The sequence below is a fragment of the Neovison vison genome, chromosome 1, assembly GCF_020171115.1.
Source record: "Neovison vison isolate M4711 chromosome 1, ASM_NN_V1, whole genome shotgun sequence".
NCBI lineage: Eukaryota > Metazoa > Chordata > Mammalia > Carnivora > Mustelidae > Neogale > Neogale vison.
Window position 1 is genome coordinate 295,612,507 of NC_058091.1, and position 72,089 is coordinate 295,684,595.

The 72,089-nt window shown below is 34.5% G+C and overlaps 1 long non-coding RNA gene across 1 annotated transcript; it reads right to left on the minus strand.

The window, feature by feature from the left end:
* Positions 1-790: 790 nt before the first annotated feature.
* Positions 791-40,678, minus strand: LOC122895786. Its single transcript, XR_006382270.1, has 3 exons — positions 40,620-40,678; positions 23,535-23,588; positions 791-863 (listed from the first exon to the last, which is right to left on the minus strand). It is a non-coding gene; the product is annotated as an uncharacterized LOC122895786 (long non-coding RNA).
* Between the last annotated feature and the right edge of the window lie 31,411 nt (positions 40,679-72,089).

The following is a 72,089-nucleotide window of genomic DNA, read 5'->3' on the forward strand; positions in this document are numbered from 1 at the left end:
TGACAGTGACGCATCTCCTGCTGTGACAAGTATTGATCTTACTTCTCCTTTGAGACTCTTAACAAGGCAAACTGTAGCTTCCTAAAATATTCAGCTGGAGCACTGGTTTGTCAGAACTATAAGTTAACAAGAAATTTACTTGTATTTTCCCATGGAAAAATAAAACACAATTAGTATTCTCCATGCATGTACTGATTACATAATTGCTTTATCAGCGAAATGACTGAGAGATCTGAGAACTGAAGCCAAGATTCTTTTTCATTGAATGTAAGTGTGTGTTTTTATCTAGAGAGAAGAATAATATGTTCACATATGATAAAATAAAACTAGGAAAAGGAGCAAAACTGAGAAAATTACACAGCTTTAGATCTATGAGATGATACTTTAGTGCATAGTTTTAAAGTTACTTTTATGCATAATATATATTAAATTGAAGTCTGCCTAAATAATAAGGCCAGAAAATATGTTTAAATATGTCTTTATTTTACTCATGCTATGCTTTTATGAAAATCATAAATTAATATAATGATTAAAAGCAGAGAAGATATAATTTTTTGACTTGAGATTTAGTTAAGATATAATGTAATAAAAGTTTACAGATAATAATAGTAATAGTTTTTAAAAATGCAATTATTAATGACATTTAGTCTGAGGCATGTAATAAAAAGAAAAAATTCAAATATGCATATATAAGAATATGCAAATGCAAGTCAAAACCATGAACTGTTCCCTCCTACCTGTCAGAAAAATCAGAAACACAAGAAACAACAAGTGGCAGTGAGGATGTACAGAAAAAAGAAACTTTGTGCATGGTTGTGGGAATGCAAACTGGTGCAGCCACTGCGGAAAATATCATGAAGGTCCTGCAAAAAATTAAAAATAGAATTACCATATGATCCAGTCATTCCACTACTCAGTATTTACCCAAAGAAAATAAAAACACTAATTTAAAAAGATACATGCTCTCCTATGTTTATCACATCATTGTTTACAGCAGCCAAGATATGGAAGCCACCCAAGTGTCCATCCATAGATGAATGGATGAAGAAGATGTGATATATATATATATATATATATATATATATATATATATAATCAGTCTTAAGAAAAAATGAGATATCTTGCCATTTGCAACGATATGAATGGACCTACAGGGTATAATGCTAAGTGAAGTCAGTCAGACTTCATACCATATGATTCCGCTCATATGTGAATTTGAGAAACAAATCAATGAAAGAAAGACAAAAAACAAACTCTTGGACTTCTGGGTAGATGGCAGAATCAGAGGATCCTCAGTTCACCTTGTCTCAGGACACACCTAGATAATAGCCGTATCAGTGCAACTAACCCAGAAAGGAACACAAGGACTGAAAGAACAGACTTTCCACAATTAATGGTAGAGAGGTCACATCAGGAAGGGTAGGAAGGGCTGAGCCTCCAGCAGGCACCAAACTCCTGCTGAGACAAACCACAGATGGGACGGACACCACAAGCATGGAGGAGGGACAGAAGCAGACCCCACAACAGGCACCCCAAACTTGAGGGACCCGCACTGGGGAAATGAGTCCCCATTAGGTTTGGCTTTTAAAGCTACTGAGACTTAATAATTTCACAAGTTTTTACAATTGTGAAGTGTAACTCCAGTTACTTCAAGAATCAGTAGGGTTAGCTCTGGAAGGGCTGGGGGGTCGTGAATCGGAAACGGAGTCCCTGCGTTAAAGAGACACAACAAACAAAACAAAACAAAGACTACAAATGTTGGAAACTCCAAAAATTACTGCAGTAAATAGCAAGTAAATAAATAAATGAAGTGTTTAAGAATATTTCAAACTTTGCAATGCAAATCCATTTTTTAAAATCCATTCTTGAATGACATATTTCAATTTTCCTTCAAACTAAAATCATACAGTATATTTTCATATTCAAATTTGAGAACATACCACTGTTAACTCTATCTCTTGAAACTGCGTATGTGACTAAATGTATTCAATTTGTATTTCCAAATTAAATTATTCAGTGGTTATCGAAGTAAATATAGAAATAAAGTAAATCAAACAGAATCTTTAATCCTTTCATTCAGACTTAGAAAGTATCATTTTAAATCATATTATAAAGAAAGCCTACTTTTAAAATCAACTCAAGAATATGAAAGGAAAAAGTCTCCATGATATAAGTAACCACAACCAACATCTAGAATGTATTGTGTCATTCAAAGTTTTTATTTATTTTTAAAATTATTTTCTTTTTGCCCTTTTGTGAAAATGCTATTCTCTGCCTTATACTCACAGAATACAGGCTCTAAAAGATCAATTTCTCTTTTATTGGAATCCATATGTTGCACCTTAAATTTCTATCCTTTGAAGAAAAACTTGCCAATGCATGCTACAGTTTCTTTAGAGACATTAGTAACACCATACACTGATTGGTCTTCACGCAATCAGAAAAGTCTCAGGACTAGCAAGAATATATTCATTTAGCTGAGCACTGACAATGCCCCAAATATTTGTGCATTAGAACAAACATATTTCTCTTTTTAATACAAGGGCTTGTAGTTCCAACTTAGAGCCCAAAAGAATGAAATAAAATTATATCCATTTTAATGATACAACGATGATATATGATACCATCTATATGATATATATGATATATATATAATACAAATATATATATATATATCTTTATATGATATAAAGAAAAATGGAAAATCAATTTCTCCCTTTCTGGAGAGTTCCTAAGAAGAGAACCTTCCTTGTTAATCTCCTAAACAGATGTTTGGTACAAGAAATAGGATATCCACCCATGTGATCGGGAATGCATTCACAGTGTCCCTTGTGAATTTTTTGTTGTTGTTGTTTTGGCAAATAAATATCAAAAACAAATCATGAACTAAATATCCCCTACAGTGACTATAAAAATTCCAAACAGCCTAAATCTCACAGAAGGGAGACAAGATTTATGCAATCTATTCATGGAAAAAGCAATCATCCCTGTTTCAGAGTAGATCAGAAGGTTTTGACAGTTTAGTTCCAAGAGTTGCATGAAATTGTCACGAACATAAATTTAACATAATGTCTCATCCACACGGTCACATATAATGCTTTAGACATCTTGTTTGTTACATATGGGTAAATTGGAAACACTATTTTCAACTGCCGTATGGCTGATTTTTCTAGTAATTCTTTATGGGTGTTCATATTTCATATGTGGTGGGATCCCTAAATACAGTTTCTGGCTTTTGGAATATTTCTATCTGAACACAAAATCTTCTCATAAGAATAACAAAATTTCAACATTTTCTAGATTTAAAAACAAAAGTATTATTTTTTAAATTTTATTTTAAGAAAAGAATTACAGTTGAAGTTTTGTAATGATTATTTTTCCCTTTTTATAGTTATGCTAAGGGTTATTTGATTTATGCAATCTGTATTCCATGATTTTTCTTTTGGTATGTGTATCTCTGGGTTATATTTACATATGCATACACACACACACACACACACACATATATACACACACATACATAGATGCATACATACATATATAGATATATGACGACCTAAAATTTTATGTAAATAATTTTTTCTCCAGTTATACATTACAAAATGCCTAGTATCATTTATAGTTAAAGGAGGTATTGAAACATTACATTAAGAGTTGATGCATATATTTGAAGTCCATTTATATAATAAATAAGTAACATATGCCATTACATAGGTGTGATTATATAATATCCACCCCAGGGGCGCCTGGGTGGCTCAGTGGGTTAAGCCGCTGCCTTCGGCTCAGGTCATGATCTCAGGATCCTGGGATCGAGTCCCACATCAGGCTCTCTGCTCAGCGGGGAGCCTGCTTCCTCCTCCTCTCTCTCTCTCCTACTTGTGATTTCTCTCTGTCAAATAAATAAAAAAAAAATCTTTAATATCCACCCCATAACTTATTTTGTCTCTTTTATTTTATTTTTTAAAAAAATTTATTTATTGGAGAGAGAGACAGTAAAATTGGGGTATGGGGAGGGGCAGAGCAAGATGGGAAAGAGTCTGAAACAGACTCCGCATTAAGGACGGAGCCTGACATGGGCCTTCATCTCCTGACCCTGAGATCATGACCTTGAGATTTCATCCTCAGCTGAAATCAAGAGTCAGATGCAAAACCAACTGTGCCACCCAGGTGTCCCTATTTTGTTTCTTTTAATTCACTTCAGTTTAGTATAAAAAAGATTAAAGGAATGTAGTAATGTAATGTTCTAATTAAATAAATATGATACATTTCCCCATATCTTCTTATTAACAGTTCAATTCAAAATAAGAATTTCACCTAAACTTAGTTACTAATTACAGATGACTTTTTATATCTGTATATATAGATGACTTTATATCAAAGTCACTTCTTTAAAAACAAGAATAACCACAGCACAAACATTGAATGTCTCATATATGCAAGTTTTCCAGAGTTATGCTAATTTCATTTTATTTTTCAAACTAAAAAAGAAGCTGATAATATTTAAAAATAGTTCAATCAATTGCTAATTATGTGGCGTTCATCATTCCAGCTACTTAATTTTCATTGTAAAAAAAAAAGTCACTCTTAGTAATTGATTCAAGCTATACTTACAATTAGTTTTGTTTCATGAAATTAAATGATTTAAAAATATAAATTCTGATATGAAAATTTAAGTCCAAGACAGCATCATGTAGATATTTATCTCCTTTGGCTTAACATAGCTAAATCAACTGCTCTTCACTCACACTTTTCTCTAAGCCATTCCCAAATATTTCTGCCTGTTTACCCTCCTTCAGGCTACTCTCCTGACAATTTCTTTTCTGGAGGTGTCTGCAAAGAAATCTGTTGAGCAACTCTACCTAAAAACAAGATTGACAACCACCATTCAGAGTAACCTATTAATATTGGTCTACCTTTAGATATTATTTTTAAGTGACATCATTCAACCCATTTTATTTGAGAATGCATACGAAACATTAAAAAAAAAAAAGTTGAAACATGTTTTGCTTTTATTTTTCCACACTTCACACAGAAACTTAAGGTACTATTTTTACCTATATTTTTATCTAAATGATGGACCAAAAACAGACAAAATTCATTCTTTTTTCTTTTTTAAATTTAAATTCAATTAATTAACATATAACATAGTATTTGTTTCAGGGGTACAGGTCTGTGATTCTTCAGTCTTATGTAATACCTAGGGTGCGTTACAACACATACCCTCCCAATATCCATCACCCAGTTACTCCATCCCTCTGCCCCCACCCCTCCCGCAAGCCTCAGTTTGTTTCCTATGATTAAGAGTCTCTTGTGGTTTGGCTCCCTTTCTGGTACCCTCTTGTTTCATTCACTCTTCTTATTATAACTCTTGTAACTGAGAAGTTTTATGAGAGCTAATATTCAGCAAATGCATCATGATGGGATTTCCTTATACTTATCAGTGCATGCCTGGGCTAATAATAAAGATTTTACTAACATTATTTAGAGATTACTAAATCTAGATAATGGGCTAAATATTTAACCTACAGTATATTATTTATTTCTTATCACAACTGTATGGAAAGTAAGATGAATATCCTTGTCTGGAGCAAGAAGTATAATGTGATATGTCAGTAACTATATTTTTCAAAGTTCTAAGAAGTTATTATTTAATCTTATTTAATCTGTTTCATAATGGCTGTCATAAACACATAAAAAATATTATGACCAATTTTCCAAGATTCCTAATTTTGAATTATGAGGTTAAATGGAATTTAGAAATAAAGGAGAGTCCAAGGCAACTATGCAAATTTTAAATATTCTCTTGATGCACCCAATTCTTTTAGTGTCTATCTTCCATTGGAGTTAAGGTAAACATTACAAACCAAACCAAGGAGATGACAGAACGAGGGTAAGAGTGAAAGTGAGAGAGAGAGAGAGAGAGAACAGGCTTAGACTATCGATGAATAAGTAAATTTAAATAAAAAAAGGGCAAAAGAAAAGCAAAGGGTAACTCTACATTGTTATAACTCTATTTCATTTAATATGGAATCAATAGTGCAAACCATTACTTTGTGGGTAGCATTACCCAAAATAAATCTAGAAGTTTCAATTTGCTACACATCGAATTTGTCAAATTCACTTAATGTCTTTTACAAATAAAATTGCAAAAAGACTGTACATCAATTCTATTTTACTTTTTTTATGTTAACTTCTTTAGCAATCCTTAAAGACATTTAAAATTTGTTTACATGTAAGTTGCAGAAAATACACCACTGCAGATCAGCTGAATTAATGCTCATTTATTAGAAAGCCGTCACTACAAAGCATGCAAAATGACCAAAATAAATGTGTTTGTGGAATCTGATCTCTAAATGGCTTACATTTATTTTCCTCTAAAAAAGTGAATGTAAGTGACAAATCACGGGTAAAACATATCTGATGAATACATACACACTGTAGTGGTTGAGTGACAAATTCTAGAATTGCCCGACTAAGTTTGAATTTGGCTTCCTCAACTGATGGCTCTGTTAACCTGGCAAGTCAGGAAACTCCTCCAACTCATTTTCCTCACTGATAAAACTTCGATGATAATAGTGTTTACTTTGTAGTTGTTCTAAGAATGAAATGGGATAACGCATGGAAAGCATTTAAAACATAGCCTGACATGAAACAGATTTTGCTACTATTATATAAATGACAATAGGAAAAATAATGTGTAGCTAAATATTATATTTTGATTATAAAATGACTTGAATTAAATTTTTAGAAGATTTACAAAATAAGTTTAGAATTCCAGGCAAAACTGATATTCCTAATTCATAATGCTACCAAAGACTTACATTCTTCTTACTTGTTTAGGAAGAGTTTTCATCCTACTGTAAAACCTAAAATATAAAATGAAACTGTGTCTTCCAATATGTTCATTTATTACATGATATTTTGATTTTTTTCAACCAAAACATCATATTAAGTATTATATCATCATTGAAATGTATTTGCATTTTATTTTTAAGCTGCAATAAAATTGCATATCCTTACATACTTACACACATATAAATACCTATATATTTTTAAAATACATATATATTTATATGTATTTAATTTATTTTTACTTTTTATTTTTATATTTATATAAACTCAAATTCAAATGTAAGAATTGTACTAACATAAGATTCAGCACTTTTCAATCTTCTCAATGCTGTTTTTCAGCCAGCATTGTTTATTAAAAAAAAAAACAAAACTCTTCTTGAAAATGCTCTGCTATAATATTCATTTATATAGCTCACTCCTTGTACTTTAACTTGTCTTCATTCGTATTTATTAACCTGTTCATCTTTGTCTATGACACTAGATTCTATTTCCCACCAATTTTCACTCAACCATCTTGTAGTCAAAATTTTTTTCTATAACAATTCCCAAAGTTCAACCCCAACAACTTTTTATTTTGTTATCTTGGTACCTGATACTGAAACAGAAAGCTCCAGTTATAGTTTCAATATGCTATTGGGTTCTACCTAAAAATTCATTTTTCTATTTATATTATATAAATATCACAAGTTTGGTTCTGTCCTGGATTATTAGTCAAATAATGAAATCAGAATTTCATAATCTATTGTAGGCTGATACATGATTTCATGTTCATAATCCAAAGTCAGATTTGTTGTTCATTTTTTTCCCCAGAAAGGGCAGTTCCCCACACATACATTTTTACACATACTCTTTAGTTTTTTAAATTACTGAGATGACATTTTCACATATTCTATTCTCCACACAATCTTCCACTACCCTCCTAACTAAAACTTTCCTGACAAACTGGAAGGAGTTACATAGACATACTTGTGTTATCACTGCCAATCAGGAGTCCTCAAAACTGTCAAGATGATGAAAAAACAAGGGAAGAGGGAAGTCTGAGATACTGTCACAGCCAAAGAGGAGCCTACGACATGGCAGCAAAATCCAATGTGATATTGTCAGAGACATCATGGAACAGAAAAAGCACATGAGGCTAAAATTAAGGAAACCTGGGGGGGCATGGACTTAATTATGTATCAATATGAATTTATTTGAAAATCATTTAAAATACTGAGTGACGACTCTTTTCTATAAAAATACAACTGCAGGATTTGGTTTCTCAATAGTAGTCAAAATGATTGAACATGTCTTCTTCTCCTGGTTAGCTTCCACGATACTCTTTTTTTGTGTGAGATTATACCCCTGGCTATTTACATTCAGTTTGCTTTCTGACTTCACCTCCTTTTCCCAAATAAATAACCAGTATTGGTTTCCTAAGGGGTTCATTATGGATTTCCTACTTTTCTGTCTCTGAATTATCTCCTTAAATTATATCATTAGTACAATTTAAATAATGTACGTCTTCTTTTGACACAAAAATGATACACCGAATTCAAGCCACTTTTTTGGTCTCAAAAGTCACATATAGAGTACCTATATGCATGACCTACATACAACATAGTAATGTGTCCAAATTTCTGTCAATTTGTTCAGTTTGACAAAATGTGTCAATTTGTTCTCCCAAATCTTCCCTTTTTCTAACATATTTGCCGAATCAGAATCAATTAGTTAACAGCAGCGACTTAGTTACTTCCACTGGGAAAATTCAAGCCATCTTCAATGCATCCCTTTCCCTCACCACTCAACACATCCAATCTGTCTACGAGATATGACATTTTATGTTCAAAATGTTCCACCAACATCCTTCCCTCTCTCTTGATATAATCCTATCTCAGACACTGTCATTTCTCTTCTTCATTACTTCAATAATCTCTCAGGAGGTTTCTGTTTGTGTTTCTTCAATTTTGTATCTTCCTGTCCATTTTTTAAGATAAATGATTTAAGTTAGAATAATTTCATTTTACAGAAGAGTGGTGAGGATATTAGAAAATGTAGCATGTACCCTCACCCATTTTTCCCTATTATTAATATCTTACTTTAGTGTGGTATAGTTCTCAAAATTAATGAACCAATATTGAAACACTGTTATTAACCGAAGTCTATACATTATTCAATGTAATTAATTTTCACCTAATGTCCTGTTTTTAAATTTCAGGATCCCATACGGTATATCCTATTACATTATATAGTCATGTCTCCCTGGGCTCCTCTTAGTTGTTACAGTGACTTCTCAGACTTGTTTCTTGATAGCCTTGGCAGCTGGGGTACCTGAGTGGCTCAGTTGGTTAAGAACTGCCATTGGGTCAGGTCATGAATCCAGGGTGCTGGGATCAAGTCCTACATTGGGCTCCCTGGTCAATGGGGAGCCTGCTTCTCCCTCTCCCTCTGCCTCCTATTCTATCTGCTTATGCTCAATTTCTCTGTATTAAATAAATTTTAAAAAAATTAAAAATAAAATAAACAAACAAAAAAACCCTTCACAGTTGTGAAGCATTCTGCTCAGGTGTCTTACAGAATGTCTTTCAACCGGCATCACCTAGTACCCTTCTCATGTTTTACTAGGGTTATGGGTTTGGGACAGAGGATCACAGTGCAATTCTCATCACATCTCATCAGGGATTCACACTTTCAATATGACTTGGGATTGTTGATACCAATCTTGGGCACCCAGATGAAACTGTTTCTCAGGTTTCTTCATTATATGATGTTCACCCCATCCCATTCCACATGGAAGAAAGTCAATATGGACAGCCCATGTTGAAGGAATAGAAAGTTATGTTTCATCTCTTTGGAGGCAGAATATCTCCACAAATTATTTGGGAATTTTTTGCATAGGATATTAGTCAATTATCCCATTCATTCATTTAATCATTTAATTATACCAATATGTATTCCTGCCCATTTTTGCACTTAGTTTCAAAAATTAATTAATTAATCATTTCAAAAATCATTTTTTAAATCACATAGGGCAATAACTTCTCTCTTCCCAGCATGAAATATTTTAATGGCTCTCAACCGAACCCATTATCAATCATACCCTGCTCTCTCTCTCTCTCTCTCTTTTTAAGATTTTACTTATTTATTTGAGAGAGAGAGTGCACAAGCAGGGGGGAGTGGCAAAAGTTGGGGAGAAACTGACTCCCTGATGACCAGGGAGTCTGACTTGGGCCTGATCCTGATCCTGGGACCCTGAGATCATGACCTGAACTGAAGGCAGATGCTTAACCAACTGAGCCATCCAGATGCCCCTACACTGCTCTCACTCCCAACCGAACCACTGACCAGGCTGAAACCTAACACTGTTCTTGTATCATTTTGGTAGCATTTTCTTGTCCTAATGATTTTTGCATGTTATTAGTTTTGCGTAAATACCACTCAAAACAGTTTCTCTAGAGCCTCAAAATACTGTCTTAAACATCATCTTTCTGGGAATTATTCCCTTTTTATGTGTCAAAATTTCTATGACAAGTGTAAACTATCTTCTGTTACACATTCACATATATTCTCTGTGTAAGGCCCATACAAAATGCAATTAGAAGAATGACCTAGTTAATTTAAGTCTAGACTTCATTTTTTTTTATTTTTAAGACAATCTCATATCCTAACATATATGTAAGAAAATTATAGTCTCGGTATGTCATAATATCAATATTGAGTGTTTTGCATACAAAAAAGTCACTTGCAGAATTTTGGAATTTTTAATTGATATATCTATGTTTTTCAGGAAAATGAAATGATTTGCCCCGTTAATCGAAGAGTCCTTTAAAATTTCGATGGTCTCAGTTTTTCTTCAAAGTGAAAATAAAGTTTATTTACTCTTCATTTGGTTCTATTGAACAACAGTGTCAATGAATGCAGTATTCTTAAAAAGGGTATTTCATGTTGAAATTGTCAAAAGTTTCAAGTAGGTTTTCTTTACAAAGTTTATAGAATAAACATAAGAGAAAGAACAATATTTTAATTGAAATGAAATTTCAACTTTCAAATCTAATATGTGTGCATACATAAAATATTTTATACATTTTTCTGGAAGCAATCAAAATAAAAGGCATGCTTGTGCCATAACTATGACACAATCTGTTTGAATCCTTTTAACTTTCTTCGTAGCACAACAAGGGAATTTATGTTTCTTTCTTCCTTCCCTTTATCTTTCTTCTCTCACTTCCTTGTTTTGTCCTTCATTCTTGCCAGATGGGATTTCTGGTAACTTTCTTTAAAGAAAGACCATTGTTACTGGAGATTTAAGATAGTTTTGAAGCTTAAATATTTAGTTCCAACTTAATACAAATCGTTCTCGGTGTTTTATGTATTTTTTTTAAATTACTTTATGAGCATATGATATTTTTAAAAAATGATAGTAAGTGCAAGGATATTCTGTTACTATGGCCTTGCTCTAAATATCACAGTAAGGAAATTTAAGGTTATTTTAAAGTAGCAAAATTAAAAACACTTCCTGTAAGTTCAGCCCAGATGTAGAATGCCCTTGATTTATTTAAAATGAATTATTCTTTTTAATAAGTTAAGGAAAGCATCAGTACTCTTTGACCAATCAGGATAGTATTTGAGATTGTGGTCGTTGATGTCTAAATTCAAGAGGCTTACACAGGTAGATAGGTAGGTGGATAGATAATAGATAGATAGACTGACAGATAGATGTGTAATCCAAGAATATTGAAACTTGAAACACAGAGGAATCAATTAATTATGCAGAAGATAAAATAGAAAATACCATGAAAAATTGTGCGTAACACCTCAACCATCAATTTATACACATCAAACTTACAACCTTATCACAACCTCAGACTTAGGGCAATTCTGCTAATATCCAGATAACTCAAGGCATTTTGGTATCCTAGAATCCAGGATACTTCCCTCTTAACAGTTTTTTATTTTTTTTTCACAAGAAAAATGATATAATTACAAAACTACAGTTTTCATTTCATTATAGTCAAATCTCTTTTACCTTTCTTCCTCTGTGTTTCTTCTCTCTCTTTGCCTACATAGTTATTCACTTTCTACATATTTATAATGTTTTCGGTTATGCCCTATTATTTACTGCCATTTTAATTTCAAAAGCTAAGCCTATAACTTGGCTAGAAGAAACGAGAAGCAGAGGCATCAATGTCAGGAGAATAATGTGGGATAAGGTGAAGACATCATGTGGAACCGTGTGAATCCAATAGAACTTCTATAGTAATAGAGATCTTAAGTGTGGTAGTGTACTTAATTGACACGGGCTTTCAGCCTCCAAGTATATCCTGATAATCCACAGTGAAATATCCAAAGCAATGATGCATGGACAACACCTGCAGCTCAGCTTGGGTTAAAGAGTAAATATAGAATGATTTCTGCAGGTTTATATAAAAGAAATGACTTATAATGATGCCTGAAGAATATCTACCTACATTTTAAAGGCCAAGGATAGTGTGTTAATACTTATCCTTTAAAATGATATGTCATTTTCAATAAAGTTTTGATAATAAACATAATGCTGATAATTAATTAGGGGCTTTATTTAACAGGCAATTTTTCGTGATGAATCTTCTTCTAGTGCTTAGGAAAACAGGATGCCCTGTAGATTCTTGTAATATTAACTGAGCATATTTAATGATTTCTTGCTCTGCACTGTCATTGATTGCCTCATATCCTCTTCATACCTGATATGAATGTTATTTCATGAACATTTTATGAATGAAGGATCTATAACTAAAAGGGTTAAATGATTCCAAAAGATTATGTAATTAGAAATTGGTTAAGCTTTCATGCAAATCAACTTTCATTAAAATGCAACTGTAGAATTGCTGATTATTAACTTCGCACACATGAAAACATATACATTTTATTTTATTATTTTTTTATTAATTAATTTATTTTCAGAAAAACAGTATTCATTATTTTTTCACCACACCCAGTGCTCCATGCAATCCGTGCCCTCTATAATAACCACCACCTGGTACCCCAACCTCCCCACCCCCCCGCCACTTCAAACCCCTCGGATTGTTCTTCAGAGTCCATAGTCTCTCATGATTCACCTCCCTTTCCAATTTACCCCAACTCTCTTCTCTCTAACACCCCTTGTCCTCCATGATATTTGTTATGCTCCACAAATAAGTGAAACCATATGATAATTGACTCTCTCTGCTTGACTTATTTCACTCAGCATAATCTCTTCCAGTCCCGTCCATCTTGCTACAAAAGTTAAGTATTCGTCCTTTCTGATGGAGGCATAATACTCCATAGTGTACATTTTAATTGGACATTTTGTTACCACAATATTGAAGCAATAGATTAACAGATATTGATATTGATGGTTAAAGTGTTCAAAATAATTCTGATTTTTAAAATGATGACATAATGTGCTATTTTCATAGTGAAAAATAGAAACTAAGATGCAAAAAATAATTTTTAGGCATGCATCTACCTTTCGGGTACAGGCTTAATTTTCAAATGTTAGCTAAATCTAATATTTTGGTTCTGTGAATTTCCTACTTCCTAGATAAACTGAGCTCCAGCACAAAGCCAGAGTGGGAAAGGGAATTGAACAACTCAAACTCCATGTTTTACCTACAGATTAAGTGTCAATTGTTTTTATGATAATAGAACATAGCACTAGAGTTAAATAAAATCAGGCAATAATAGAAACAGAAAAGAGATCACTCAATTAAACTATATTCTTTTTTTTTTTTAAGATTTTATTTATTTGTTTGACAGACAGGGACTACAAGTAAGCAGAGAGGCAGGCAGAGAGAGAGAGGAGGAAGCAGGCTCCCCACGCGGGGCTCAATCCCAGGACCCTGGGACCATGACCCGAGCTGAAGACAGAGGCTTTAACCCACTGAGCCACCCAGGTGCCCTAAACTATATTCTTAAATTGAAACAAGAACATTGTTAAACAAGGGACTGAGAGAGAGATATGGAAAATTTAAATCAAAAAGTAGTGGAAATAGGGGAGAGGTGCAAAATCAGGCAATGTTCTGGGAAAACAGAAAGTTGTTTTTGCAGATTTTTGAATTGCATAACCATCCCAAACCATCACTATACACAGATCTCCACTTCTGTTTTCATGGTATCCATGTCCTCACTTGCAGATAGAAGTTGATAAAGTAGTCTAGAGTACATCTTTTTGACAAAAATGTTTGGATGAAATTGTACTATAGAAGAAGGTAGATTTCCCTGGCTCAGAAATTTGAATCGGGCACATTACCATTGTTACAATCCATTACAATCCAGACTTTTGTGGATGCATCCCTGCCTCATGAGGTCTACTTAAACTACATTGACTGTGAAAATTCTATAAGCTACGGGGGGTGTTCAACCTCAGATTTCTACGGTCCCTTACAGTATGTGGACTTCCATTTTCATTGCCTCCTGGATCTTCTGAACTGTTGGTTTTATTTTATCCGCCATTACACACTTCATGGACCTGAACTTAAATCTCAGCTTCATTTCCAAGTTCAACAAAAAATAAAAATCACTCAAAGAATTTGTGGATTTAGTAGATTGCAGTATTTTGCCAAAGGAGCTCTATTTTTCTGTCAATATTCAGAAAAATTACATTCTTCCTAACTTCAGCTCAAGGAAGAAGAGGGTTGTCTAACTGGAGTATCTTCTGAAGACCACTCCGATGGTAGATGTTTGTGCATCCAAGTTTGCTAAGGGTGGTCTTGTTGATTCTTAAGTAAAAGGGTTTATGAGAGAACAAGGAAAGACAAGTAAATAGAACATGATAATGTTCAGCTTCCATCAAAGCGTTCAAGGTAACTGTCTCTTCAAATTCTAACATATCTGTGTTTAGCTCATTTAAGAGCCAGACTGTGATACCTGCCAAGGTATACTTATCCCAGGTAGAGCTCCATTCAGCTTGCTTCTTGTGCTTAGAACACTAATAGGCATTTTATAACTTCTAACAAGTGTCTCAAAGCCTTCCTGGGAATTAATAAACTGCTAGTATATCAATTATAATATTGCATATGCAAATACATTGGGGATAAAATATGAAGTTTATTATTAAAGAGAATGACCTCGATGAAGATGCAGAGCAGATTGTAAGTAAATACAAGGGATAGTAAGTTGAATGAACAGTGCTTTTAATAGGAGCAGAAAAACTGGGAAAAGTCATTGCCTTTTTTTTTTTTTTCAATTTATTTATTTTCAGAAAAACAGTATTCATTATTTTTTCACCATACCCAGTGCTCCATGCAAGCCGTGCCCTCTATAATACCCACCACCTGGTACCCCAACCTCCCACCCCCCCGCCACTTCAAACCCCTCAGACTGTTTTTCAGAGTCCATAGTCTCTCATGGTTCACCTCCCCTTCCAATTTACCCAAATTCCCTACTCCTCTCTAACGCCCCTTGTCCTCCATGCTATTGGTTATGCTCCACAAATGAGTGATTGCCTTTTTAGTTCAATTTATATTATTTAGAATAGTTATTTACCACAAATAGCTTGTAAATAGTAAGTACTCATAAATAATCTTAAATTTAACTACTTGTGTTTTAAACAGTTGATGATAAATGGGTGCATAAGACAGAGAGCCTGCCTTGATCTCTGGTTTCACAGGTGACGGTGTACAAGGAGTCCTCATGCTAAATATGAAGCCACCAAAAGCCATTATGGAACTCTTTAATGTTCTCAGTGTTCACAATAGATGTTTAGGATGTGTTATAGTGCAAATATGTTCTGATGTGCATTTAGACAGCCATTGTGAAGTATCAGAATTTTATACAGATCAAGACTAGATGTGTTAACATCAGATGGGAGCTATTTGTCCCATGAGAGCTATATGTCCATGCTTGTCTTTTTCTTCAAATTGTAAATAAGAACTCGGTTTTGGTTATTTTAAGGGGGTTGTCCCACTTGTTTCATGATCTGACATTCTGGTCTAAAAAAGAAGTTTCCTGCGTGGGGATTTTTCTGCTGATACCTGGAGATGGTCAAATGTCTTAGGTGTGCTCCCTCCCAGATAGAAACAAGAGTATACATTTGAGTCTGCCACCGTCTATGCCAAGTATTTTCTATCAAGTCTAAGTAATCTAGACAGATGGGAAGACACTTGGGATGCAGAAATTTTTGGAAGTGAGTCACCTGTTTCATCTTTGGTAATCGGATTTTAGATATAAGCTGTTCATCTGGGGTACTTAACTGACTAGTATTAGCCATGCAGCTTTCTGAGATGTGTCAGCTGTCCAAAGATATGATTGCTGATGCATCAGTTATGGGATGCTGGACCTTTTCAAAGTAGTTCCTATAAACTTCAAAACTGACATGTATGAAACAGTTCTTAGTCTTAAAATATATATGTGATTTACAAAATGATTATTGTTCTAGATCTTCAGATTACTGGGTGAAATTTTGAAGCTGTTACTGACAAAGCACAGGGACTTCAGAGGATAGGTAGGTTTTCATGAGTACTTATATCAAGTCAGAAAGCCTTACGATATCATGACTGCTTCTTCATCTTATCTTCTGCACATAATTTTTATACTGCATGACCAGAATAAAGTGTTTTTTTTTGCATGAAATATGCCCCCAAACCCTAAGTCAGAATTCATTAACCTCTCCTCTATAATCCACTCTCTATATGCCATGTGCTTATACTGTTCTCATAGTATTTATCACACTCTTATTGGTATATTTATTTGATATATTGGCCATCTTCTGCCCTCCCATTAATCTAACAGGGATTTATTAAATAATCAACAACCACAAACCATTACTTTACCAGTTCTAACAAAATTGCAATCTGGTTTTAAACTGCTTCTAATTTAAAAGGGCAAATTTATTGTTTAGATGTAATATGTATCTGAAAATGAAATTAAACAGTTATAACTCAGTTACAAAATATGGAAATGCCATGATTTCTACAGAATCATTTTTGTAGTAGATGCCAATAAACATAACTGCCAATAATCTTCTTGGTAAATGATACTATAGATTGCTCTTGATTTTGGCAGACTTTGGCTTTGGATATACAGTTGAAATGTCCTAACCTTAGTTGATACTCATTCAGTAATTTTTTTTTAAAGATTTTATTTTTATTTATTTGACAGTCAGACATCACAAGTAGGCAGAGAGGCAGGCAGATAGAGAGAGGAAGGGAAGCAGGCTTCCCACTAAGCAGAGAGCCCGATGAGGGGCTCAGTCCCAGGACTCTGGGATCATGACCCGAGCCGAAGGCAGAGGATTTAATCCACTGAGCCACCCAGGCGCCCCTCATTCAGTAATTTTTTAAAGAAGAAAAAGGAGTTCTGAAAAAATATCATGTCCAGGAATTACATAAATTTCTTCATAAATGATAAAGATTATAAACAACGAGAGACTATAACTAGTTACCTACATTCTGGCTACAAAGAAGATTTAGGCTTCACCTAACATTGCTTAAATGGAAAAGAAGAAGGAGAAGGAGCTGGAAGAGGAGAGACAAGGAAAATACTCCTGCTTCCAAATACTATATAATTTACATTTATATAACTTTTAGTAAATGAGAATGACATCCTGTGGTTTTATATGGTGAATTATAAAGGCATGCTATATATCTCCCTTGTGCTTGCTGCCAATAAACAGGCTGCAGTGTAGGTCAGATCTGTTCTAAGTGAGGAGCTCTGTTAATTATCATGGGGGACAAGAAAGCAGTACACTCAAGGTCATTTTTAGACCATATTATACTATCAGGTAGGTCAGCAGAACAGGTTTGATTCATCTAAAAATATTATGGAAATTGAAAGTTTATAAAATGAATAAAAAAGGGTTCGGGGAAAATGCAAAGTGATGCATCTGTGAAAAGTAGTCATTTAATCGATAAAATCTGGAACACATTGGTTCTGACTGTGATAATGATCAGCAAACTCATGAAGTTTGCAATATTCTATGCAATGTTACTTTGGGTTGCATATAATACCGTCTTCTTTGAAAAGCTCCATATGTGTTAGTCCATTATAGCATTAAATTTTAAATCCCCTTGTGTAATAAATATAGAATGCTATTTTGTTAGATTAAAAGCAGTTATGTGATTTACCTCTGCCTGGAGTAGCATGTTGGTGTTTCAAGTTCTACAGGCAAGGCAAGTCACATAGATACATTTAAAATTCTATTAAAAGTACTAAAAATGAATGCACAATGGAATACCTTACGCAATGCAGTAAGAAATGAAGGAATATAATCAAATTGCAGTTTAATGATATCTATACTCTAGTTATCTTCATTGGCATACACTATTAAAATTCTCCTTTAGAATTTACAAACTTTAGAACTACTGCAAAAAACTCAACACTCTATAGTCACACTCCAGAACAAAAATTGTTTTGGAGCATTTGTATGAGTTTGGCGACTCATACATTTACAAAGTAGACGAAGTCGCAACTATAACGTTGGTAGTTTTAAAACTTCTTTTCAAATTATCTTTACCTTTTCTTTTTTGTGTGTATTGCAACCATAAACATTTCCAAGATGGTGTAAAATAATTATATGATGATGTTATTTAGATCCCATTTTGTTTCTGATTTTGTTAAGAACATTTTCAAAATTGTAGTGTTAATTTTAATGTCATATGTTGAAGATGATTCTAAAATGATGTAGAGGTTGGCTTCTTCTATTGTTAAGTTTTATAAGTATTTTCAGTTTTAGTGTTTCATTTTACTTAACGTCTATTTCATCATCATTTTAGATTTGTTTCAGCCGTTCTCTTCATAGTGAGTGTTCACATAATTTTCTATGATTTCAAGAAAATCACCATTAATATAGGCAGATTCAAATAGTAGTTATTTAAAAATTCAATTAAGAATCTATTCAATATTTTCTAGTCACACTGACCTCTATAATTTTCCCAAAATTATTAAAACCATGAAGATATACCCTACTTCATGACTTCATTAATTTTGCATGAGCTGTTCTGTGTCTGATGTGCTTCTCCAATTCTCAATTCACTTATATTTTTTTCATTTGATGGCTCTTCCTCCTTCTTAAGGACACACATCAATATAGCTCTCTAAGGGAGGACCCACTTGGCTTGCTTCTTTCTTATCCATAGCACACTGCTTGGTTATTTATAGAATAATATATGGCATGCATCACAATATTAAAATACAGATTTATTTGCCTAATGCATTACTTTCTGCATGTGTTAAAATTCATTAAGATGAGTATCCATGTTTGACTCTCATGATGTTTGCATGCAGAAGGTAATAAAGAATGAGTAAGTAGCCAAGTCATAGTCACTATATATTTCTTTAAGATTACAGGACCTTCAAAAATAAATTAATTAAATTAAATTAAATGACAGCACCTTTTTGTGATTGATACTAGAATCAATTTCAATGGAAAAATCAGTAAATATAAATTAAAAACATGTATAAAAAGTCACATTTGAATTCTCATATTTTAAGATAAATATTAAATGAAAAGACTTTTGCAAAAGTAAATCTTCACAAATTTCTCTGCTAAAAACTACAGAATGAACACAACATTGATAAATAATAAATTTTATCTAAACTGAAACTGAAAGATAGTCCTAAATCTATAAAACTGTTTTCTGCATTTAGTTGTCTGGTATCATGTAATGGATCTCAAATTACTCTAATAGCTCCACTATCAGTTATAAACTGTGTTATGTGATAAGAGAGTTTTTCTGGTTTCTTGTTTGTTTGTTTGTTTGTTTGTTTTTTAGGAAATATGGGAGACAAGAGTGGGGGGGGAACTTTTGCTAAAGGGGACTGGGAAATGAAAGATAACATATACATATACCATTTTAAATGCACAATTGAACTTGCAGAATCATAAGCAAAATCACTAAGCTTGAAAATCTTAAAAAATGGGAGCATGGTGTGCTTTTGGGGGAGTTTGTCAAACTTGGTATCTCTGAAGATAGGGTTTTAACTGATACACAGGGAAATAATGCCACTTACAGTGTTGGACTTCTGAACCCAGCAAAAGGTAGAATTCTCAAAATAATAAAGCATAAGTAAAAAAAGTGGACCAGAAAATCAATTAATGTCCAGCAAAGGTAAAAAAAAAACATAGGAACTTGTCTCTTGAGGCTAGACACCCAGGGAAATCAGCCAAATATATTCCCTTAATAATTGGCTATCTGTGACCTGCACACAGATAAAATGGAAGATGCACATTTTCATTTTTGCTGTGGTCTCGTAAATTCTAAGCCGATTATTATATATAGAAAAAAAATGTCCTTTGGTGATAAGGCTCTGTGTCACCAGGCAGATACAAACAAATACTTTCTGAAGGAATCAACCTTTAACTAAGATCTCAGAGCTTTCTCCCAAATAAATCTTTATACAGGTAAATGAACTGACAATCCAGAATTACACCACACAGAACAAAATCCACTATGGAAAGTCATAGTTGGAAAAAAAGCATCTGATTTAGAGTCACGGGGAATTCAAATGAATAGTGGTTTAAAAAAATCACAATATGTATGATTTAATACCAGGAAACTAAAGAGAAAGAAAAATCTTAAATTTAATCAGAAAGTAAATCATTCGATTTACAAAGACTACAGGCTTTCTGATAGTAAACACCTTTTACTTTTATTTAAATGATAGTTTTCCCAAGTATTATATACTTAATATAAAATTTTGATGCTATAGGGGCGCCTGGGTGGCTCAGTGGGTTAAGCCGCTGCCTTCGGCTCAGGTCATGATCTCAGGGTCCTGGGATCGAGTCCCACATCGGGCTCTCTGCTCAGCAGGGAGCCTGCTTCCCTCTCTCTCTCTCTCTGCCAGCCTCTCTGCTTACCTGTGATCTCTCTCTGTCAAATAAATAAATAAAACATTTAAAAAAAAATTTTGATGCTATAAAATGACATTAGGTTTACAATTCAATTATATGCCCATGATTCCAACACACAAAGGTATATAACATTTTCACCATCCCCCCAAATTTCCCTAGGTATGTAAGACCTAACGCGCGCGCGCACACACACACACACACACACACACACACAGTGACAAGTCATAGCCAAAGAATTATAACCAAAAATAAAGACAAAATATATTAAAGGGAATATATTAAAATGAATGAAATAGAGTAAAAGTAACTAGCAGCAGCTGGTGGGGGAAAATTCCATACCATGCAAAATGGAAACAAAAGAACAACATTTTAAAAATTCTGAAAAAAATTAAAATGTCTATCAACTTATAATTCCATATTCTCCAATTATTTCTTTAAAAGTAAGGATATTATAAACATACATTTGGATTAAAAAAAAGAGAGAGAAATTTTTTATAGCAGACTTCTACTATAAGAAATGCAAAGGGAAAGGGGAGGGACTCCTGGGTGGTTCAGTTGGTTGAGTCTCCTACTCTTGGTTTCCACTCAGGTCATGATCTGTGGGCCCCCCATGCCAGTGCTGCTTAAGACTCTCCCTCTCTTCCTCTGCCCTTCACCTTGCTCTCCCCTCCAACCTGGCCCCTGGTGCTCGGGTGTTCTTTCTGAGTCTCTAAAATAAATAAAATCTTAAAAAAAAAAAAAAAAAAAGAAGGAGGAATGCTAAAAGTTCTTCAACCTGAATGGAACATGTATCAAATAGAAGCTTGGATCTACAAAAGGAATGAACAGTATTTGAAATGATAAATATATGGGTTAATATAAAAGGCTGGGTTTTTTTTCCCTCCTAATTTCTTTAAAGAGAACTCATTAAAGCAAAAATAATAATGCTACATAATGTATTTATATAACTACATATAAGTAAAACATGGCAACAATACTACAATACAAGCACTACTAAATTACTAAAAGAATTTTACCGTTGTAAATTATAAGATTTTACATGAACTGGAACAATACACATCAAAGCAAAATATGATAACATAATGTTATATATTATAACCACCAGAATGATCAGTAAATAGCAACTCACACATACCTATGCATCAATATTCAAGAGAAAATATCATTACCATCCTTAGTAAATAGATTTTCTGAATTTCCCCAAAACTGACAGAAAAGGAAGAAATGAGAAACAAAATAAAACAAACAAACAAAAAAAGGACAATAAGAAAACAAATGGCTTGATGGCATACTTAAACCCAGTCATATAAATAAATACATTATTTTTGATTAAGATACAGAATATTAGAGTATCTTCATGCTTCTTATTTTCACACATATCTAATCCACCTTCCATTTAGTAAGTTAATATTTAAAAATGAAAAAGTGATAATATTGATGACATTAATGAGAAAGAAGAAACATTAAAATAAGTTGAAATAATAGGTAATTAAATTTATAAAATACAAATGGAATTAAAATTATGAAAATTATAAGAAACTAAAATTATATATGATAAGCATTGTGAAGTGTGAAAAAAATAAAAGCTTTTGTCTCTTGGAGATTAATAATCATTTTCTAGGGGCAAATGATTGATCCTAGTGATCTCTAAAATAGTACCACAAGGTTTTAGAAAATCTAGGCTTTGGAATGATTGAATTTGAAAAAATTTAGAGATAACCTGAATTATTTTGTTATAATCCTTCAGATAATATTTAATTAACACCTGAAACCAATTGAGAATTTAGACAATTCAAAGAAAGTTTTAGTTCCTGCAACCCCTAGCCTATTTCTGGTCAAATCTGCTCTGAGGCTGAGGCTTATCCAGATTCCCCCAAGTAGCCTAGAATGTTCGCCAGACTCCCTCTTTCATAAAAAGGGTAAACTCTAATTTGGACTCTTGCCTTGTAATTATTTTTAGCTTTGCTCAGTTTTAGAGTTTCTCTGTTTTCAGTATGGTGCTGGTATCCGGTTCAACTCTCTGGACCTGCCTTTTCTTCCCTCAATTTTACCATGATAAGTCAGATTTTTGATTTACATTGATCTTTTCTTTGTGCATGTTCACAGGATAACAGCACCTTGTATCCACTTAAAAGAAAAAGAACCTAAACAGATTTTGTACTGGAAAAAAAAATAAAAAGTACAAGGGAATTCAATTTCAGTTGGTGACCAAGGGGATGGAGGCTTTGTAATGACTAAAATCCAATCGTTTTGTTGATGATTAGAAAGTTTCAAAATTTTAAAACAATTGTGAAATTTAAAATAATTTTATGTGATGAAAGAAGACAAATTCATTGTGGGTGGAAAGTACTATTGGTTTCAAGAAACTAATTTTTTTTATAAGATTTCTTTTTTTTTTAAGATTTTATTTATTTATTTGACAGAGAGAGATCTCTCTGCCACGAATAGGCAGAGAGAGAGAGAGAAGGAAGCAGGCTGCCTGCTCAGCAGAGAGCCCGACGCGGGGCTCGATGCCAGGACCCTGAAATCATGACCTGAGCCATAGGCAGAGGCTTTAATTCACTGTGCCACCCAGGCACCCCAGAAACTAATATTTTATCTATCAAAAAATTAGCGAGTTTCTGCTATTTGCAAAAATTAGAGACATTAGTTCCAATTATATCCTGCTTCTCATGGTGTAATCATAGTTGACCACAAAGGAAAATGTGACAAAATGTGTCAAAAGAAGTAATCAAAGTGTCAGTTCCCTTGGAGGATAAGTGAAATCCATGCTTAAAGAAAATAATTACGTAATTGTTGTAACTCTTTCTTTGGAAACATTTCTATTATAAATACTGTGATGAAAAAGCAAATTATGCAAGCTTTTTAAACTAAAAGTTGTCCACAAAATACTCACATCGTGTTCTTGATTCATTGCAAATTATTCATCACTCTCTATAGTTTCAACTCCCTGTCAGGGCAAGTTAAAAACAACAGTAATTATTATGACAACAACATGAACATGTAAATAGAGTTTTCTTATATCAACAAACTGGTTTTCATTTTGCTGTCTACAAATTAGAACTGACAGAGAGCAGGGAGGAGGGAAATTAATGCTCAGTTAGATCTTTATTTACAGATTTTTGCTAATTAAAAATTCAAGCAATTTTGCAAGGCAAATGCAAATATCTTAAGGAACTGGCACCTGGTACAAACAGTAGAGCTCACCATTATCAGTTTCTTGGGAACTCATCGCTGAGAAACCAATGCAGCAAGTTAAAACTGACTTTTCTAGGTCAGAAAAGTTAGACATTTTGGAGTCTGGAATCTTTAAATCTGGTTCATTGATTCCAGAGCTCACCCTCCCTTCTTCCATGGAATATTGCTCTAGAGATCACTATTAATATTCACCTTTGCTTTTTCAGAAAAAACCTCCCTGGAATTAAAATTAAAATTATAATCTCCCTGGAAAGAATCTACTTTGTTTATAATTTTTTTTTAAAGATTTTATTTATTTATTTGACAGAAATCACAAGTAGACGGAGAGGCAGACAGAGAGAGAGAGAGAGAGAGAGAGAGAGGAAAGCAGGCTCCCCGCCGAGCAGAGAGCCCGATGCGCGACTCGATCCCAGGACCCTGAGACCATGACCTGAGCCGAAGGCAGCGGCTTAACCCACTGAGCCACCCAGGCGCCCTACTTTGTTTATCATTTGTTCCTATTTACAACACAGAGTTTTCCCATTTTACATAACTTAATTTCCAAAATTTGATTCCAAATTTGCTTAAAATCTTAGCTTTTATTTATTTCAGGATATTTCTTTTTTTTCTCTTTATATTGCTAAATAGATTCACTTTCCATCTTCTTTTAATGTTAACATTTTACATGGTAGTCAAGTGACCAAGTTCAGGAAAAATAAGTGTGAACAGATTCCACCTTTTAGGCAAGGGAGAATGACGGCTTCTTCACTCAAATGTTTCGACAGCAGCTCTTGATAAATGTCTGCATTTTGCAAATTGTTGAGCCCTTCAAAACCATGAAACTAGAGGACTCAGGATGCAGGATCAGAATCTTTACCAGATGATAACAGCAATGCTTTGTTCAAATCTCCAAGAGTCTAAATGTGTCAGGAATTATATATTCTAAAATGTATGGTATTTATTATCTGTTCCTACACTCCTAAATCAAGTAGTTCAGTTGAGCCTTCTAAATGAGAAATAACAGATAATCAGAATCATAAATTCAGGCTATTCTTCATAACATAATCCTTCCTGCCCAGTTTTTAAAAGCCCACCTATTTGTCAAATATGTAGCTATAATTATTGGTGCTGCCTTTTTCATATAGTACAATATTAAAATATTTTAATGTAAAGTGAATGGTTTATCTGTAAATGTGCTAAGACCCTGACCTTACAAAAAGTAGGGTGCCTGGGTGGCTCAGTTGGTAGAGCGTCTGCCTTTGGCTCAGGTCATGATCCGGGAGTCCCAGGATGGAGTCTCATATTGGACTTCCTGCTCTGCAGGGAGTCTGCTTCTCCCTCTGACCTCTCACCTCTCAAGCTCTTTTCTCCCAAATAAATAAATAAATAAAATCTTTTAAAAAACCAGTTATAATCAAATGTAATTTAGATAATGAATTATGTGTATCATTAGAGGTCAGAAAATATTTATTTATCACTAATAATCTGTGATCCCTAACTTTACGAACATAACTAGTTCACTGGGTCATGATACCAAGATTTCTATTTATAATTTGTCTTTTCGTCCAATTAAGATCCAGTAAAGCACCAAAATTTCATTTGTAAATCAAACGGACTTTAAATTTTACTCTTGATGTGGCTTGCTAAATCAGCTTTTTCTAAAACGGTTCTGTCAATTAGCTTTTTCATAAACACACACACACACACACACACACACACACACACATGCACACAAAACTACACTGACAGGATTCATAGGATCTGTAAAAGCCAGAATTTTTTCTGGAATAAGATGTACTAGGGAATTTGCAAAGACAAAAGGTTAAATGGAGACAATTTGAGAAAATGAAAACAATAAATTAAACTAAACCCAAAAAAGCTCCTTTACCAAGACACACACTCTGAACAAAACCCATCTAATCATCACTACCACCATAACCAATGACAAAACCTATAAAAATCTGTTTGAAATCTCAACACTCTAGTAATCCAATTATGAAAGATTCCCAGTGTTTATAGCAATTTCAATTTTCTCTGATTCATTATGCAAAATTCTGGCTTCTCGTTTGTGATGCTGCAAAATTCTCTCTCTCGGTACCTGTGGTAGAATCTTTCATGTATTTTCCATTTGATTTAACAATGCACTTATTCTGACTCTTTCTGGGTGATGGAAGGTTTAAGAGTTCCAGTTAGTAAGAAGTATCACCACCGGCTTGAGATTCGAACTCGGAAGCAAGATGCCCTTGCAGATGCTCACGTCTATTTAGGAGCCTCAAAACCTCTCTGGTTGCAGTAGTGTATGTCAGACAGAGAAGAAAATTCCACTTAAACTCAGAGCACTCTGCTTTATATGATGGATTTGGAAGAACCATCTGGGGAGAAGCAAGAAACCTGGGCTATTGTATTGTTCTACTAGCGGCTCACTGTGCAAACATTTCTTTGAATGGCATCCTCCCGGTCTACAGATATATTTGGAAAAGGTGAGTGGTACTGTAGGATCTTTGCTGGTTGACAAGATTTACAGATAAACAAGTTGGTAGGTAGATACATACATATATAAATACATACAAACATAGACATAAGATATCGCTAGAAACATGTATTTTCCAGAGAAGAAACGTATGTTATCACCTAAGTAACACATGCTCTTAAGGTCTGTGATGAGGGCACTGTTTCTTTTTGCTACATGGGTGACTTTTATGCAAGTTTGTCTACAATCAAACCAATTGTTACACGGGCAAAAATGGAAACAATACATTACTACCCTAATCTGAGCATCAAAAAGCTAATGCTTAGGAACTACTGAGTACATCTTGCTAATTTTAAGTGGTCAGTGCATAATCATTAGTAATAATAATGAAAACCTTAAAAATTCTCTTGAATCTATGTCATACTACTATCTTCTTCAGCACCAAGCACAACTGGAAGTTAAAAAGTATTGGAATGTTACTTTAACCAAAGAATTATCTGTTAGGTTCAAATATTCTCCAATTTTACTAAGTTATTCTCCATGACAAGTTTCTATTATAATTCCCACCTGATCCTCTGTTCCTTTTTCTTCCCTCATATGTAAAGTGATCCACAAAATAGCCTCATTGGGAGACTTATCTGGCCTTTTTTTTTATATATTAAAACCTTTTAATCAAACAGATGGGTTAACTTTCTTTCAAATCATTAACAGTGACTTTTAAGCCTCATTGCATTTTGACGGCTTATTATTTTATTTTGCCCACTAAAAGTACTATTTTATTCCTCACCTCATTTTACTTGATCTTCTTTCTGCCTGGCCTATTGACTTTCTGACTTAAATTCCTTTTCAGTGTGGCACAGAAAGGCCCTTTGGGTTACACATTTGTGAGTAAGGCAGGATGGTATATATAAACATGTGGGGAGATGCTTAGCCAAATAATTAGTAATTCACTGCTGACAGGAAAAAATGAGTAAAAAGCACAAGATATTCAATATTTGCTTTGCCCAAGGCATTTTCTTGAAAAATGGAATTGTTAAGACTAAACGAGGTAAATTCCTTTTTGACTATTGGATACAATCCTTATCTCCGTAGCAATAGTTCCAGTATTTTCCAAATGACCTTCTTTCCCTTTAATGCCCCAGTACTTCTTACCTAAATCCCATATTTGAAAGGTGTGTGATATTTTTTTCATTCTTAATACCTCTTTTATTTGACCCTTAGGCTTTGGCCTTACTGTAAAGGTACTACCCTCTATCATCATTCTTTCTATACTTCTGCCACTACCTTGAATACTGTGATGTCAATTATGCCCAAATGTTTTCTTAATAGTAGCATGGCTCCTTGAAGTGTCTAGAAGACATCTCTATATTTTGCCTTGATATACATAGGTCAAATTAAGTGACTAGCTGGCGTTTTGATTTTTATATCTTTTGGGTTTTGTATGATTGCATTTTTAGTACTCTGAAGCTATATTAAAATACAAGTGCAGAAAGCCTGAAGACAATAGTACAAGTATTGCATTAAAAATATGTTTATGCTCCCTATTTTTGTGTCTCATCCCACAAAGTTTCTCTTAGTGCACTTTACCTCTTTAGAGAATTACATCCTTTTCTTTGTTTTTAAATCATAATAACATATAGCATTTATTGAGTGCTTATATGGCAGGAGAAATATATTAAGAAATGTTAGAAGCATTTGTTTTTTCTGATTATCTTCACAATGACTGTATGAGGATATATAACTTTGTTTCACAAACATGGTGGGGCTGAGATAGGTTAGGAAGTTTACCCAGCATTTCAAAGCGCCTCAATAATGAAAATGAAATTTACATTTAGAAAATATAAAGACGTGAATAATATTCTAAGCCAATGTATCTACTACTATCTCCTTGGTAATAGCTACTGTGGAATATCCAGGCTAGAGTGATATGAATGTAAAACTGTCTCAGGCACAAAATTTAAAGTGGCACCACAGAAGCCAGTAATGAAGATTAAAATATTTTTAATTCAGGCACCTGGGTGGCTCAGTGGGTTAAGCCGCTGCCTTCGGCTCAGGTCATGATCTCAGGGTCCTGGGATCGAGTCCCGCATCGGGCTCTCTGCTCGGCAGGGAGCCTGCTTCCTCCTCTCTCTCTGTGCCTGCCTCTCTGCCTACTTGTGATCTCTGTCAAATAAATAAATAAAATCTTAAAAAATAAAAAAAAATTAAAAAATAAAATATTTTAATTCATTATTTTATTTTTTTTAAGTTTCTATTTATTTATTTGACAGAGAAAGAGGGAGCACTAGTAAGGGCAACAGGCAAAGGGAGAGGGAGAAGCAGCCTCCCTGCTGAGGGGGGGATCCTGATTCAGGGCTTGCTCCCGGGACCCTGGGATCATGACCTGAACCAAAGGCAGATCATTACTGACTGAGCCACCCAGGCTCCCCTAATTCATTATTTCAAGCAACCAATGTTAATATAAAATAATCCATGATATACAAAATATATTTTTTAAAGATTTTATTTATTTATTTGAGAGAGAGAGAGAGAGCATGAGAGTAGAGAGGTCAGCAGGAGACGCCGACTTTCCGCCAAGCAAGGAGCCCGATGTGGGACTCGATCCCAGTTCTCCAGGATCATGACCTGAGCCGAAGGCAGTTGCTTAGCCAACTGAGCCACCCAGGCGCCCTACAGAATATATTTTGAATAAAAACAGAATCAGTATTAAAAAAACAAAAAAACAAGCAAACGAACAAAACAGTATTCTTATTACTTACTTCCACTCAGGGAGGCTTTTTTTTTTTTTTTTTTTTTTTTGCCACAGGCTCAAATCTAACTATAGATTGATTCCATCTTAATTTAAAATTTAGATATTTGTTCATCATGGTTTCTTGCACTAATTTTGAGCTGTTTTTAAAACATTGCATTCCCTCAAAAACTAAAAAAATAAATAAATAAAACATTACATCTCAATATTACTTATTTCACTTATGAATTTTTGGTGCCTCCCTAAGTTTTGCACTTCAGGTTTGAGTGTCTTATTCACCTCACCCTCATCCTAATACTGGCTCTGAGGCTGAATTATCCATGGGCATTGGAGCACATGCTGGAGTCTCCAACTTCACAGCATTTGTCCGGCTGCACTTCTCTGTTCCCCTGAGGCTTAGCTTGTCCACGTGAACTGCGTCAGCCAATAAAATGTGAGCAACATTAGCATATGTCATCTTTTGTTGGAAGCTTTTGCAAGTCAGTGCAGTTTTGCTTTTTGTTGTTGTTGTTTTTAGGGTTTTTCATTTTGTTTTTTTTTAATTCCAGATGATGGAGTCTTTGTTAGCCTGGGTTCAGATGAAGATGAGACAGGGCAGAGCCGCAGGTCAGTATGCAATGGACTTCAAATGAGAATTTAATCTCTGGTTTTAAACCTCTGAGATTTGACTTTTCATTGCTGCTGCAAAATAGCCTAGCCTATTTGCACTAATATACTCCCTCAGTAACTTCAAATCTTTGCTAAGTGTCATTTTCTTAGTGACTTTTATCCTAAATTCCTATTAGAAATTGAAGTCTGCACAAATATATCTTCCTCTATTCTTCTGACTCTTCATTACCCTGCTCGATCTTTTCAGTAGCACATATCATTTTTTTGACTATGCTCTATTAGTAACTTATGTGTTGTATTTTATGACTACATAGCACTTAAAGCTAAACTTACAGACTTATCATCTCATGAGCCATAGTGCAAAACTGTAATCTCCAAAGCCAACTGATGTAAGAGCCAGTAATTGAGGTGGCGGTTTTGGATTCACAGGAGAGAGCAAAGAGGAAAAACACAGAGCTGCGCTCATTCAACAACTTCCTGATCAAGTGCATCTTTGGATTTTAAAACTCACTGACGATATGCCAAGAATCTTGGGCTACTGGATGATGTCTAAAGTGGAGAAGTTACTGAGTTCCAAAATATTTCTTAGTAATGCCATTCTAAGGTTAAATGTTGATGATTTGGTTTTTTATCCGCATAAATACAATGAAAGGCCGTGTGGACGCTTCACACACTCTTCTGAGTGAGATAATGGCTAAAACTATGCTAACTTTCCATAATTTGCTGTAAAACTCAATTGAAATTTTGGAATTTTAGAGGAGGAGAATCTATTAACAAACCCTCATGTAACTCACTTGGATTAAATTGTTCTGCCAAAAGAACATATTGAAGTGGCTATGCCTGAAGTCACCTGTAGGGGGTTACTGTAGAGCATGAAATCAGCCATAATATCTGGCTTGCTAATATGTAACAGAAAGGCCGCCGGGGGTAGGGAAGGTTTCGGAGAAGGGCTCAGGTCTTTGGAATGCCAAGCCTGCAGGACCACTTGGAATGCCGCAGAGAGTTGCCTTCCCCAAGGCCTTCTTAACATCTAAGAGATGTATGTATTGTCCCTTAAGCTATGGTTAGCAGAACTCCTTGACCACACTGATTAGCATATCCTATCTTTCCCATAAACAGATCCTCCTCATTCCAGTAAAACCCTTTTTCACTCATCACATGCATAAGAAACAGTGATAAGGATTCGTGATTATCCTGAAGGACCAATAAAAGTGGAGCAAAGAAGGGCAGAGGGTCTTCATCTCTGAGGATTGACCCCCTTGCCTTCTCCTCTTTTTCACAGCAAAGTTTGGAGTCATCTTTTGTTCGTCTGTGCAGGTCCAGGGATTACTGACTGTTCAGGCAGTCAGTCACCCGCCCACTAGCTTATCCATCAAGAGTCAGTATTGAGGTCGAAGAGGTTGCTGCCTGTGTTCTCCTCAAGGATTTTGATGGATTCCTTTCTCACATTGAGGTCCTTAATCCATTTTGAATCTATTTTTGTGTGTGGTGTAAGGAAATGGTCCAATTTCATTTTTCTGCACGTGGCTGTCCAATTTTCCCAACACCATTTATTGAAGAGGCTGTCTTTTTTCCATTGGACATTCTTTCCTGCTTTGTCGAAGATTAGTTGACCATAGAGTTGAGGGTCTATTTCTGGGCTCTCTATTCTGTTCCATTGGTCTATGAGTCTGTTTTTGTGCCAGTACCACGCTCTCTTGATGATGACAGCTTTGTAATAAAGCTTGAAGTCCGGAATTGTGATGCCACCAACTTTGGCTTTGTTTTTCAATATCCCTTTGGCTATTCGAGGTCTCTTCGACCTCAGCCGCAGCAACATCTTCCTAGGAACATCGCCAAAGGCAAGGGAAGCAAAGGCAAAAATGAACTTTTGGGATTTCATCAAAATCAAAAGCTTTTGCACAGCAAAGGAAACAGTTAACAAAACCAAAAGACAACTGACAGAATGGGAGAAGATATTTGCAAACGACATATCAGATAAAGGACTAGTGACCAAAATCTATAAAGAACTTAACAAACTCAACACCCAAAGAACAAATAATCCAATCAAGAAATGGGCAGAGGACATGAACAGACGTTTCTGCAAAGAAGACATCCAGATGGCCAACAGACACATGAAAAAGTGCTCCATATCCCTCGGCATCAGGGAAATACAAATCAAAACCACAATGAGATATCACCTCACACCAGTCAGAATGGCTAAAATCAACAAGTCAGGAAATGACAGATGCTGGCGAGGATGCGGAGAAAGGGGAACCCTCCTACACTGTTGGTGGGAATGCAAGCTGGTGCAACCGCTCTGGAAAACAGCATGGAGGTTCCTCAAAATGTTGAAAATAGAACTGCCCTATGACCCAGCAATTGCACTACTGGGAATTTACCCTAAAGATACAAACGTAGTGATCCAAAGGGGCACGTGCACCCGAATGTTTATAGCAGCAATGTCCACAATAGCCAAACTATGGAAAGAACCTAGATGTCCATCAACAGATGAATGGATCAAGAAGATGTGGTATATATACACAATGGAATACTATGCAGCCATCAAAAGAAACGAAATCTTGCCATTTGCGACAACATGGATGGAATTAGAGCATATCATGCTTAGCGAAATAAGTCAAGCGGAGAAAGACAAATATCATATGATCTCCCTGATATGAGGAAGTGGTGATGCAACATGGGGGCTTAAGTGGGTAGGAGAAGAATCCATGAAACAAGATGGGATAGGGAGGGAGACAAACCATAAGTGACTCTTAATCTCACGAAACAAACTGTGGGTTGCTGGGGGGAGGGGGGTTGGGAGAAGGGGGGTAGGGTTATGGACATTGGGGAGGGTATGTGCTTTTGGGTAAATTGGAAGGGGAGATGAACCATGAGAGACTATGGACTCTGAAAAACAATCTGAGGGGTTTGAAGTGGCGGGGGGGGTGGGAGGTTGGGGTACCAGGTGGTGGGTATTATAGAGGGCACAGCTTGCATGGAGCACTGGGTGTGGTGAAAAAATAATGAATACTGTTTTTCTGAAAATAAATAAATTGGAAAAAAAAAAGAGTCAGTATTGAGGGGTATGTGTTTTTCTAGTTGTATTTGTTATTTAATTTCACTCACCTATTATATCACCAGAGTGTGTAAAATAATGAAAAATGAATGTAATGTATGTAAAATAAGTTTTTTATTGTAATTACGTACAAAGGACTGATAGAAGCAAATAGCCACAAAAATGTTTTTCAATTAGTTATTGAAGATATACTATTGCTATTGGAAGGCGTATAAAATATTGGAGGAAATATAAAAATCTTGGAAGTGATTCTGTAGTGAAATTGCTTCAACAACATCTTCTTTAAGGTGTTTAACATGTTTATTTGATACATTTATATACTGTGATTTGATTGCCTTTATAGCAATAATTAGCACCTGAATCAACTGTCTTTAAATTCTCTTCCCACTTTAACCCCAAAAGACTGCATCGTGGGTGTGATTTATGAAAGAAAAAAATAAACCAACCCACACTGAGAAGTTCTTTGCAACACTAAATATTTTTAACTTAATATACATGCGTATGATTTAAAATATAGTATATAAATTGGAAATCTGTCACTTTCAGGCATCATCATTTTAAACAAGCTTTTCCATTAACTTACCCATTATGTGCCATAATGATATCAGATAAAAGGGTTTCAAGTGTATATATTGTTTGAACTGTGAGTAATTTTAAAAGTCATCTATTCCTAATATCTTTACTCCTGTACTATTTTTTAAGTTTAAGGCATATATTATCAAAACCTTTAAATGGCTTGAAAAAATTGCATAGCAGATTAGTGCAAAAAAAAAAAAAAAAACTAACCATATTTCTAGTCTAGTTTGTTACATAATGTGGCTTCCAATTATTCCCCTCTCTCTTTTAATTGCATTGACAAAAAACAAAACAAAATTTAAAAAAACCTTCTTCTTTGGTATACAAACTCTCTTTGCTATACTCTCTTGGTTGTGTTCTCCCAAAAGCAGATCATAAGACAAAGACTTGTGTGTAGGTAGTTTGTTTAGAGGTGATCTCAGGAAGAGCAAAAGTGGGAGAGAGGATGAAAAAGTGAGGGGAGCTAATCCAATAAAGTGTGTCAATAAATGGATTACTGTTGTAAGTAACTTGGATATAATCTGCTTGGGAACATTCTGGAAACTATGTGGGACGCACTTTAAAATATTCTCATTATAAGGTAAGGAGATTGGGAGGTTTATCCAGGGATGCTTCTTTCCCATTGCCTGAGGGTTGCCCCTGGAGAATGACTTCCCCAACCTTCCAACTCCCACTTGCCCACCACCAGCTACTCTGGAAAATAAAGAAGGACAGTGATGAACCTGTGCTGCCTCTCTTCTGCAATATGCATAACACACCTGCACATGGACCAAGAGATGGAATGAAGTGATACATAACCTTGCATCAATAATATCTGCTACAATCCCACTGGACCCATAAATAAGTGGTCCAGCCATGCACTTGATAGAAAATAGTACCTGGTATTCTTTACTATCCTGTTACCTAGAACTGTGGACAAAAAACTATGCTTGACTCATTTTCCCCAATATGATTATGTGGCACCCATATTTTTAATAGTGACTACACTATTTCAACTCTAGTATACCAGTTTGTCTAAAATTATTATTAAATTATTTATATCCCCAAAATAACTGATGTATTAACTCTTTCAGGCCACTTAAGCCCTCAAACAATGCTTTTAAGCTTTTGTTCATAATAGGTGCTAATAAAATTTTGTTGAAATAATAAATACATTGCTATCTCAGATTAGAACACATTAGGATCTTTTTCAAGAACATTTAAGAACATTTTAAGTCTTTAAAGAACATTTTAAGTCTTCTCATACTATCCCTGAATTATTATTTACATTTTTTATACACAATTATGTATGAATCAAACTCATGATTAATAGTTTCTTTTCTTTTATAGGCTATTCTTTTATACATAGTTTCATCTTTTGTTTTATTTTTGGAGATTCTACCACCCCTATGGCAGAAAACTCTCAGAAACTGTTCTTGACCTGTAAAGCACGAGTAGGCAGGGAAAGCAGACAAGTGCCAAACTTTCAAGGTAACTCATATTTAATATTTAAGATGAAAAGTGAAATCTAAAAATTGGAAATTCAAATATGTTTTTTGCTTTTATTTAAACTTCAGTTGACATTCAGTATAATATTAATTTCAGATATACAACATAGTGACTCAACTCTTCAATACAACACTTGGTGCTTTTTGCAGCAAGTGCAGTCCCTTCCCCCCACGCCCAACGATTTATTTATTTATTTGAGAGAGACTGTGTGTGTTCTCATTTAGGTATCTAATCCATTTGGATTTATGTCAGTGTATGATGTATGAAGGTGGTCCAGTTTCATACTTTTGCATGTTACTGTCCCGTCTTCCTAGCACCATTTGTTGAAGAGACTCTCTTTCTTGCTTTGTCAAATATTGGCCATAGAGCTGTGGGTCCATTTCTGGGTTTTCTATTCTGTTCTATTTATTTATGAATCTCTTTTTGTGCCAATACTAGACTGTTTTCACCATGACAGCTTTGTAATATAACTTGGAATTGTGATGCCTCCAGCTTTGTTTTTCTTTTTCAAGGTCGCTTTGGCTATTTGTGGCCTTTTGTGATTCCACACAAATTTTAGGGTGGATTGTTCTAGCTCTGTGAAAAATGCTGTTGACATTTTGATAGGGACTGTATAAATGTGTAGATTGCTTTGGGTAGTGCAGATGTTTTAACAATATTTGTTCTTCCAACCCATGAGCATGGAATGTTTTTCCATTTTTTGTGTCATCAATATCTTTCATAAGTGTTTTATAGCTTTCAAAGTACAGGTCTTTTGTCAGTTTTATTCCTAAGTATCTTATTGGTTTGGGTGCAGTTGTACAGAGAATCGATTCCTTAACTTCTCTTTTCTGCTGCTTCACTACTGGTGTATAGAAATCAATAGATTTCTGTACATTGATTTTGTATCCTGAGATTTTACTGAATTTGCTTATCTGTTCTAGCAATTTTTGGTAGAGTCTTTCAAGTTTTTGATATAGAGTATCATGTCGACTGCAAATAATGGAAGTTTTACTTCTTTGCCAATTTGGATGACTTTTTTTTTTTTTAAAGATTTTATTTATTTATTTGACAGACAGAGATCCAAGTAGGCAGAGAGGCAGAGAGAGAGGGAGGAAGCAGGCTCCCCACTGAGCAGAGAACCCGATGTTGGGCTCGATCCCAGGACCCCGAGATCATGACCCGAGCTGAAGGCAGAGGCATTAACCCACTGAGCCACCCAGGTGCCCTGCCAATTTGGATGACTTTTATTTCTTTTTTGTTGTCTGATTGCTGTGACAGGACTTCCAGGAGATGTTAAATAATGGTGAGAGTAGTAGGCCTACCTCAAGAAACAAGAAGGAGTGCCTGGATTGTTCAGTCACTTAAGTGACCAACTCTTGATTTGGGTGTAGTTAATGATCTCTTCTGGGTCATGAGATCAAGCCCCATGTCAGGCTTTGTTCTGGATGTAGAGCATGCTTAAGATTCCCTCTCCCTCTCCCTTCGCTCCTTCCCACTTGGTTACTCTGTCTCTCTCTCTCAAAACAAACAAGAAAAACCTCACATAAACAACTTAACCTTACATCTGAACTGACTAAAAAAGCACAACAGATGAAGCTGAAAGCCAGCAGAAGGAAGGAAGTAATAAATATTAGAGCAGAAATAAATTATATAGAAACTAAAAAGACAATAGAACAGATCGATGAAACCAGGAACTGGTTCTTTGAGAAAATTTTTTAAAAAATTGATAAATCTCTAGCCAAACTTATCAAAAAGAAAAGAGAGAGGAACCAAATGAATAAATCACAAAGGAGAGGGGAGAAATAATAACCAACACCACGGAATACAAACAATTATGAGAATATAATGAAATATATATACCAAAAATTGGACAGTTGGAAGAAATGGACAAATTCTGAGAAACATACAAGCTATTAGAACTATTAAACATATGCAAATGATTAAAACTATCAAAACTCAAACAGAAGAAATTAAAAAATTGAACAGACTGATAACTAGCATAGAAATTAAATCAGTAATCAAAAACTCCCCAAAAAACAAAAGTCCAGGACCAGATGATTTCACAGGTAAATTCTACCAAAAACTTAAAGAAGAGTTAGATTAAAAAAGAGTTAAACAGTTTAAAAAGATTTAATCCTTATTCTTCTCAAACTATTCCAAAAAAAGAAAAGGAAGGAGCACTTTCGAATGAAGTCTATGAAGCCAGGATCACCCTGATACCAAAGTCAGATAGTCTCCAGTAAAAAAGAGAACTAGAGGCCAATATCCCTGATGAATATGGCTGCAAGAATTCTCACTAAAATACTAGCAAACTGAGTCCAACAATATATTAAAAATATCATTGACCATGATCAAATGGGATTTATTCCCGGTCTAGGAGGGTTGTTCAATATTCACAAATCAATCAAGGTGATATGTTACATTAATAAAAGAAAGGATAATAACCACATTTGGTCATTTCAATAGACACATAAAAAGCACTGGACAAAGAACAACATCCATTCATGAGAAAACTCTCAACAAAGCAGGTTTAGAGGGAACGTACCTCAACATAATAAAGGCCATATATGAAAAACCCACACTGATATCTTCTTCAGTGGGGAGAAACTGATCGTGTTTCCTCTATAGTCAGTCAAATATAATTATAATGCTCCTGAAATTGTTATAATATTCTTGTTGTTGCTTTATTTGGTTATTTTTCTCCTTCCCTCCTAGGTTTAAATTTCATCAAACCTCTGGTGTTCCTGGGATATTTAATAAGTAATAAACATTTGTTAAATATTCTCTGGTTTATCAAATATTTCAACTTGAGGTACTTATCAAAATAAATGTTCTCAAATTCAAAACTAGTCTAAGATTTTGTGTAATACAGTGGTTAGGGACGCCTGGGTGGCGCAGTTGGTTAGGCGACTGGCTCCGGCTCAGGGCGTGATCCTGGAGTCCCGGGATCGAGTCCCACATCAGGCTCCCAGCTCCATGGGGAGTCTGCTTCTCCCTCTGACCTTCTCCTCGCTCATGCTCTCTCTCACTGTCTCTCTCTCTCAAATAAATAAAAAAAAAAAAAAATACAGTGGTTAAAAGAGTATGACTCAAAACCTGATATCCAAAATCACAGTAGTTGACAGCTGACTGATTCGTAGCTTTTCTTTTTCCTTTGCATTTTCAGAGGTAGTCACTTTCAGACATTATTGGATTTCTGTTGATTGATAGTTTACATTTTACAAGTTTTACTAGGAATTTTTTTTTTCATTTTCATTACTATTGGGTATACATTAGTAGTTATTTTATGGAAACACAGAGGTTTTCTTTTATTAGTTTTGGTTCCAGCTATAATCCTAATTTGATTCAGAAAGCAGGAAGCCATCACGGCAATAATAAGCTTTGTATATAATGTTCCTTCATTTCAGACAATATCATAGACCATATAAAGCATCAAATGTTGTAATTCGTCTCCAGGCAACATCCTCTGTTCAGCACAGTAGGAGCTGTCAGATCACAAAACAAAATTCTGATTTCGGTAAACTTTGTTTACCCAGAGTTAATGCACTATGTGCGTATTACACTATCAGTCATGTAGCTAATTATAGGTGATACAAGTAGTCATCAAAAGGATAATCTATTTTGCTGCTTTATTTTTTTATTAAGTGGCTTACTTTTTTTTATAATTTGTGTCTGGCAAAGTTGAATTAAATGTTCACTTTCATCACAGCAAACATCTGAATTACTAGTGAATAAAAAAAAATTAGACAAGTTGCTGAAAAGGCAGAAAGCAGCACGTGATTCACCTCGCAGTGATAAAATCTTAGTGCTGGAAGGAACCCTCTCTTAGTACAGATGAAGAAATTTAGGCCCAGCTCTATCTTGTCCAAGGGCACCAAAGATCGAGTGTTAGATTGTGCCCAGAATTTGTATTTCAGCAAAGAAATTCACTGTTCACGTTCATGTTTTCAAAACCAAAATGGCTAACTACATGGCTATGGATATAGCCCATCTGGTTACAAAAATGTTTTGAATAAAGGATTTTAAGTAAATAATATTTATAAATATATGAGTCAACTTTCATTTCAGACTACTAAGGAAAAATATAGAAACAATGAGGGGCTGATAGGCGGAGCTCTTGATCATGAATAGCTTGATCATGAACAGTCTGCACACTACCCTTCCCACGGTATTTTTTCCAAGAAGCACAGAGGTAATGCAACTTAACAGATCTGGTTCTTTTCCAATGAAGGCTTCGTATAAAGGTCCCTTATCGCTTGCAACAAATTGACCCAACCAGGTATCCATCAGGATGCCACTTAACCCCCCAAGTATAACTAATTCTGATTTGGTAAGGACTAGTAAAATATATATATTTTTTTTTTAATTTTTTTTTTTCCCCTCAGCCTTCAAATGAAAACTGTGAACTGTTGATAGTTCTGGGTCGACTGGTCCCGTCATCAAATATCCTCTCCCTCTACCAAAGCAGCAAGAATTCTCCTAAAAATGTCATTAATATTTTAAACATCAACTCTATAGTTTCAACAAAAAAATGTTGCTCTGATTGGTTGGCTCTTTAGAGCGAATCAAAGTGGGCCCTAGGGTGGGAATAAATTGGTGCTAATGAAAAAAAATGTATTTTTTTCTTTTTAAGATCAAATTTGAAAGTTGTAAGCAGGTATCCTGAGTTCCAAATTTTAAACGTTCATGAAAGAAGATTTATGTGTGTTACAGTAACATAAGGTGCTACTGTAATGATCTATCATTATAACTCATTAAATTTTAAGTTTAAAGTTAAATTTAAATTTAACAATGAACCACCTCAAACTCATGTATCTAAATATACATGTGTTTTGCCCAGTTATGCTAGTGTGTGTATGTGTGTGTGTCTATGTATGTATATAAAACAAAGAAAGAGGAGAAAGAGAACATAATAAACCACAGAGCCATATGTGGATGTGTTTTAATGCAAATTTTTATGATTTTTGTTTAATGGAATATTTTCATTAGATAATGGAATATTTGCATTAGAACACATCTAAACTTTAAGAAAGGAGTATCTGTTTAGAAATAAAGAGCTAATTGTATTAATACAAATAAAATCATTGTTAAATAACCAAATCTGGAAAATTCTGCTTTCCTCCTCTTTCCAAAAGTGTGATATTATATTCTCCTTATATAGCCTGTCACTATCCTGTTGTCTCATTCTCTGACTCCTAAGTCTCTTATACACGTTGCTCTAATTGCCAAACTTCTGTCTTTTTATGACTCACAATAGGTCTTTTCTCCTGAAATTTTCCAATTCAGTAAGTATCTGTTCAGATGTGCTTAAACCAATATACTGAGTTTTCATTTTAATTTTATTTAGTGATTTTTCCTCTTTATTTAGGAAATTCTCATTACATTGTTTATTTTGTATTTTTCTAGCTCTCTGCTCTCGTTTTCTATATTTAGAAAATTTCTTGGACCTATCAAGACACATATTTGTAGTTTTTTCTCCAAGTTTTGGGTCAAATCTTATAAAACCCAATTATTCTTTAAGATATTTTTATCATTTTATGGGACCATTTCAAAATCTTGTTACTTAAGCCAATTTCACAAGAGAATGTATTTTACTTGTGTTTAGCAATAAAGCTAGGAGCCAGTTGCATTAATGCAGTAAGGGCATGACATAATTTGAGTCTGTGTTGCTGGTTCCATGCACACCTACTTAACTGCCTCCAAAGCCAATTAAAACTTATTTATTTTATCAGGGTCCTTCCATTCTGCAACTTCTGGGCTTCAATTTTTGTCCTTCTAGCTTTGTGAAACTCAACTTTCCAAGTTTTCCTCCTCCATTTGCAGATATAGTAATTTTGTCAAGAAGAATATAGACATCAGATGTTGGGCTCACATTTCTAGTCTTTGCTTTCCTCTGGGATTGCAGCCTTTCTGGTCCTCCTGCCTTTTGAATCTTCTCATGCCTTTAAGCAGATTTAAAATATATATTTTCCTCCATATTTTCTAAATTTTCTGTAGGAAACTTTGTCTGAACAAGCTGGTGCACAATTACATACAACAGATTTTCTTAGATTTTTTAATTGTTTGATCGCTCCAAAATAAATGCATATCCGTTGGAAGCTTAGGATTAATCTCCAAATTTCTTTTCAGTCTTGAAAATATTTTAGTGCAGGCATAAAAAGTTATCAGCTTATATCCATTTGCGTTACATCTAAATATTCCATAGAGATGTTCAATTAGATGCACATTTCATAGCGCTCACTGTAAATCAGATTATATTGAGATACAACAATTAAAATACAGTTCCCAGAAAAACTGACCATCATTATTTGTAAATTTGGCACCTGATGGTACTGTAACTATGCAACTGAAGCCAAAAATTATGTGCAATTGAAATGGAGATAACCGTCCTGTGAAGAAAGCCTTAACATTTTTTGATGCACAGAAAAATGTTAATTCATACAGATAATTAATGACCAGTTCAGAATGCCAAGAATAGTGAAAGAAGTTTCACTCTTTAGTATAGCTGCCTATTGCCACAGTAAAAACCGAACACTTATTGATATAAAAATTACACCATTTGAAAAAAGAGCACACAAATGCATATATTTAATGTAGCCACTGAACTAGCTCTATGTAGAAGAGACACAAATGCTCCAGGGTGATGTAAAAGGAACTAAATATACCCCTGAATAAAATATCTCCCTTGTTGGATCATTTGAAGGGCTGCAATTACGCTTCTTAAGGAAGCGTAATAAAAAAATAAAAAATATTTTAAGTCTATTGTGCTTTACAAGTTAATATTGTTGGAGAAATACTTATCTAATCAACAATGCAGTTATTCATTTTTATGTGGTAATAACAGTAATAGTGCCTACCATTTGTTAAATGCTTGCATTGTGCCCAAGATGATATACATTGTGCCAGGGACTATATACATATAGCTACTGTATATTGTCGCACGCACACAAACACATGTGTCTGTGTGTGTCCCAGTTTCTTTAGTATTATAGCCTCTCAAGTTTGTGCTGTCTTTTTAATATATTTACACTCTGTCCCAGGGGGCATGAGTGGGAAAGATATATATAATATATATAGTAACCCCACCTAGATATTAAAACTTTAGTTACTATTTTCTACATTTTGCGAAGGAAAGGCAAGAGGCTTAAAATGTTAAGTAATTTACATACTATAACATAACTAAGAAATGGCATGGTTCAAATCTGCATCAAAGTTTGATAGGTATGCGGAGTAGGTCAGTGTGTCTCAAACTAAGTCCACCAATCACCAGCTGTCACAAGACAGAACTTCAGATGGAATTATCTGTGAGTTGTAGGAAGTTTTTCATCTTATATTTTCATTTGTAATAAAATACAAAATAACGTCGTATCAATGGCTGACATAATCTCTTAACCCATTGTGGACGTATTTGTCTTTATTTATAATTGAGTTGCATGTTGTGTTACTACTACATTACTTGAGTTAATGGGGAAAGTAACCAGAGTAGAATCAATTAATGAATTATGAACAACATGATGGAAAATCTTAGAAATTTGTGAGTCATTGTCTGGCATAGTTTGTATAGATATGTCAAACTTAACTTTTCTGTATAAGTCAACATCATATGAACATTAGAGAAGCAATTAATTTCAGAAATACTCGGATTTTTTTCTTTACTTGAAATTAATGTTAATTGAAATTACATTTGGTTTGTAGTATCTTTGTGGCTGAATCTCGTTTTTTTTTGTTTTGTAGGAACTATTAGCATAGTTTATACTTAGAAATGCAAGTAATTTAAGCTAATCACAGAGCCAATGAGAATTATTTTCTTTTAAAATGGATTGATAGGACATCTGGATGACTCAGTTGGTAAAGCAACTGACTGACTTAAGTCAAGTCATGATCCCAGGGTCCTAGAATCAAGTCCTACATTTAGCTCCTTGCTCAGAGCAGAGCCTGCTTCTCCCTGTTCCTCTGCCACTCACGCTCATTCTCTCTCTCTCTCTCTCTCAAAAATAAATAAATAAAATATATTTTTTTAAATGGATTGATATATTACTCTGGTTTAGAAACACTGGCACAAGAATTATTAAGTTCTGATAAAATATCTTAAGAAGCCTTCAGCTAACTCAGAATCAACTAGATAGTTTGGGAAACAAAGTATATAAATTTACCACATTTATTTTAAGGTCTGACCTGAGCAACAGATTTCTTGATGGTGTGGTAACAAGGAAAAGTCAAATTCTATTCATCTTTAGGGTTATTGGCTTTATACAGTATTATCTGTTATGGAAACATATGCTGAAACTTTAGATGATTTTCTTATAAAAACAGTGACAAAATTGACCTATAACCATAAACTAATCAGAAATATATATATATATATTCATAAAAATAGTTAAAACCAGATATCAGAACCAAATAAAAATAAATATATTTGCCTACATGATATGCTCATTTTTCAATGCATCTGAAATTACTATAAATTTAAACTACTGAATTCTAAAGAAGTACCAAAGAGGTCACTTTGCAAGTCATTTTGCATTTATGGTACATAAAAATAAAATTTTAGTGTTGAAATATATCATCTTCTAGCCCTCTTTTTAACTGCCCTCTAAGTGGCAATACCTTCATCATTTTAAGTAGGCATTCAACATGAAATATAAAATTTCACATGTTATTGATCAAGACAAGTAAATCTAGCTTTTATTTAGTATATCTGAGAAATGAATATTAAACCACTTCTGTCCGCTTGCTGAAAAAGCTTATTTCTTTTATTAGAGTCATTCAAACAAGAATTTTCCTTCCTAGAGATTTGTACTTCTAAAAGATCAGATGAATTTTAAGTCTCAGCCTATGAATAAAGAATTCCCCTGTTAAGGTCGTGAGAAGATTGACTTGCATGGAAACTGCCTGCTTAACCGGTGCCAGATGGGGTGGAGCCGAGGAGATGGATCAGAAAGTCTTTAGCTAATTGGGTGACTTGCATTTCATTAACCTACCCAAACTAGAAAGAAGCATCTGGATATATTTATGTTACATAAAATATTCACACAGTACATACTAAATTCAGTGGACAGTACTTATTTTCTGAAGCAACCCAAAATAATGTATGATTTCTTAACATGTAAAGAAAAAAAAATATTCGAACAAAGAAACTCAACTAACCCAATAAAATTAGGGATGAAAATAGACTCAACAGGTTTGCCTCCTTGGGGGTGAAAGAGAGATTGAAAGACTTTGACAGAGAAAGAGAGGTGGGGAATGTCTACACACATCAGTAAATACAATCATTGTGAGTGAGCTGAACTCAACATTAAAAAGGAACTCAGATTTACTAGAAACATAAAAACTTCAAAAGTAAGTGAAATGTTAGTAAGTATATTTTTATAGTGTGTATATGGCAAACATCTGATAATCATTTAAGCATTACAACTTCTTTTTTTAAAAGATTTATTTATTTATTTATTTGACAGAGAGAGATCACAAGTAGACAGAGAGGCAGGCAGAGAAAGAGGGAAGCAGGCTCTCCGCCGAACAGAGAGCCTGATGCAGGACTCGATCCCAGGATCCTGAGATCATGACCTGAGCCGAAGGCAGAGGCTTAACCCACTGAGCTACTCTGGCACCCCAGCATTACGACTTTTTAAAATGCTATTTTACATGTAATAAACTTATTTAATTATACTACCCTCTGAAATAGGTGACATTTGATCCATTCTTTAAAGATGAGGAAACGGTTAATGCAAAAAATTCATGTAGTCAAGGTCACATTGCTAATTATCAGTGGAGCTCAGATTCATATCTGTGTATTTATACCTTCGGAATTCACGTTCTTAGTGACTATGCTATATGAAATTTTGACAAAAATAGGTGAAAATATAAAATTAAGTAATAAGAAATATATTAAGAAACACCAAGCATAAAATAAATATAAATAGTTTAAACAAAACTTACATTGAAAACTTGAAAAGGTGGTTATTTTATACTGCTGAATTATACAAAATAATGAATGTGTTATTTTTTGATTGTTCATCCACAAAAACTTCAAAGTACATGGAATAACTTATAATCCCACAAATATAACAGAGTCCTTTAATAAAAATCTCCTAGAAAATATCTTAATAAAAAAAAATAAGGGCTGCCTGGGTGGCTCAGTGGGTTAAGCCTCTGCCTTCTGCTCAAGTCATGATCTCAGGGTCCTGGAATCGAGTCCCGCATGGTGGGAAGTCCTTGCTCAGTGGGAAGCCTGCTTCACCCTTTCTCTCTGCCTGCCTTTCTGCCTGCTTGTGATCTCTCTCTCCCTCTGTCAAATAAATAAATGAAATCTTTAAAAAATAATAAAATTTACATAACACCATTAATATGGTCAAACAATATGTGTATATACTATAAAGCATATCATATTCATTTTTGTGTAATTTTCCTGATACATTTAAAATTAATAACTAAGAGATAGTCAACTTTTCCATTTCTTTATAAATTATTTATAATTCTGGGGGTATGCTGAATGAGTTCAGAACCAAAGACCTTTATGCCCTGAACCTTAGTACCTGTGAATATGATACCCAAAGGGATTTTCCAGATTTAATTAAGATTAGGTATTTTAAAATAAGGAAATGGTCCTGGTTTATCTGGTCAGGTCAGTGTAATCATATCAGCCCTTAAAAGCAGAGTACACTCTCTAACTGGAGACTTAAGTGATTCAGTGGAAAGGATATTGAGGCAATTCAAAGTGTGAGGACTCCAATATTGCTGGCTTTGAGAGAAGGAATGTAGGTGGCCTTAAGCAGCTTAGGGAGGATCCACCTGACAACCTGGAAGGAAACAGAAAACTCAGTACTGCAGCCACAAGTCACTGAACCCAGCTATAACCTTAATAAACCTGGATATAGATTCTTTTTTTTTTTTTTCTTTTCTTCCAAGCAAGAAACTCAGCCTTGCGGTCACTTTGTTTCCAGTTTTGTGTAACACTAAGCAGAAGACTTCCACTTCTGACTTAGAGGATTGTGAGAAAATAAATGTGTTCTGTTTTCAGACACTACATTTGTGGCACTGTGTAAGGCAGCATTAGAAAATACAAGTATTTCATGTTTTTAAAAAACAAAAGAAAAAGCATTTTTATTTACTTATTTATTTATTTAAAAGATTTTATTTGAGAGCGCATGCACAAGTGGGGGAGGGGCGTAGGCAGAGGGAGAAGCGGACTCCCTGCTGAGCAGGTGCACTGAGCAGTGAGCCCAATAAGGGGATCCTGACCTGAGCCTAAAGCAGGTACTGAACCGTCTGAGATACCCAGGCACCCCAAGAAGAAGCTTTGTGTTTTTTGTGTTTTTTTTTTTTTATATATTTTATTTATTTATTTGTCAAGAGAGACACAGCAGGAGAGGGAACACAAGCAGGGGAAGTGGGAGAGGGAGAAGCAAGCTTCCGGATGTGGGGCTCCACCCCCCAGGACCCCCGGGATCATGACCTGGCTGAAGGCAGACGCTTAAAGACTGAGCCACCCATGGACCCCAAGAAAAAGCATTTTTAAATGAAAGCAAAGGAAAACACTTCTTATATTCAATTCTTATGGAAGCTTCCTGTTTATTTTTATTGAAATATAATACACATGCCAAATCACTTTAAAGGGTGCAATTTTTTGGTTTTAGTGTATTTAAAGTTATATAACTATTACCATTACCTAATTCCAGAACATCTTCATCACCTCAACCCCATACCAGCGGCAGTAACTCCATACCACAGTGTAAAAAGTACTTCCCATCAGTTTAAAGACTAATATCTATTTAGTTTCTGACCTTTCCATGAAGATTTGTGCAGGCCTTCTTTTTTTAATCCTGTCATGAACCAAAAATTTACAGCAAGTAACCTGATAATGACCAAATTGATTAAACCCTAAGTAAATTGTCCCTCAGGATAATTGCCAGTTGCATTCAATTTTGAGATTAAATTCTTAATAAATTTAATGCCAGCACCATTTAAAATACAGCTATTAACTTACATTAAAGTATGGCCCCTGGCATCTAAACTTTAAACATCAAATGTTTTTGTGTCTCCAATAAGGGCTCAATAAAATAAAATTAAATAAAATAATAAAGACAACCTCAGAAAAAGTTATTATCATTTAGCAATTTCATATTTTTTTCAGTAGCCATTATTTAAATTATAGGTTCTCCTGTGCTTCACCCAACTCCAAAATGATGCTTAGCATGGCGTTTTCAGGAGAGCTAAAATAAGGGAGGGGTATTTATATGTCTTCAATTAGGTCTTTTTACATCTGTCCCTTCTATTTCTGAGCATAACAACAAAGGGATCTGTTTATTTACACTTTATATTGTTCCAACACCAACAGGTAAGAAGTTGGAAAACTGCTTTGTGCAAATCAATTTTATTTAATGAAGTGTTATATGAAATAAAGCGAATCTAATCTGCAAGCCTTCTTTAAATACTTAATCCATGTTTTGTTAGACATCAGTTATCTTTGACTTTGCTGATAGGCTCCTCATTTGTATCATAGTAATAATTTTGCCTACCTTCTTAAGAGAATGGAAGAAATTATCTCTTTTTATTTTTATTTTTTTTAAATATTTTATTTATTTATTTGACAGAGAGAGAGATCAGAAGTAAGCAGAGAGGCAGGCAGAGAGAGAGAGAGAGAGAGAAGGAAACAGGCTCCCTGCTAAGCAGAGAGCCCGATGCGGGACTTGATCCCAGGACCCTGAGATCATGACCTGAGCCGAAGGAGAGGCTTTAACCCACTGAGCCACCCAGATGCCCCAAAATTATCTCTTTTTAAATACATCTAAAGACTAAGTCTGACACATAATAGTTGTCAAAGAAATATTTGTTCACACTGGCTTCTTAAGATCTCCAATGAATTTCAGGGATTTTCTTGTATTGCCACATTTCATAATGTATGGTTTCAGTTATTACCAATTCCACTTCAAAAACGAAATACCCAAGGTATGTGAGACCCAATATGGAGACAAGTGTGTGACATGATACTAGATTTTTTAAAAGTTTTAAGAGGTCTTACGTTGAACATCAATTTCCTTGTCATTATGTCCTGCTTTGCAAATTCTCCCTACTCCAGAGTGCTAGATCTAAGTGACACCACAACCCACTTGTGCAAAATATGTACTCAACGTCTAGAAAGTTGTTTTGTTGCAAAGGAGTATAATCCAACAGAGACTAAATAGATCATCTGGATTTGTTTTCTTACAAGTAATAGAAAGCCTCATACAAACTGGACTAAAAGTAAAGGCAACTGAATGTCCTAAAATTTGAAAGTGCACATACACACAAACACACAAAGAAAACACAAAGGAGAATAAAGATAAGTCTTGATCTATCAACTCAACAATGTCATCAAGGACCACCTCTTTCCCCTTTCCCACTTCCCTCTTTCTTCCCATTGTGTCAACTCCGTCTTCAGGCTGGCTCCTCTCATAGATACTAAGATAGCTCGTGATAACTATAAGGGATATATGTTTCTTTATCTTTATCCAAATGGAAAAGGAAGTCCTTTGCTCCAGTATTATAGTGTCTTGTGGATTATTCTAGTCCCAGTAGAGAGGATTAGCACTATTAGTAATGGCTCAGCTTAAGAAGCTTATCCCTATCCCAACCACTGTTGGCAGGGATATGAAATTAATTGGTCAGCTTAGCATGCACCGGTCATATATTTTATAAAGTCCAGTGAATAAAGTCCAGTTTTCCCAAAATCAAATAGATACTTGTATGTCAGGAATCGGAATGAATGCTAGGAAGACAAAATAAACAAACAAAAACTGTACTAACATAAAAAAGGAAAACAACAAAACAGAAATCTCCCCAAAATCTTGAGATACAAGGTTATCTCAAGGATCAACTAAATAATAGAAATAACAGAGATGTAGAAATTCATTAAAAACAGCTGAATTGTTGAATACTATATCAAAAACTAATGATGTACTATATGCTGGCTAAATGAACATAATAAAAAAAAAACGAGTTTAAAAAAAAAAAGGCCAGGTGAGATGAGAGATTCAAATACCAATTAGAATATCTGACTTTCTTTTCCTCTTCTCTCTGTTGACTTCTTGACATTTTCTCTATTCAAAACTTCCAACTTAAAAAAAAAAAAAAACTTTACAATATTAGCTATATGAGATTAAATTGAGCTTTTTTTAGTCACAATATCGAATACCTTAGATATGGACTCACCAATTCACATTATAACTGACAGCATCCCTGTTTCAATCAAGTATGCCCATGGGAATTGAGACACATAAAACAATGCAGCTCTAAAAAGAACCTAGTGATCTGATGTAAAATAGGCCAGTAGCTAGAAGAGGGGTTACTGTGTAGAAAACCCAAAGTATGTCTAATCTGATATTAATTGTAGATAACAGCCTAATGCTTCCATTTAAAAGAATTCTATCCATATTTTACTTTCCTTCCATTGTGGATTGATATAGTAGTTACATTAAGTAACTACATTAACAGTAGTTATATTAAGACTCAGAAATGTTTGTCATCTATCCATTTTTTCTCTCATAGAATATTTCTTTACATATAATTTACTCAGTTATGACACTGACTAATACGTCAGGAATTATGCTATCTTTATATATATTTGCAATGCTTATTAGAGATGAAATAAATTAATACTTTAACTTTGGGTATTTTTTCAAAGGAACTATATTATTCTTATCAAATTCTATGTATATGATACTGTTGTAATAGCTGTTCTTCAGTGTAAATCCTAAATCTGCCAGGGTTTTACATGAAAATTATAAATATATAACAATGCATGTTTTAAATTATATGTAACTTTTTCACTCTTTGTATATCCATTTTGTTTTTTGGTTTTTTGTTTGTTTGTTTGACCTAGATATGAGTGAAATCATTCTGGAAATTTTGGTTCTTCTCTCCTTATGATTTGTTCTGTCCATTTCCTCTCTATGTTCCTGAACTTTCTAAAATCAGAATAACTATATAGATGTACTCTTTACGATTTCTTGAAAATAATTTAGCACATAACTTTTTGACATGCAGCTGATATTTTCTCTTTATCTGCCTTGAGTGATTTCTTCAACTTTTTCTACTTTTGTTCTTCCTGAGTGTTTTCATTTATAACTGAGAGATATACTCTTTATGTTTTTGACTAATATTAGGGGAGAAAAAATTCAGGACATATCACATTCAAAATCATCCATTCTTTTTTTTTTTTTTTTTGGTCTGTTTTTTTTATTGCTGATTTTCTGTCTTTCTACGTTCTGCCTGGCTGATTCTCTTCCAAGCTTTTGGTCTGAGTGTTTGAATCACTATTACATGTCCTGGAGGCACTCACTTTTCTCCAGTGAGACTCATTTGTTTTCTTTCAACAATCCTCAGAGGTAGACAAGGTAGGCATTATTAATCTCAAGTGAATGCTGAAGTACTTGTTGGAGATGTTGAGGTACTGAAAGTTCATATGAAACAGGCAGAAGAAATGCTACAAGCATGTTTCCAAGCCTCATTTTTAAGAGACACTGAATAGCAAGAGAGGAATAATCTCTGATAAAATCTGGCAACCAAGGACGAAATGGGTTTACTTGAGAGAAAAGATTGGACAGCCTGCTAGTGTAAGAATTCAAATCCAGCTCATTTCAAATCCAAACACATGCTCTTTTCATGACATGACACTGTTTCTACAGTTAGATGCTCTTGGCAGACATAGAAATAAATGTATCTTGACACACACTAATCATGATTTGATACAGGAGGGGTTGAAGCAGCAGGGAATCATGGTTCATTAAAATCCTAAAATCATCCAGAATATTTCACAAACACTGCCAGAACATTTTTGTTAATTCTGCATGCCCGGTGAAAATGAAAAATTGTTAGGCTCTATCTCCCTCAATCCTTTACATGATTGTCACTTTTATTGGATTTTCAAAATAAATACTCAAGTTAAAAGCATCATCCTGAGTACTATGCTTGTGTATGTTGATGTGTTTGAATACAACTAAAGCCAGGGAGAAGGCCTACATACCAACTTCTCCAACGCGTTTATTTATTGTTAAGATCTTTTTATTATTATTATTATGATGATAGAGATTTTGCCTTGTGGATGAGACATTAATTCTGGTAGCATGGTAGACTCAGGGGCAGGAAAATGATGATATTTAATCAATATAATTTCCTCCTTCATATTTCCCTAACCCCTACATTTTATTTTGGTGGTGTATCTTTGATTTCTTGTTACTTATTAAAATCCTACATTATAGTTTGGAAATTATATCTTAAGTTAAATATGTTCTTCACGGCAATCTAAGCGCACAGTGCACCCTTATCTAATTTCTCTTAGACATAGTTTGAGATACACCGGCATGAGGCTCGGAACAAAAGGTAAGCTCCACATTGGTTTTCAAAGTACTGACTGACAATCTTTTTCCAAGAGTCTGAGTATATGTTAGACAAAGCGTAATGTAGAGGTCAGACTGCACAAAAGCACACAAACACAGAAAAGTACCGACAGAAGATATTAAGCAGTAGTTGCAAAGCAAAAACAGTCAAGAGCAAATAGTAACCACTTTAAGAGTAGATAAAATTACTCTGTTCAAAAAGACTGAACATAAGCAGTAATATCACAAGCAGTAATATCAAAGACAGTGATGAAGATTTCATGAAGGCAGAACCAGAGTAAGGAACAAAGTATATCTACTTTTGGGAAGATAAGTTAAGCATGAGATGAGTATTGTGTATCAACTGGGGACATAATCTCCCTGAATCAGAACCATACAACCTCAAATTTTCTATTCTTTGCCATTTCCATGAGATTTAATAATCTGGCACTAATGATGATCAGATGATCAGAACCTTTTTCTTCCCAGTGGTCTTCATGAGCTCAAGTAGCACAATAAAATTCCTAAGAAAATGTATGTACATGAAGGAAACTAGAAATTCTTCATCAAATGGTGTTTCAATCTCTAAGGCCATGCAGATTATATTGTCTAAGAGAAGAACTAGAAAATACCACAGTGAAAATGGATTTTAAACTCTCTGATGTGTTTCCAGTGACTTTGGTTTTGTCCAAAATATTCATGCAACATTGACAGCAAGCAGAAAGTGTTAATACTTAGGGGAAACTGAGCATGAGATGTAGATTCAGTGTTATGGTGTTGCATTCAGCAATATGGACATACTCAAAGAAAAATCAAAGTCTTAGTTGAATGAACATGCCCACAGGATTCTGGTTTTTAAATGATGCAACACAAGAAAAAAAAATGGTCCATGACAAAAGATTTACAATTGTGTTAACCTACTCTAAAATATGCCCAATTAATAGACAACCAGCACATTTTCTAAGATAGTTATTCTTCAGTCTCTTAAATTGGTTAAAAAAAATTGTTACCAAATGTATTGCAAAGGTAAGTATAATGCTGTCAACAAAATGTTTTATTTAGAAAGAAATATATTAACAGGATTATAGATTGGTTAGCACACATAACTCATCAGAAGTATATCAGGGGCACCTGGGTATCTCAGTCAGTGAAGCCTCAGACTTGGTTTCAGCTCAAGTCATGATCTCAGGAACCTGAGACCCTAAGACCCACATTGAACTTTGTGCTCAGCTGGGAATCTGGTTCTCTGCCTCTGTCCCTCTCCATCCCTCTCTCTCCCCCCTTGTTTGCGCATCCACTCTCTCTTTAAAATAAATAAATCTTAAAAAGATAAGAGAAATATATCAGGATATTTTATGAGTTATGTATGTCCTGGCATAGAACTAAAATGCATTGCTTCTCAAATTAGTATCTAAGACACATTGCTATATTTATTCCACCAAGAAAAGAAATAAATACTTGAATACAAAATAATTGAGAAAATATTCATTTTAAAATATATTATAAAAGCATAAATATGAACTAACTTCCACTGGTATATGCTAGTTAAAATGAAAAATATACTGAAAGAAATGCTTTCTCCATGTAGAATAGGGTAGCTTTTATTTCCATTTATGAATTAATAACAAGACTATCAGAGTTTGTTTTATTTTTTTCATCTATTACAATGTTTGTTGATATTAGTAGTCCCTTATTTTGGTGCAAGAATAAATATCTTACTAAGTTCGTGCACTAATTATCACTTGAGTATTATGGATTCACAGGTAAATTAGAAGTCACTTACACTATAAATATAAGCCATGAAAAAAATCAAAGAGTTTTTCAACAGCTTTATATTTTTCTGTAGCATATTTATTGCATAGTTAGGAGGATGACTAACATTTTTAAATACTTCAGTAATAGCTGAAAAAATTTCCCAGACTTCTTAGAAGAGCATTCTGCTCTGAGCTTGGCACATTTGCTTTATCAGCTGTTCAATTGGAAAAGCCCTACATTCTTCAACATACAGCCTTTAAAACAATTGTTATACAAGCAAGGATCTTAAGCTTCTTAGCATTGTTTAAGCATTGTTTTCCATATTTGCTTCTAAGTCTCATTGGCATAATTCTATAGACGTACAACTTCTGTTGTTACTGCTGTTTTGTTACTAAGTATAAGATTTGAATTTATTCTTCTATGTATCGTTCAACAACCCTAAGTCCTTACTGAATTTCCATTCTGTAAACCTGGGATTGCCAAACTCTAGACTGCATCAGAATCACTTCAAAAGCTTCTTATGACAGATTAACTTACCTGCCCTCAGAATTTCAGATTCAATAGGGGCTCAAGAATCTGCATTTCTAAGAAGTTCCCATATGCTGCTGCTGCTGCTGCTGCTGCTGCTGGTCTCTGGATGTTTATAAAAATATTCAAAAGAGTTAAACCAAAAAGAGTTAAACTCAGAAGTTTAATACCCTGGTCTAATTGGTGAACTTGTTTCTAATCCACATAGCTGTTCTTGGACCCAAGCAATCTATTCTATTCCGAAATGACATAAATATATTCAATACTGCTTCTCAGAAATTTAAATAGCATGCCTTAACAAAACCTTTCTTTAATTGTGCACTTTTTAATATTACCAATTGATAATTGCTGAAATGTGAACTTTACTTACTTATTACATCATTTTATAAGTTTATAATAACACCGATATTTTAATCAATATAATTCAGATGTAGGGGCACCTGGGCTGCATAGTCCATTTGGCATTTGACTTTTGGTTTTGGCTCAGATAGTGATCTCAGCATGGAGGGATGGAGCCCTGCCTTGGGCCCCACACTGGGAGTCTGCTTGAATTTTTCTTTCCCTCTTCCTCTGCACCCCTGTAACTTGCACGCGTTTAAAATAACAAACAAACAAATAAATAAATAATTCTCAATAAATAAATAAATATCAAATAAATAAATCTTTATATATGCATATTTAATTCAGATGTAAAATAAGTTTAAGGGCCCTTTTTGTCATTTTTTTTCACTAAGAAATGTGTAAAAAGGGACATAAGTAAAATCATGTTCAAATTATAAGCTTTTAATTAGTCTAGTTACAAAAAAAAAAAAACCAAGAATAAAAATATGCATCGGGCGCCTGGGTGGCTCAGTGGGTTAAGTCTCTGCCTTAGGCTCGTTCAGGATCTCAGGGTCCTGGAATGGAGCCCCACATCAGGCTCTCTGCTCAGCAGGGAGCCTGCTTCCCCTCCCCACCCCCGCCTGTCTCTATGCCTACTGTGATCTCTCCCTCCCAAATAAATAAATAACATCTTTAAAAAAATATATGCATCAAAGTAACATAGCCTAGCTTTAATTCCATATAACAATTTCAATCTGTGTCCCAAGTCATTTCCTAACTAGATCCTTTCATAAGATTTCTAGTGACCAGCTACAATAAATATAGTCTTCAGATCTCACCAACACTTCATAACTGAAGTATAAATCCTCTTTTGACTTAAGTTTTTCCAAATATGCTGAGTATCATCAGCTTTGCTGTAGAAGTTAAAAGGTACATTATTCAAAGTGGAATTTACCTTTCTTTAACCACTGCAACATTATCTTAGGTGGAACTGGTTGTCATAAATCAATGAAACATCAGTTTAGAGGTTAAAGCTTCCTACCGAAGAAATGTTTCTAAATTTTTCGAATGCAAAAATTGAGTGTTTCTCCCTAATCCCAAGAGTCAGATCTTACTGTAGTATTGTCTGACATAAAAAGTATGTGTATGTGTGTGCATGTGTCTGTGTACTTCCTAGTGAAACATCTTATATGGTAAATGTTAAATAAATTCAGATGCTTATTGCCTTACTCAATTAAAGCAGCTGTTGAGTGAATTTTCAAAAAGGTTGTTGCTATGCCAATATCAGAGCTTACATTTAAAATGCAATGCTAATTTTATCACATAGTGGTATCAATTTTAAAGAGACATTGTTCCACCATTAGCTCCTCCATTTATTAACTGTGTATTCAATACTCACCCGGTGGCAGGTACTACATTAGGGATGAGTGGATGAACAAAGGATTCTTTCTGGCATACATAAATTACAGCTTTTTGGCTCTTTCCCTATATCCTCTTTTTTTTCTTTTTTTAAAAACTGTATCCAAGCAATTCCTGAGTCCTTATTAGGACTTATTAAAAACATTCAGAGGCCTAAATAAAATTCATTTGAATAAAATTAGTCTAAAAAAGACCTAATGTTAGACCCTTAGAAGGTCTTTTCTGGAAACGTTTTTAGAGTTGTACCACGTGATGCTGAATCTTCTAAAAATGCAGGAAAATTTCTTTTTTGATTTATAGTAGACATTTCATTTTTAGAGGCCATCGCTTCTCTTCATTCATACTACCTGTTTAACAATTAATGCCTTTGGCACAGCTAGGTTTAATTTGATTAGACTGGACACTTTACCAAGTAAATCAATCAAACTCCCTTCCCCTGGAATTCTGATTCAGGAAACTGCTGAGAAATAGATAATAATGATCACCTGAATTATAAGTTTAAGAGCACATAAAATCATGGATGGAATTAATCAGGAAAGTAATAAAAGACAGCTGGTCTTGTTTACCAAGCAGAGGAGGGGAACAGAGCAGGTGCACATGAGAAAGGATGTAGCTCGATGGGGAATTAGGAACCCGTAGAATGCTGATATTCTGATTCCACACACCCTCTCGTGACTTGAGCCAGTTATGTTTTCCTTAAAATTGAAAGTTTCTTGACTACACCAAAAATAATTCTGTTTCCCCAAAACAGCTGCAAACCATGTGAAACAAATCTATTGAAGGCATATTTAGTAATCAGTTTATGGTCCAAATAAGCTATTAGGTTATAGATTGAGAAATCTTTTATAACCCCAGGTACAATATGTTGAAAATTGCTGTCATTAAGATGAATAAAAGGAAGTTAGAATACAAACTATTTTAATGATTCTTTTTAAAATTTCTAAACAGAAAAAGGAGTGCAATGTGTTTTGAGACATGGCTTTGTTTTTAAAATATTCGTACATTTCTCTCAGAGTAAGAAAAAACTCATTCTCCTATTTTAGAATGCTTTTTAAACCAAATCAAACTTATTGTACTAAAAATCTGTTTCTATATGCAGTCTCACAGGCTTTTGGTCTTACCCAGTTTCAGTTCTTAACTATGAGTAACCCAAAATTAAGAACAAATGTATTATGCTCGGGAATGTATGGGTAAAATTCTATTTCAAATTGAACGACATTCACCATGAAGTTTTTTCATGGGAAGAGATGTTTATAATCTTTTTCAAAAGAATATATTAAAAGTTGCTGAGTTTCCACCACCTGTTTCTGACAGCTATTTCAGTGTAAGTAATACATCACAGGGGTGATGGCAATCTGATGATGTATTGGAACTATACATCATTGTGGTGACGGCGCTTTAATGACAGATGAGTAATACATCTTCAGGTAAAGCTCTCAAATTTAGGCCTGCCTGGAAAATAGAGTTTCCTGGAAGAAGAAAACATCTTATCAACTTTATAAAAGAATGCATGTAATAAAAAGATCAGAAAGCTGTAAGTTTGGATGCAGAAATGAGATGTTATTAATGTCCATAACTTTTTTTTCTTAACATATTTATTCTAAGTCAAATGTCTTTTGCATTAAAAGGCATTCCTGCTTATTTTTGTCTTCTTTACACTTCATTTATCCATCACTGCAACATGTATCATAGTGTATTACTTTTTTTTCGTTATTTTTCCTTGTAACTGGAAGAAATTTTCTTTTGGCCAAGAATCTTTAAAGCCAGTGGCACTCCTCTTGCTAATAAAAATATCCTAACTCTGTATGGGTGGAGACATTATTTGTCAATTTATTTCTGCTTTTTTCATCTTGAATAAACTATTCAAAAACACATTTTCTGGGTGATTTTAATTCCCTAAACAGCTTACTTTTTTTTTTTTAAATTTTTACATGGATATGAAGAGCAGTAACCTTTTGTCTATTATACTCATTAAGGGGAATAATCAAAAGATATCCTTGGAACAGACTATCAACACTCTGCATTTTAAAGGAAGATTATTATCTTCTACCTACATTAAAAAATGAGAGCACTTTTATTTCAAAAATTGTGGGACTGCTAGAAACTGTTGAGGTATATATTTAATTTTGAAAATTAGGTTAAAAATTATAAATGATGCAAATTACAGTCATAATAGCAGAAATCCCTAACAAAACTTATAGAACTTGACAAAGGTGATAAAATGTGTTTTTATAAACCAAAATATTACAATCGGTCTAGCTATAAGAGGTAAAATGACATTATAATGTTTGTCGCATGCCTAGATCTCTAGGTGACATGTTAGAAATAGTCACTCTTACGTTGTAAATCTTATCCCAGGTTTGCCTCTGTTATTAACACAAGAAATTATCCAAAATGAAAACTAAGATAATTCTATTAACCTGTTATTAGAAAAAAGCTCTATAATCTAGGTCTGAAACTTAAAAAGGCATTTATTTGACTTTTCCTTTACTCTAAATTAGATCTAAGTATTATACCTAATTTTTTCCTCTCTTTTTATTTAGCATATTGTTCCTGAAGAGTACATATAGCCAAAGGATACGTGGAAACCAAAACACAGTGCCAGCTAAGCTGTCTTAAATTAAAGACAGGGGTAAATTGCCTGGGAGTGAATCTCGATGAGATAATGGGGAAATCAGAACTATGGTCTTTTGTGGCAATCAGACTTAGATTTGACATGTTAGCGGGGATTAAGGCATGACACCTAACTATTTAAGTCTCCAGCTGATCTTCCATTACACTTGTAGGTATCATACATCTCTGAATGGGATATTATGAGAATTAAATTAGAAAATGTATGTGAAAGAGAAGGCCTGGCATATTTTAGGCACTCAGTAAATAGTAATTATAGATTTTGAATTAAATAAACAGATCATTTTTTTTTTAACTGATTGATTTATTTGAAAGAGTAATCGAGCACACAGAGGGAGAAGGAGAAGCAGACTCCCTGCTGAGCAAGGAGCCCAATGCAAGGCTCCATGCTAGGACCCTGGGAACATGACCCCAGCCAAAGGCAGACACTTAATCGACTGAGCCACACAGGTGGCCCAAAGAGAGAAATTTTTAAACAGACTCTTCTTTGAGTTAAAAAAATGTATTTTCCAACCACTTAAAAATAGCAAGAAGAATAGTTACTGTGTTAGAACTTAAGCAAAACAATAAAAAAAAAGAAATCCAATACCTATAAATCTCAAAATGCATGTCTTTTTATTTCTTTGCAAATAAGGCACTTGCTCTATTGAATTAGGCTTCTGAGCCATTAATTTCAACTTCCTAAAATGCAACTTTTTTGGGGGGTAGGGTTGAGATGAGGAGTATATTTCTCTTTTATCATGTCCCTAAAATGTGTGAATATATTTCAATAAATATTCTTGTGGTTACAGGGTGAGAGGGTTCAGAAAAAGTCTTCCCAAAATATACCACTTTGGCACATAGACTATTTTGAGTTGAAGCCAATTAAGACCAAGCCGATTCAAGATAAACGTTCATATCTCCCTCAAACTACCTAAAAGAATTTAGATAGGGACTTGGCCCCAAAAGAGAACTATTACAGAGATAACTTTTTTATCTGAATGGCCTATCTGTATGGCAGGAAAAACATCTAATTACCCAACATCTGGTCTTATTGTCCTGTCAATCACACCTGGCACACCCTTTAAAGTCCCTAGTCCCTATCCCATTCCTCAGGTCAAGATGGAATATACTGGGCACCTGGGTGGCTCAGTAGGTTAAAGCCTCTGCCTTCAGCTCAGGTCATGATCCCAGGGTCCTGGGGTCCTGCTCAGCAGGGAGCCTGCTTCCTCCTCTCTCTCTGCCTGCTTCTCTGTGATCTCTGTCTGTCAAATAGATAAATAAAATCTTTAAAAAAAAAAAAAAAAGATGGAATATAAACCTTAATTGACCTGCTCTCTTTAGGTCTTATTATCCTTTCCCAAGCCTCATACATATGTAATTAAATTTTTCTCCTGTTAATCTCTCTTATGTTAATTTGATTATTAGACCAGCAAAAGAACCGAAAGGGTAGAAAGGAGTTTTTTCTTCCCCAACAAAGATAATGCATCTTGTAAAAAAAATATACATATAGGTTCAAACCATTATAAGGTGCTTCTTGACGAGGTAAAATAAGAAACTGAAATAGTGAGAAATAGAGACCTTTGCTGCTTTGCTAAAGGTGCATGCTTCCTGCATGTCTCTGTTTTATCTATATGAGAAACAGACTTCTCTGTACCCTTGAATACCTAGAAGAAGATGGCCATCTCAATTCATTTCAAATGGGACCTGCAGAGAGAGATTGGTGTTTTTATTTTTCAATTTGAGATTCCTTAAGAGAGAATTTCATTGACCCAGCTTGAGTCCATGTGAACCTTCCACCCACCCGCACAACCTTTGTGCTGGGACTGCCTTGTACAAACAGAGTTACTGAAGCCAACACACTAAGGGAGGAAAAACAGTTAACCCTCTATCCTTCTAAGTTCTTGGCTGAACCCCTACATGGAAAAAAAAAAAAAGATTAATTGTATAAAACAAAACAAAAAGCTGAAAAACATGTATACCCTTGTATACAACCATAAAAATTAAGTAACTTCCTGAAATAGCCTAAATCACTGCCTCACACACTATCTCCAGCTAAAAACAAGGAAAAGATGTTGGGGGATAGAGAAGCCAGTGATAGGAGCTTATCAGGAAAAGCACAATAATCAAGAGTATGACTGTTATGCAGATTTAAATTAGTTGCCTTCTATATTAGTAAGAATTTCTAGAGATTTAGTTATTCTTCTCTTGTTGTTTCAAAGAGGGATAAACCCTTACAAATGGAAATTTCCCTTATAAATGTATATGTCACTTACAAAAGGGCAACTCCTGGTTTGTCTCCCTCCCAATCCCATCTTGTTTCATTTATTGTTTATTTAAAAAAAAAAGTAACTCCTACTAGGTTTTCAGAGCTTCTTCTGTGTCTGCTCTTTCTTAAAACTAACCAGCCCAAGGTAATTCCCACTGAGAATGCCAAAGAGACAAATGCCAAAGAGACATATTTTGGGGTGACAAATTCTGCTCTCCCTCAGTCCAAACTTGGAATGTTGGTTGATAAGGGAGTTCACAGGTGTGGTTAATTTATCAATTGTTACAGTGCACTAGCATTGCACATTTTTCTTAATAGGAGTCACTCTGCAGTGCTTTCAATCTGTCTGAGTTGTGGAATGATGCAAAAGAACACAATGTTATGTTATGATACATTAATATTTAAAGAGTTCACATAATCTAAGCTATGACCAGACTAATCAGAAAAACAACTGATTTGATGTTGCCAAACTTCTACAAAGTGTCAGAAAGAACTGATATATAATAAGCCACTGTACCTAGGTAAACTTATAATACATAAGATATACAAATTATAAATAAACACTTCGGGGGAAATAAATATCCCTGTGAAGTGTCTAAATGAAGAATAATTAACAAAAAAACAGATACCATTTGTTGGCAGAAAAAAGGAAGTAATAATGTACAACTTAGTATGCTTTCTGCAAAGTGCAAAACTGCAGTAATCAGTAACAAAGAAAAAGAAAAATCTGATAGAACAACTCACTTTGCCTAAGTTTAATTTAATAATTTAATACTTAAACTCCAAAAGACTTATGAAATTATGACAAGTGGCCAAAAGATAAAAGCACGTGCACCTATCATTATATTCTTTGGACCTTGGTTTCATTTGGTCTAGTGGATTTTTGCCTTGTCTTTAAATTTCTAAGAACAACAAAAATGTATAATACATACGTTTTGCAGTTTGGGAATACCATTCAAATCTACAGTAACTTGAGAAAAAAATATTAAGGCAATACAACTCTATTTGTAATATGGTAAATTAATAAAGAGAATCTTTGAGTGTGATACTATTTTAACTGCAATTAAACAAAAAAATTGATATTTTTTAATCATTATGAAATAAAGACAATAGTATATTTACTCAATTGCCTGATATTTTCTCAAAATACCAGAATGCATCATAAAGTATTGTAAGTTTAAGATCATATATGCATATATATATATATATATACATAAAATTAAGGTTAATGCATTTATTATGCAAAATCTTTCATGTAAGGGCTATCATTTAGCAATAAAAATATAACAAAATTCAAAAAACATATATTTAGTAACTAATGAGTTAAAATCAATAATGAGAAGGACCTTGCAACAAAATTCATTATGAAAGAAATTAATTTTGCAAAAAATTGCATACTAATAAGGGTCAGAAATGAACTATAAATACAGTAAGTACTCTACCACGATATTCCTCAAGCTTCTTTTTCTTTTAAATTAATGAATGACACAGATATTAAATTTTTAGTTCTTTACCATTAAATTCTTGATCAGTTTTTTCGGTGCTATGCTATGCTGAGTAATGTCCCCATAAAAAATGTCTACATTCTAATCTCTAAAGCCTGTGTATGTTATCTTATATGGCAATGGTTTTGCCAATGTTACATTAAGGATCTTGATATGAGAAATTTATACTCAATTATTTGCCCAAGTGCCCAAAGTGCAACCATCAGTATTCTTAAAAGAAAGAGGCAGAACGAGATTTCACACATAAGTGAATAAGGCAATGTGATGAGGAAAGGCAGAGATTGGAGTTACACAGCACAAACTAGAGAATGCTGGCAGCCACATGAAGCAGAGGAAGCAAGGGATGGATTCTCCCCAAGATCCCCCAAAGGGATGTGACCCTGCTAGAAGCTTGCTTCTTGATATCGGCCCTGTGAGACTGTATACTGACTTTTGGACTTTTTATATATACAGTCCACTTAACATAGTATAATTGATTTATATTCTATCACAAACTCCTTATCTCATTTTAGACTCTGAACTGTAGCCCATAAACCACATTCTAGAAACACGTGTTAAGCTCATCTGTCCCTTCCCTCAACATAAATACAGTCTCATATTTGTTTCTTTAGTTTATTTTCATCACTTGGCATTTCTTTATCCTCAAAGAAATAAGTGTCATTTAAAACCTACAAACTTAAAAGCTTCTCACTATTTCCTTTAAATTACTTTTTTTAGGGACGCCTGGGTGACTCAGTTGGTTAAGCGGCTGCCTTCGGCTCAGGTCATGATCCCAGCGTCCTGGGATCGAGTCCCACATCGGGCTCCTTGCTCGGCAGGGAGCCTGCTTCTCCCTCTGTCTCTGCCTGCCATTCTGTCTGTCTGTGCTCGCTCTCACACCCTCTCTCTCTCTAACGAATAAATAAAATCTTTTAAAAAAAAATCACTTTTTTAAAAAAATCTAAAAAAGAATTGCCCTAGCAACAATTTCATTTCTTATAATTCTATATTCAAAAATAATTAACATAATCCTCTATACTACTGATTACTTTCATTTCTATTTTTATTTATTTTTATTTTTTAAGGATTTTATTTATTTATTTGATAGAGAGAATGAGAGTGGCAGGCAGAGGGAAAGGGAGAAGCAGTCTCCACATGGAGCAGAGAGCCCAACATGGAGCTCAATCCCAGGACCCTGAGATCATGACCTGAGCTGAAGGCCACGTGCACCTTATTTTTATTTTTTTAAAGATTTATTTATCATTTACCATTTATTTGAGAGACAGAGAGAGAGAGTGAGAAAGGGAAGAAAAGAAGGAAAGGAAGAAGAAGAGAAGCAGACTTACCATTGAGCATAGAGGCCCATGTGGGGCTCAATTTCATGACCCTGAGATCATGAGCTGAGCTGAAATCAAGACTTGGATGTTTAACCCACTGTACCACCCAGACACCCCTGCTACTGATTATTTTTATACAATCCCCTAAACATGAAGAAAATTGTCATTGCCACTCTATGCCTTTTGCAAAGAGCTTATTTTGGTGGTTAAATGAAAATCAACCTATAAATAAATAAAAACATATGCCTCCCTTATTAGTCAGCTTCTCTATGTTCAATAGATTAACATATTTGGAAACACTATTTTCAAATACTTTTATAAATAAAGATTTTATTTAACATAATAAGGACCTCTAAACTAAACTAATGTGTTTAGCTATGGACACACATTCAATTTATAATCAAAGGTACTTAACAAATAGATCTAAACCTCTGAGTTCAAATATTAGTATTAAACATTAGAAATAGCAAACATCGCCCTATTAATGGAATGAAAAGCTATAGAGAGCTGTAAATTTAAAAAAAGCCAATGAGTGTTGATTTCTTTATAATAATATGAATTGAAATAAAATGTGGCACATTTACCTTGAAAGGATGTTACAAATTTACCTTCAAAAGATGTGGTGTATTGATTGACAAAAATGATGTTTCCTTTACCACATATTATTATAAACTCATTTGTATGAGGACTGTTTTTTCTGGAACTACTGTGTGTATGAGAGGTAAGAGGAAGCAATAACCTTGAAATAAGCTGAAGTAAAAAAAAAAATTTTTTTTAAATTAAAACAAATTTAAGTAGTCTGCTATGATCCTTAATATACCCATTGTGATTCTTCTTTTCTATAAACTATCAATGGGATTATTATTTCCCTGCAATAAATCAATTTTAATGTTTATCGGACATTTCTTCGGAGATTTCAGATCAGATCCTCATCCCCAACTCCCTTTTACAAGCTCCTTTATTTGAAGGAAACTTATCTGGCATTTTTCATTTGTGAAAAAAAAGATCTCACTTACTGTTCTTTTCTTAGAAGTAATGAGTTTTAGAGACTGTGGTTACATGCACAAAACAGTCGAATTGGGGCGCCTGGGTGGCTCAGTGGGTTAAAGCCTCTGCCTTCAGCTCAAGTCATGATCCCAGGGTCCTGGGATCGAGCCCCGCATCGGGCTCTCTGCTCAGCAAGGGAGCCTGCTTCCTCCTCTCTCTCTGCCTGCCTCTCTGCCTACTTGTGATCTCTCTTTCTCTCTCTGTCAAATAAATAAATAAATCATTAAAACAAAAACAGTTGAATTGTTTAGACTAAAATAACTCGCTTTTTATAAATTATCAAGTCTACAATATAGATAAGTTTAGTCCATATGCAGGGATAAAGGAAAAAGTTAACAACTATCTCAGTGAGAATGTAGAATAGGAAGAAAACTCTTTGAACACAGTTTCTACACTAACAATCTTCTTGTTTTACAAATATGGTATTAATTATTTCAATATTTTGTAAAATAATATCCCTCAGAAAACACAGCTGGAGGTACTACATAAACTTTTTAATCCACTAGCAGGTTTATTAGAAAGGTTTTCTTTAGGAAGGAATGTACTTAAGTTCTTTCTTCTCCAGGTGTTGGGTGTTATTTTAAATTTCAAATCAATGATTTTTCTTTTCTTAGTATGTGCAAACTAGGAATCAAAGCATAGCGTAATGTATTTCAATTTACATATGTGGTCAAGAAATCTTTCTTTTTTATGTATATTTTATGTATATTTAAATTTACTTTACTTGAAATTGTTTATCTGTAGTGACATCTCCTTGATTTAGTCTAGATTATACTACTTGATACCTTTTATTATAAATAGGAAATGATATTAATCAAACAACTTTTAGTAAAGCTTAGTAATACTTGAATTCCCCAACCTACTAGCCACAAGCTACATGTGGCTATTGAACATTTGAAATGTGACTAATTATAATTGAGATATCCTGTAACTATAAAATACATATTGGATGGCATTTATATACAAAAAAAGAGAATATAAAATATCTCAGGAATATCTTTTTAAACTGATGACATACTGAAATGATAATGTTTAAGCTATTTTGGGTTAAATAAAACATTATAATTAATTTCACCTGTTTTTTAAAAAATTTTTCTATTATGTTCAATTAGTCAATGTATAATAATACATCATTAGTTTTTGATGTAGTTTTCAACGATTCATTAGTTGCATATAACACCCAGGGCTCATCACATGTGCTCTCCTTAATACCCATTACCCAGTTACCTCATCCCCCAACCCAACTCGCTTTCTGAAACCTTGTTTGTTCCTAGAGTCCAGAGTCTCTCATGGTTTGTCTCCCTCTCTGATTTTTTTCCCTTTGAGTTTTCCCTCCCCACCTCTGTGTTCCTCCATGCTATACCTGTTTCTTTTTATTTTATTCTGTGTAGCTACTAGAAACTTAAAAGTATCTCACTCATTTCTTTTCTTTTTTGTTTTTTTTTTTAATTTTTAAAAAATTTTTTATAAGCATATAATGTATTATTAGCCCCAGGGGTACAGGTCTGTGAATTGCCAGACTGACACACTTCACAGCACTCACCATAGCACAAACCCTCCCTGATGCCCATAATTCCACCAGCCTCTCCCTCCCCACCTCCCACAGCCACCCTCAGTTTGTTTCATGACATTAAGTGTATCTTATTGTTTGTCTCCCTCCCAATCCCATCTTGTTTCATTTATTCTTTTCCTACCCCCAAAACCCCCCACATTACATCTCTACTTCCTCATATCAAGGAGATCATATGATAGTTGTCTTTCTCCAATTGACTTATTTCACTAAGCATAATACCCTCTAGTTCCACCCATGTCGACGCAAATGGCAAGATTTCATTTCTTTTGATGGCTGCATAGTATTCCATTGCATATACCACAGCTTCTTTATCCATTCATCTGTTGATGAATATCTAGGTTCTTTTCATAGTTTGGCTATTGTGGACATTGCTGCTATAAACATTCGGGTGCACTTGCCCCTTTGGATCACTACATTTGTATCTTTTTTTTTTACTACATTTGTATCTTTAGGGTAAATACCCAGTAGTGCAATTACTGAGTCATAGCATAGCTCTATTTTCAACTTTTTGAGGAAACCCCATGCTGTTTTCCAGAGTGGTTGCACCAGCTTGCATTCCCACCAACAGTGCAGGAGGGTTCCCCTTTCTCCACATCCCCGCCAGCATCTGTCATTTCCTGACTTGTTAATTTTAGCCATTCTGACTGGTGTGAGGTATCACACTCACTTCTATTGAAAAGAGCTATTTTATATCATTAAGGAATTTACAAAATATATGCAAAGGAAATGTCACATTTCATCATCAATAAATAAGGAAATCAAAATTCAGTGAGGTTAACTGGCTTGGGTAACTCAACTAATTCAAAAGTAAAGAGATCTTCTGCCTCTGAATTCTTTCTTTATTTACCCAAACCATTTGCAAGGTGCACGAACATTGTTTCAGCAACACATGGCAAGAGTTGAAGGCCTGATAACTATTTTCTGTTTTTTTTTTTTTTTTACTTAAAAATTACATCTTAAAAAAATACATCTTCACAAATTAAAGTATTAATTGCAATCCAGTTTACTAATAAATTAACTCAAAAAAGCTAAACCAAAAAATTGTTATTCATTGGTATTGCTTCTGGTAACATGGGTATGTGTTTACTTTATGAAAACTTATCAAGCCATTTGTATTTTTTGCTTTGGTCTATATTTTTTTTATGTTTTTTGGAGAGTTTGCTAAAATACTAATGATCATATTTTCAGAATCTAAAAAACTATAACATTTTTCATCAAGACACTCCTTTAATGAAGATTTTATAGTACTGTTTCCCCATGATGTATTAAAGAACATAATGCATGATAATTTGATGCATATGTCAACTATAACTGGTAAATATGAAAAATTCCAATTGAGGTACAAAGTCCTATGCTCCTTAAGATATTTAGCAAAAACATAGTGTAAAATGTCAATGCAAAATATTGCTTGACAAAAGTATACAGAAGTTGATGCAGTAAAATTGGGAAAAATAAATAGTAGTAAAAAGTATCTTGAAATTCTATGATAATATCTTCAATTTATTACTTTCTCACTAAATGTGATTCTTACATGTTTAGTTTAAGTACACATTATAATTTATACTAAATTTATCTTATACTTGTATGTGAAGTTGAAATTTGATTAAATTCTTTAGAAAAATAAGATCAAACTTCAATAACTAATTGAAAAGTTAATGTATGTGATTCTATTGAAAGAATTTTATGTCATCATCTACTAATTTTCATCATTGTAGAAGTGTGTTGGATTGATGCAAAATCATAGATTTTGAATCCAGTCTTAAGTTATCTGATTTCTGTCATCTGTGCTCATTGACTCATTGATTAATTGACATCAATTGACAATCAACTCATAGTCTCGAGAAAATGATAAACAGTAATACATCTTTTTGTGTTGAGATGGAAGCAATGAAGAATGAATTATAAAATTAAAGCAGTTTTCCTCTCCTGAGTCATACTTAGGATAGAGGTTTTAGAATCTATCAGGGTATTATAAGTCTAACATGCTAAATATGGTAGCCAATCCACATTAATCTATTATTTCTTCACCAATAGTCTCTGTTAACAAATAGAATTCATAATTTGACTTGGGAGGTTAAACTAAATATAATGTCTTAATTTTCATTTAGGTATTTTTCAATAATAACAAAGTACAGAGAATGATAAATGAGCTTTGAGCTTTCATAGAGGTAGTAAAAATTAATTTTTAAAAGTTTGCATTTAGGGGTGCCTGGGTGACTCAGTGGGTTAAGCCTCTGCCTTTGGCTAAGGTCGCAATCTCAGGGTCCTGGGATCAAGCCCCATGCTGGGCTCTCTGCTCAGTTGGGAGCCTACTTCCCCCTCTCTCTGCCTACCACTCTACTTCTGATGGCTCTCTCTCTCTCTCTCTCTCTCTGTCAAATAAATAAATAAAATCTTTACAGAAAAAAGTTTGCGGGACGCCTGGGTGGCGCAGTTGGTTAAACGACTGCCTCCGGCTCAGGGCGTGATCCTGGAGTCCCGGGATCGAGTCCCACATCAGGCTCCCAGCTCCATGGGGAGTCTGCTTCTCCCTCTGACCTTCTCCTCGCTCATGCTCTCTCTCACTGTCTCTCTCTCTCAAATAAATAAAATAAAATCTTAAAAAAAAAAAAATTAAAAAAAAAAAAAAAAAGAAAAAAGTTTGCATTTAGTTTGGTAAGTAATGCTAGGTAATTGAATTTTTACTTTCTGTTCAAGCTCAATTTCATATACCAATGTGGAAAAAAGAAAATACACCTACATATGAAACTCATCCCTTCCTCAGATCAGGACTTTAAAAGGTTCTAAAGGCATTTCTTATTAGCTAGACAAAATGCCACTGAAATTGGCAGATGGGCTGGAGATACAGATTCCCATGGTAGTTCTGTAGAGGATTCTTCCATTTAAGCCATGGGGGTGGGGGAGGAGGGCAGAAGCACAACCTTCATTAAGAGGAGGGAGGAAGAAATGATTTCTGAAGGATACAGTTTTTGTAAGCCTCATCCTCAGATATTAATATGGTAAACACAATATTTCAGGAATCATTCAGTAGGAAGACAGATACTGCAAAAAGGGGGCCTTAATATCTTTTGTTCATATTTTTTAGTTTTACTTTCTTTGTTTCTCCTTAATAACTTGAAAATAAACACTAAAATGCAAAAGGTTTTATATTTTCACTAAGGGACTGTGGAAACCTAGGGAGATCGCATACGCTTCACAGTCAATTGAGGAAGAAAGAAAAAAATGCTGTTGAATGAAAAAAAGTGATGATAGTTTGTAACATTATTCAAATTGTGGGGTAATCTGTTATTTAAAAAATTAAAATTGCGACCAATATCCATGGCTGTGGAGGTTACCACTTATTTATACCTTGTGTTGAGTTAATTAGCCTTTGAAGTACCTCTGTAATGTCTGAACAGTCTAGAAAGTGATTGTTTAAATATGAAATTCTATTGAAAAAAATCTAAATGCAAAAGTTTGTTAATTAATGAAAAATTGACCTTAGGGATCTCTTGTTGCTGGTAAAATAGGTGGGGCTTAAAATAGAAAGTTAAGATTATTCTGATCCCACCATTCTTCAATGAAAGAGATACGTACGTAATAGCAGACAAGCTCAGTTGACCAATACCATGGGATAGTAATCAAGGTCAAGAGTACCATAGGTTCTGCCAATGTCACTTCAGAGATGACCTTGTTGCTTAAAATAACAATACAGCTGTACCTGTCTATTCAGATCCTGCAATGGTGAAGGTTAGTGCTGCAGATTCTAGAGAATGAGGCTTCCCAAAACAACAGAAGAGGCTGAGTGTTTCTTTGCCTGTTGCTTTATACAATAAATGTCCATTTGGGGTTGAATTTGGATCTAAGACTCGCTTTCCTTACAAGTTAACATTTTCTGAATACATAAATCAGTTAAGGGCATTTTGTGATACATTGTGTCTTGGGTTACATGCTGAGCAAGAGAAGATAAACAGGTATAAAACTCATCCTTTAGAAGTTTACTGTTCAGGCTAACAGGCTGACTTTTACTTTCTTTTTAATAAAATAACCTTCTATACACAGACTTAGAAGCCCTCTCCCACTATGCAGGCTACAGGATAAAGGGAAGGAAAGGAGGAAGGAAGGAAGGGAGGAAGAAAGGAAGGAAGGAAGGAAGGAGATGGAAGAGAAAGGAGAGAGGAAGAAAATAAATAAAAGAAGTTAAAAGCAGCGGCCTAAGACCTGAGTTAAATTCTGCAGTTTAGTGCAGCTTTTGTCGAGCCTGATGTCCCCGTCTTCAGACTATTCATTGTCTGTTCCTATTTGATTTAGTTGATCTTCCTGAACTCAAAACTCTTACCTGCTGAAAATCATAGTAGCTTTCATAAATCAAAGGCTTAGTGCCAGATCTGATATGTTCTTCCTGATGATTCATTAATACCATTTCTTGATATGAAAAATAGTTGGGTTTGCTCAATCCCTATCATACATTCTCTGGTCTTCCTTAACAAAAAAGAGTTGGCATGCAGGGGGAACGAGAACAACGAAAATAACAAAAAACAGCTGTAGGAGGTAATTATCAATATTTCATTACAATAGATAATTTTGAAAGAGTTTCTAATACATCATCTCATTGTAGTTATCAAAACAATTTCAATAATTTTGAGATGAGAACACAAGGCTCAGAAGTTCTAAGTGCCTAGATACATACACAGCTGGCAATGGACAAATCTAGGACTGGAGAGCTGGTTTCCTGCCCCCCAAATTACTCATTTTATATATCACCGTGTGACCAAAAGCTGATTTTCTGCTGTGATCCAGAGCCCCTGACATTACTTAGTGACTTTATGATCATTATTATTTTTAAAAAGTCCGCTCATGAAAATTATCCAGGATTTATATAAAGAAAGACTCATTTCATATTTGTACTTTACCCCTTTTACGTATATCGCCAGTCTGGCTAGTATAGAAATTTAAAAGATTTCTTTTTATAGGGAAGACAAATGTAGGATTGGTTCTGTCGCGGCCAGCGCGACGAATCGACCAGGAAAACCATGAGGGCTAAGAGGATGATGAAAAGAAATTAAGAGACAAAGAGATGGGGGCAGGAGGGACACTGAGGAGGATGTCCAACAGTGCCCATTTTATTCCACATCTTACAAGCATTTATAAGGCAGAGCACAATAGGAGGAGTAATACACCAGTATCTAGTCAGATGACCACAAGTTCCTATAACAAGTTTACATTAACTACAAGCAAATCTCGTGATGCCAGGTAGTCACGGCTATGCCATTAGCTACTACTGATGCAAGACAATCAACCAGGGAGTGGGTTATGGGAGGTACAGAACAACAAGGACCAACTAAGAATTCATGACCCTGACCACATTGTTCCCTTCTGTAGGAGGAGTGTGTGCAAAGTCACGTAGGCGAGTGCACGACACATAGCACAGACCCTTTTCTCAGTGTTACTCAACTTTCCCGTCCTTAACCTTGTCAAGGTGTCAGGACTTTGAAGGAGACACAAGTCAGGGCCTGGTTTGATCCTCGACTCCAACCATGCCATGGCCTCCAACATGTTTCATAAAAATAAAATGCAGTTAAACTTCATTTTTTTCCCCTAGTAGATAATGCAAGTGCCTAAATGTAAGTTGAGGCATTTCTTCCAACAGATCCTTATTAAAGCATTCATGCAAACATACTATAGGGTAAGTATTACAGTTCCCTGTACAAAATCTCCCTTCTCCAAACTCTTTCCTTCACATGATCAAGTCTTTATTTATTTTTTTTAAGATTTTATTTATTTATTTGACAGACAGAGATCACAAGTAGGCAGAGAGGCAGGCAGAGAGAGAGAGAGGAGGAAGCAGGATCCCCTGCTGAGCAGAGAGCCCGATGTGGGGCTCGATCCCAGGACCCTGGGATCATGACCTGAGCCAAAGGCAGAGCCTTTAATCCACTGAGCCACCCAGGTGCCCCGATCAAGTCTTTATTTAAAGTCATTTATATACCTGGTGTTATAAGCAGATGCTGGAGTTATCCTGACAAATATTCTAGACAAAATACACCTTTACTTTTTGTAATGAGCTCACATATTGGATTGCTTTAAGGAAATACACATCCATAATATCTCTCAGAATTATTCATGACAAAAACTCATATTCATAATATGATATCTTCAGAGCAAGCAGTATAGAAATTTAGTGTTAATGATAGTAATTTATTACAGTAGTATCACAAACAATAAAAATGCATGTTTCAGAAATATATAAATTTTGATCCCCCAAACTAGACATCATACTTGATATTCAAATCTTTAATAGTTACTGGTAGTTAAAAAATTAAATATGAATAAGAAACTTTGAGGTTTTATTTCCTCTTAGAGCCTTTTTTCCCTCCTAAATCACCATGGACAGAATGCATTAACTTCTGTAATGTGCACAATTTCTCTTTGTGAAATGGCAAATGACATTGGAAATACCACTTTTTGGTTGCCAGAGGTTATGTTAATTCCCTCATTAGAACATTTCCCTTTTAAAAGTGCGTATATATTGGGGTCCCTGGGTGGCCCAGTTGGTTAAATATCTGTCTCAGGGGGTGAGATCAAGTCCTCCACACTGCCCTGGCAAGTCCCATGTGGAGTAGTGCTCCATGCGTAGCCCAGTGCTGGGGGTGAAGCCTTCTTAGGAT